At 41.3% G+C, this 66,353-nt stretch overlaps 2 protein-coding genes across 10 annotated transcripts; one reads left to right on the forward strand and one right to left on the reverse strand.

The window, feature by feature from the left end:
* Window positions 1–7,033: 7,033 nt before the first annotated feature.
* On the reverse strand, window positions 7,034–45,822 carry phactr2 (phosphatase and actin regulator 2). 4 transcript variants are annotated; one of them, XM_046401625.1, is made up of 13 exons: window positions 45,549–45,822; window positions 22,068–22,253; window positions 20,638–20,712; window positions 20,179–20,325; window positions 18,654–18,899; window positions 16,240–16,762; window positions 15,958–16,139; window positions 15,508–15,664; window positions 15,058–15,113; window positions 12,842–12,903; window positions 12,294–12,431; window positions 11,262–11,338; window positions 7,034–10,649 (listed from the first exon to the last, which is right to left on the reverse strand). In XM_046401625.1, exons 1-13 carry the CDS (start codon window positions 45,688–45,690, stop codon window positions 10,634–10,636), a joined length of 2,007 nt encoding a protein of 668 aa, XP_046257581.1. In that variant the 5' UTR covers window positions 45,691–45,822; the 3' UTR covers window positions 7,034–10,633. The 4 variants fall into 4 exon arrangements, with proteins under 4 accessions (XP_046257581.1, XP_046257583.1, XP_046257582.1 ...); XM_046401627.1 differs by lacking the exon at window positions 45,549–45,822 and adding an exon at window positions 39,383–39,471; XM_046401626.1 differs by lacking the exon at window positions 45,549–45,822 and adding an exon at window positions 30,684–30,981.
* A 1,997-nt stretch (window positions 45,823–47,819) lies between these two features.
* LOC124065789 (pleckstrin homology domain-containing family A member 1-like) lies at window positions 47,820–64,289 on the forward strand. 6 transcript variants are annotated; one of them, XR_006844493.1, is made up of 14 exons: window positions 47,820–47,968; window positions 51,487–51,705; window positions 52,578–52,634; window positions 52,761–52,806; window positions 55,474–55,571; window positions 56,006–56,137; window positions 57,105–57,245; window positions 57,733–57,801; window positions 58,373–58,437; window positions 58,565–58,628; window positions 58,823–58,912; window positions 60,130–60,203; window positions 61,811–62,111; window positions 62,249–62,389. XR_006844493.1 is itself a non-coding variant. In XM_046401558.1 (14 exons), exons 1-14 carry the CDS (start codon window positions 47,876–47,878, stop codon window positions 62,478–62,480), a joined length of 1,455 nt encoding a protein of 484 aa, XP_046257514.1. In that variant the 5' UTR covers window positions 47,820–47,875; the 3' UTR covers window positions 62,481–62,622. The 6 variants fall into 6 exon arrangements, 5 of the variants coding, with proteins under 5 accessions (XP_046257514.1, XP_046257517.1, XP_046257518.1 ...); XM_046401558.1 differs by lacking the exon at window positions 61,811–62,111 and adding an exon at window positions 61,055–61,129 and having other exon boundaries at window positions 62,249–62,622; XM_046401561.1 differs by lacking the exon at window positions 61,811–62,111 and having other exon boundaries at window positions 62,249–62,622.
* Window positions 64,290–66,353: the final 2,064 nt, after the last annotated feature.

Genomic DNA, 66,353 nt, shown 5'->3' on the forward strand with positions numbered 1-66,353 from the left:
CACATCATCCAGTGGCCTCTTATGTCCCCCCAAATAAGTTTTTCCTTGAATTTGTCGCTGGTCTGTAGATTTAATGAGTGCCATGAAGAAAGCACATAAGGCAGGTTCTACAGTATGCATACACAGTATGACTGAAGTAGGCATGGATATATTGCATTGGATTTATAGTTTTGACTTTTATTTGAATTTTATTTGTAAACAAGGGCATTTTTTGTTTCAGAAAAAAGGAAGAAAAATGACAAAGGTTGAAAAAGCCTTTATGGGAACAGCAGCTTCGACACAAAAATAACCTCAGAGAATAAAAAAAGGTCACTTAAAATTTAAGATCTACAAATTACAGCAAGTAGATAAACAGGGAATAAAAGTATATAAAAGAAAATACATTGTTTACGGCTGTGATGTGTCAAAGTCAAAGCTGAAAATGAGGCTTAAAGGTCTTATAGTCTGTGACTGTAGGAAAAAATTTCTCAGCACTGGAGGATACATATTTGAAGCTTCTGTTTCATGGAAATTTATGTTAATGAAAGGTCATGATACATGCTAAAATTTTTGCAATGACATTTTACAGTAAACCTCTCGACATGCAAATGTGTGAGGTCAGTGTGGAAAATGGAAAGTGCAAGCCAGAACTTTAATAACCTTCATTACAGGCAAAAAGCTTGTCAGCCGCATGTATGTTCAGTTGTGAATTTCTTTTGTTTCACCGTGGAGATTCAACAGAAATGTCCACCTACACAGTCTCTCACATGCATCACATTTGTACCCAATTATCCACCCACACATTTGAGTGCACACAGATCAGCTGCATGATTTTAACACAGCCAGATGCACGCTGTATCTCACTTTGTCCGATTGTCAGTATGTCAATCAAGTCAAAAGAAAACCCCAAAAAATCTTGAAGAAGATCTTTTGAAGAGATGAATGAATTTGAAGTTGCTCGTCACTGAGAGAGTGAAAAAGATGGTCAGGTCTACTATTTTTCATTCATGGGTCTGAAAAGCCAGCAATAGCAATTAGATTAGACTAGAAGCACGGGTTTAAAAACTATCATGAACATCAAGAGAATTATTCCAGCCCCGAATTTGAATGAGTGCCTTTGATTAGGACTGTAAGTGTAATGTACCACTTCAGATGAGAAAATGCTTTTATAATGCAAGCCTTGGGGTTTTGAAAGCAGAACAGAAGTTTGAAGCCACATTCAGTGCAAGGTTCTTATTTGGCCTGAAGTGTCCAGTGACCAGAAAAGAGCAGCAGGTGCTGTGCTGTGACTTGCTGACTTCAGGTGATTTATCAAAGCTTACTGCCAGCCAGAATCACACAGACAAATACAGACACTTGGTGGGAGAGGATGCTAAGTATGACTCATTGTTGGATTGAGAGACGTGTCAGTGGGTGCCAAGGAAGTTCTTGTGTTGTGCATCATGTGTTGGTGAGTGTGTGTTGGAGGGTTTCTTAGTGGGGTAACTCCTTGCCATCTGGCCTCACTGTGAGAGTCGTGGAGATGGCGCTGCCAAGTCAGGCGTGAAAGCAACGTGAGGTCTGTCGGTGTGCTGTCGCACACACACACATACACAAGCGCATTTTACACACTCACATTAAACTGCTTGACTTGTTCTCTCTGAAACATGGGCACATAAATAGACGTCTGCTCCCCAGTTTCCGGCTGCATCAGTGGAGATGGACTCTGCTTCTTTAATGGCAATAAGGCCTGCAGGCGGGTATGCTTTGATTATAGGGTCTCTAAAACAGCCGTAACACCCACGTTGTAGGTGAAATACTGTGATGCGCAATTATTTTTCTTCTCTTTTGCTCAAGAAGACAGGGAAGAAATGGAAAAAAGAGAAAGAATGTAGAGAGAGAATGGAGGAGCTCCTTTTTGGTCTAAGAAATAGGTTTTTACTGTACCAAAATATGAAGTAACAAACATTTTCTGTAACAGTCCCTCTATTTCAAGTTTATTTTTCTATATATATATTTTATATTTTTATGTTTTTCTTTTTTAGCCACATAAGGGTGGCTCAGGGATGTCACTTCAGCCCAGACTGAAATATCACAACCACTATTGAACGGACACTCATTTAGTATCACCAAATAAAGTGATCCCCTAAATATCAACTCTATTAGCATACCAATACACTGAACTAAGATGGCAAACATGGTTGACATTATCCGTGTTAAACCTCAGCATGTTAACGTCGGCGCTGTGAACGTGTTGTCGTATAGCTCAGCAACCTGCTGTGCCTGCTGCAGCCTCACAGAGCCTCTGCATCGGGTGCATAGACTCTGCTCTCATTTCAGTTCATGCTGAAGTGCAGTGGTAACCAAGATGGCGCCGAGGACGGACGCCCTGGTGTTTTGGTGCGCTCTGTTTTGTCCGTTTTCGTGTAAATATTGTGTGTCCACGTGCTCTTACACCAGAGAAGAGCTCATGAGCATCAGATATTCCACACCCGTTGGCTCATGTCATAATCCACCTGCTGACCATTTGCACTGTACCTCACCTACTTGCACTACTTCCACTCTGTACTACCTCACTTTTGTACTACCTCCAGAACCATATTTATTTTACTTATCTTGTTTTATTCTATTTTATTTTATTTAATTCTATTATTATATGTTACTCGTTCTTACGTTCTATGTACGCACCAATCACCAAGACAAATTCCTAGTAACGTGAAACCTGTTCACTTACATGGCAATAAAGACAATTCTGATTCTGATTCAGTGAATAGATGCTGTAAGAAAGAAACAGAAGCCCAGTGTTTGCTTTGTTCAGGCTTCAGTTACATTGTGTGAGGGCTGAGTGTAAGATGATTAACAAATAATATTTCATTACTGGTTTGATATAGTCTGTTATTATGGCACAGGTAATAATCATCTTGGATATGCCGAAGTTTTTCCTCACCTCATTTCACGTTGTTTTTCCTAATCTCCACAGGTACTCAAGCTGAAAAGAGAAATGATCCACTTCAGCTCTCTTTTGATGGTGCAGCTCCATCACACTGGTGCTGAGGTCAGTTAGTAAATGCCTGCTTGAACATCTCACAGCCAAATGCCCACTGAATTGATCTAATCTGGCACGTCAGCTCATTATCACCTCACCTCTGTGACCATTCAGGACCCTGCAGCGTTGCGATAGTTGAGGCAATTAATTCTCTTTCTTCACAAACAGGCTATAGATGGCTGGAAGCTGCATCAGCATTGCTGTGTGTTTTTTTTAAGTGGTGAATGAATGGCATCTTTTAAAAGCCACTTGGTCTTTCTGTGTTCATGCTGATGTGAGTGTCTCCTCTGGCCGGTAGTCCACATTTTCTCTCTCTTTTGATTACACGGAAGCTCAGCCGAATGGTGAAAAGATCCAGGAAGCACATTCACCCTCGTCAAATATGAATGCTCCCACAATCCAATTATCCGTGCCCTTCTCCGCCACCCACTTGCTTTCATCCATCTATCTTCCTTTACTTTTATTCTCCGCTCTTGTCCTCCACTAAACTCGAAGCTATCATCTTCTTCACTACGTACACTCTCCTCCACCAAACCTCATCTGTTCCTCCTTTTCAGCCCTTTCCCCCTTCCTTTCTTTGTTTTTCATCTCTCCTGCTCTACTGACACGAGTGGAGTGGAAATCTCCAAGATCAAACACACAAGTAATGACTCCACAATGGAGACAAATGCATATTCTATGAAGAACACAGCAGTGCTTGTCTGGCATCAAAATGCAAACAGAAATCCTGAGGAGCACTCAGAAGAGGAAAGTGAGTGGACGTTGAACTGGGTTGTATCAGAAGCGGTTTCATAAAATTAAAATCACTTTTTGGTCAACAGATCCGATTTTGAGCCTGTTGAAATAAAGGTTACTGAACAATTACCTTTTCATAAAAACATAGAAATCAGTTGATTTGGTTTTAGATTTGTTCTAATCGAGTACAAGACATTTGAGAAGTGGAATGACTGTAATATGAGCAGTGCAGGTTGGAATAAACCCTCTGATAACCACACTTATTGTATCCTCACGAGGTATTAGACCAATGATTAAAATCCACCCTTTTTCAATTGAGCAGTAGACCTGCAGTACAGCCGAGACCTCCAGGCAATGTGCCAGGAGCAAAACTGCCTTCCCATCCTGCCTGGGAAACTTAATTAAGGTGGGAGTGTGTGTGTGTGTGTGTGTTTGTGTGTGTGTTTTACAAGTGACTTAGAACCAGGGGCTGAAAAGTGGAAACTTTTTGGAGAAAACTTTCGGTTTAAACTTAAAGGTTAAAGCTCAGGTTGGAAAATATGACTGTGGTGACTTTCAGAGTAAAGTTTAAGATAAAGAAGAGGATTTAGGGTGTCGATGCGGGTCCTCACACATGAGAAGTGTGTGTGTGTGTGTAAGAGAGCAGGAGGTTTATGATCACTGCAGTCCAGGAGGGCGTCTTTCAGGTATAAACACCAGCTGCTACAGTTATCTGGCTGTCCTCCTTTGCTCTCCAAAACCGATTATCACCTCTGTCAGAAAAATTTAAATTCAGTATAACGAACAAGGGAGCTGCAAAGCTGGCAAGTTGGCCTACATGTCAAGCAAATCAGAAAATTTAATTTACACCCGTCATGTCATCAAGGTCATGTTGTTGCAAATATGTGCCATAAAATCCAAGTCCAAAGCCAGAAAGTTATTGGAGAAGGTCCTTAGAGGTGAACATAAATCCCATGGGTGATTCATATCATTGATTGTCTCTCATTTCCTACCATCTCTGGCTCTGCGGTCTCTTTCCAGCTCTACTTGTCCCTTGTCTTCTTCAATCTCTAGTTCTCATTTCCTTGTCCTCTCCCTTAGAAACAAGTCCATTACGCCCACGTCCTCTTTGAAAGCTGGCAGGCTCGTACACTGGATGAGGCTGAATAGACAGGGCTGAAATAGGATACTTTAATGGTCATTCACATACAAACTCCCCATCTAGCCCAAAATACGCACTCAGTCAAAGGTTCAGAGATGTTTGCAGTAGATGCACTCTAAGACCACATGCAAGCCAGGATGAAATTATAACAGTACAAACAAACAGCATTCATAAACACGCATTCATCTGGAATATTTGTTGGAAATCTAGCTTTAATGACACAGCAGAGTAATGCGGTTCATCTCTCAGTCCTGTGTTTGTCAGACTGTGTTTGCATATTGCAGACTGAGGATGCATTTGAATATTGACTCCTCGTTCGGGAAGCAGCCATTACTGTTACTGGAATCGTTTTATTTTTCATTTGTCAAATTAAAATGATGCAACATGCACAGGATTTGATTAAACTGAGTTATCAGACGTGGTTTTATCTGGAGGTAAATGAGCCACAAGTGTGAAGAGGCATGGGTGGGGGTGGGGTGTATGAGCAGGTTACCAAATCATCAGCCATTGACACTCTTATTTTAATTTCAGTATACAGACTCAGATCAGTTGGACTTGACAAAAATAAGAAATACTGAACATCATGACCTGAGTCTAAAGCCACGCTGGCTGCTGTAAATATGCTAACATTTCCTAATTCGCATTTAACTCAGTATGGCTGAGCATCGTGGGAATTTTAGGGCTCAATAAACATTTTTGACAGCCCCATTGTCCCCTGAGCCACCCTCCAAGTATGGATAATAAAAATACATATGCAACTCAGTGAGAGTCAAAAAGGCACAGTAAAGTAAGAAGCAATTACGTGATGAGAAATGAAAGGTGAGGAGAAAAGCTGTGTTAAAGACTTCACTCATATCCTGGAAAGGCTTAATTGGGACTAATAGCCACGCTTCTGAGTTTCCTGATAGGTTGTAAATTTCTCAGCTGTCCTTGGAACCTCATTAGGAATAATAAAATAAAGGGTCCATTTCTAATTAGTCCAGACAAAATGTATTTAAAAACAAAACCCTACAGAGACTAAGCCTGTTTATCTTTCCATTTCATATCTCTGAATAGTGAATTAGGGAAACGTGGCCTTCAAGGACTCTGACATCTGCCTGCTGAAATCAACTCTGAATAATACAGTGCGAGTTGGGAACAATGAAACTAAACATGCATATTAACTGGATACAGTTCTCTCTTAACAAGACCAACTATTTTTGGAAGTTTTCAAGCAATTTTACACTTTCCAAAAATTTCTCACGATAGTCCTGGCATCTGTGTTCATCTGGGTGCGTTCTGCTGTTACTTGGGCTATCAGACACACATTTTTATTTTTACATTTCTGTCTCTTATGCTCTGCTATTACTAAAAGGGCACAAGAAAGAAAGGAAAACCAAGACGACAAAATAGCAAATAGTTTCTCCACAATTCTTTATATACAAAAAGAACATACAGTTTGAATGTAACAGTACTTTTTTTGGGTTATAGCTTACGTATATGACATCATCCTATGACTCCAGATCAAACGTGTGTCAGACATATAGTAAAGGAGTTTGCAGTCCATGTGAAATATCCAGTCCTGTGTCTCTGTTGCTTTGAGAGTCTTGCTGCTGTTGTGTGTGGGGAAAAGGCGGTTTTAGTGTGAATCCACAGTGAATCATGATACCTTACTGTCATTTTTCTAAAGATCAAGAAAAGATTACGTAGAAGATAAAAAGGCTTTCGACCATCAACACTTTGATCATGGTTGTTGTTGGGCATTTGGGGAAGAGATAAAGAAAGCCTCACTGTTACAGCAGCAGACATCCTCAAATGTAAACATTTTCACGAACTGATCAAACTCTCAGCTACTGCAAATTAACAGTAGCAGGCTGGGAAAACGTGTCAAAGCGATTCAGCTGGAGTTTTAGAGAAATACTTTTTGAAAGTCTAAGTTTGATACTTTAATTTCAAATATTCCATGTTATCAACAATGCAAAGAAAAGTGGGCTGTGTCATATCTTTCAAGGCCTCTTCAGGACTCAGAAGGTTTATATTGTGTTTATTTTACAGTTCCATACAGGATGAGATGAAAAACACTGCAGCTATTAAAGATTTTACAGGACTCAGTCCTCGAGACTAATACTGACTCCCTTGTGAGTAGTTTCAATATCAGAAAATCACTGAAGAGATAAAAAACAAGCATTTTATTTTAGCCTCTCTGTTTAGCATTTATAAGCATTTGGCAGCATAGAAACACTTCACAAATGATTTATAAGACACGATAGAAAAGAAAAAGAAAAAAAAGGCATTTTAAGTGTTTATTAATGTACTTTGCCAATTATAACTCCAATTTAAGACACATCCACAACTGGTGTATTAACAGTTATTAATAACTGGCTGCTCAATATAACATTTCCTATCATAACTAATCCTTACACGACATTTATTAACCATTTATACACATGTACAAATCATTCACGGACAGGTTTGAATTCATTTATAAATGTATTCGAAACCTGTGTCATTATCATTACGTAAGATTACAAATATGTTATAGTATTTATTACCAAGTATTCATGTTCATTCAGCAGTTGCGGATACTTCATGTAAGGAGTTCAAGTTGTTTAAAAATATATTATTGAACACTAAAAGGATTGAGTTTCTTTGGCCCCAGAACATTTTTGGATCTCATTTACTCAATGACTAGATGGTGCTTCTAAATGCTAAATAGGCTGGGTTAAAATAAATATTGTTCCTTTATCTGGCTTCAGTTATTGTCTTGTTTTAACAGATGCAAGCAGCATATTCATGTTTACTCAGCAATGGTTGGATCAAAGCTGTACGACAAGGTAATACTTTTAATTTGTGCATGTAAAGTAAAAGAGCTTTCTGATCTTTCATTACCGTATTTGCTGTTGGTGTGCATCATGGTTACCTTTATGGAAGCTAATTTCACACATGGTTTACTAGAGTTTGCATCCTGTTTTGTTCTTTCCTAGTCTATGCAGAGTGACCCGCGGTCATCTGGAGAAATAAATCAAAAGTGTGGACCAGAGAGGATTACAAACTGCTTTAAACTGAGTTGCCATCCGTGAAATACCTGCTGCGATGCATCTGCTGAGAGAAGGTGGAGCAGAACAGCAAACAACCAGAAATGTGTGTATCTATTGTTCATGGTCTAGAAACAGAACTTGAATATGTGCTGAACTATTAATTCCATTACCTTTGTCTGAGGATGATAATAAAAAAAAAAGACAACTAAAATCAGAGCTTAAAATATTCACATCAAATGTCTATTGTAAATCATACTGGTAGTAAAACTCATTTCAATGTATGCACATGCTCGATATACATTCTGTACAAAATAATCAATATATAACAACATACACATTGACATCATTGAATACTGTTGGTTCTTTTCCATCGCTGTACATCACTTCATGTTGCCACCTCCACACAGTTCAGAAACTGAAAGAATACATCTGTCCTTTTCAATCTTTTCAATCCCTTTGAAAGAGTGACGAGTGTCGTAAATGTTGGAGATCTATTCTGAGAAGACAAGCCTTCGGACGTCAGCAAGCTCAATCTGTCAATCGCCTTTTAGCCAACAACTCCTGTTATAGTCCAAATATGCTGGGAAGGAAAAAACATCGCTAATGTTTTAGCTGAATTTTTATATCCGCTGCGCTGAGCAAGGGGCCTTGTGTTTTGTTTGTCTTAGTCACAGCTTCTTATTGGTCCTGAAACACACATGCATCTTGAGCATTTTGTTTTTTTTAATCTTTGCTGAGCGTTTAGATCGAGAATATCTATAAAAGCAAAGCTGACTAGTGATCCAAAAGACCAAACCACCTCAGCAATGTTGCTAGCATACATAAATCTACACATACACTATTTTCTGTGTATCTGTACATTTAAACAAAAGGGGATGCCTCAGCAGCCATCTGTTTTGCCCATTTGTATTTAATATCTTTCCAAAAGAACATAAAAAACAAAGTTAATCCCAATGGGCAGCAGAATATGGGCTGCTACTTCACTGCCTCCAGGTGTCAACTTGGATTATGATGACATCAATCCTTTAGTTTTTCCTTAAATGTGATATTAAAGCAATAATTTGAGATTTTGGGAAATACTTTACTTCACTATTTTGCCAGGAGTTAGATAAGAAGATTGATACCACACTCATGCCTGTGCACTAAATATGAAGCTACAACTAACGTGCAATTAGCTTAGCTTAGCAAAAAGAATGGAAGTAAAAGGAAACAGCTAGCCTGGCTCTGTTTAACAATTACAAGAACAACAACAAAAAAACAAAATAAAAACCTAGTGGCAGCTAATCTCATTTTTCTTTATGTGTACAAAAACTAAAATGTCTAGAACCAACTTAACTGCTTCCCCCTGCCCCCTGTCTTTATGCTAAGCTAAGCTAATCCCCTGCTGGCTGTACCTTCATATTTAGCATACGGAAATTAACCTGATACAAACCTTCTCATATAACACTCAGAGATAAAGTGCATTTTAGCACAGCACCCAATGACTATTTTGACTGTCAATGTATCTGCGGACTTGTTCAATTATTTGATTAATCATTTCATCTCTAAAATGTCAGAAAATGGTGGAACATGCCATTACAATTTTCCACATCCTCCCTCTTCAAATCCTGCTTGTTTTATCCGACCAAACAGTCCGAATCCCAATGGAATTCATTTTAATATCATACATGCCAAACACAGAATCAAATCACTACTTGAACAGCAAATTTGGGGCATTTTCATTTAAACAATACCTGAAATGATTTATCAATTACAAAAATAGTTCCAGATTAATTTTTTGTTGATTGACTACTCAATTGATTGACTAGCTCTTGCACCACGTGACTCAGAGTAAGAGCTCCAGCCAAAAGTCTATAATGAAAAGTGACCTCAAAGTTATCCAAACAGCAAGTCCAGCACTTTATGATCAGAGGTTTGCACCTAATAACTCAACACAGGATAAATGATGGTGGGTGATCATCATGTATCAAGAGTGCTGCGAGATTAAAATTGGCTTGAATTTGAGTGATTTCCATTGCACTTCACTATCAGAGACTCAAATGTCCACCAAACCCTCAGCTTCAGCAGTTATAAATATAACACTTACAGGTTCTTCACTTACATATAAGTTTTCATCTTAAGGTTCAGTAACTCTTATGATACAATGCCCTCTAGTGGCAACTAGTTTAAATATGTCTAAAAAGTATTTCCGATTCACCTCCACGAGGCACATCGAAGCAGAACAAACTAAATCTCCTCCCTTCTGATCTCTGACACACATCAGCACACAAACATCCAATCACTCCCATTTCCTGTTTGAGGAGGATGTCCATATGTGTCCTGTTGGGCAGTTTATGACAAGGCATAGCTTGGCAAGTACACAAACTCTTTAGTACAACTGAGTCAGGGTAATTGTACCCAGGTTTTCTTCCTGGAACCTCTCATTACAAGGTCTGAAGAGAACAAAAAAAACCCCAACCCAAAAACACAACAGAGCGAGGCCATCTACAATAAATAAATGGCTCTAATCAGAGCTCTACACACTGATTACAGATATGCGTAAATGTGTCACTGGTATCCATTGATGGGCCAAGGCCTTAAGCACACCTGTAGCTGTCACTGAAGACAGAATATCATCAGGTGCAAGAGGATCGCAAAGCAAAGTGGACTGAGCTGCACACTGAGTGTGTGGAGGACTGCTGGAAGCTGTAGACTTGAGAGCTTGTGTTGCTGACGTCCAGCTGGCCATGAGAGCACTCAAGGCCGATGGAATCTGTAAACATAAACACACAGGCTGTAATTCATAAAAATACAACACCAAGCAAGTATGTTAGATCCTAAAAATGCTCCTGTAGAATTTATGTTTAGTATCTTACAACATTTTTGCAGTCCCTCTCCCTATAGAGCAAAATATGTATGCACATGCAATGTAGTTTAGCTGCTGTATGGTTACCTTGAGCTGCAGCCAACAGCTTTAGAGAATGAAAATTATGTTGGTGTCATGATGTTTTTGGACTACTCTGATGAAGATGTCTGAATGATCTCCAGCAACAGATAAAAGGCTGTATTAGTAGTTACCCTCTCTGCACTGTGCAGCAATACAATACACCCATAAAGCCATGTTACATAGATCTAATAACATACAAGTGAGTGAACCCAAACTTTATTGGCAATCAATGCCTGAGGCTAATGAACTGGAGTCGACCCAGGTGTATATCATGACTTTAATGTGGTTAGAGGAAATGGCTTTGGGGCACCAGGATAATATAAATATTGATCAACGAGAGCTAATAAACAGCAGGATTTATGGTGATAAATTACTAATGAAGCGTAAGTTATAGTCAGAGTTAAGCTAAATGGTGGAGGTCATCGACCGCTCCAGTACCTGGTGAACTGTTTGCTGTCTTCATGAACCTCCATCTCTCGGCTCTTAAACTCATTCAGCTCCTTACGGATAGCAGCCTGAGGGGTACACAAGCATGTACGCGCACACACACACACACACACACACGCACGCACGTACACACAATGATAAAACTGCACCTGGCAGGTTAAGGCCACCTGTTCATTAGACACACACCCACAACATCAACACACAGCTATTGCTCAGTCTAATCACAGTCAGTCTGTGGCCACTCATTTTGACTTTTTACGCTCTTTATGCATCCGTTCCATAAATCTGCACTGCTGCAGACCTTGCCTCAAGGAACTACCCATAATTCATAGTGTAATGGTGTAATGTTGACAGGCCATGATTTAAAAAAGGTGCCAAGAACAAGTTTATGTGCACACAGCAGCAAACAAGTGTCTTGTTCTCTTTAGGGCACGATTATATTTATTTCTTCTTGTCTATTAATATTAAACAACAGTAATAACAACAAATTGAATTAGTGTATAACTCTTAGTTTCATTAAACAACAGTATATAAAATGTGAGCCTGGAATTTGACTGCCACAGGGTCATGTAATGTCCTGTCCCTTTCCTCATACAGCGTTTGTATCGCAGTCTCCTGGCCTCAGGCACTTGTATTGGTTATGCAGGTGATGTCAATTAAAATCCATGAGGGTTCAGTGTTTAGGATTTGGGACTGTTACCAGGACCGACGAGGTCTGTGATTTCTATGAAATGTGCAGTTCTACACATAAACAGCAGAGGGCAGGCTTGACACAGAAACTGCCCTCCAGCACACCTGGAGGGCTTTGCAGCTTTTATGAGGAGCTTTTAGAAAGACATGGACGACATTTGTATAGTAGGAATTAAGAATTAAACAATTAGTTGTAGGTGTAATGCTCAGCTGTCCACATACACTTGGCAATATACTGTACTAGTGATAGCTGACCACATAATAAAAGGAAAAAAAAACAGTTAACTAAACTAAAAATCAAGACTTTACAGTGGAGCATATTGACTGTAGCACCTTGTCAGCGGGAGTAAGCCGAGTCCAGGGTTTGTCTGCCCGCCGGTCATAATCCTTGGCATCCGTTACCTCCACATATTCGTTAAAACGTAGGATCCTGCGAGCGACAAGCTCCGCCACTGTAGGCCTCACACTCAGCTACACACACACACAGATAGAGGGAGACAAATGTGACTATAAACACGTATTAACAAATACTCAAATACAAACAAACAAATACTTGTATTGTTGTATTAAAGACTAACATAGTTCTTTCATTCCATACATAAGTAGCACAATGACTGAACATATGACTGTTCTGGTCAATCTGGTCTGGTTTCATACACTTTATGTAATATAACATTTTAAAGAGAAGGGAACATATGAAATGTGAAATATTAAAAGAGCTACAATGACAGAAAATGTCCAACTTCTCAGCTGAGAGTTTCAGTTCCATATGTGTCCACTAGATGGCTCTCTCAACACAACTCTGACTCCTTATGTGACTTAGCCACTAAATATAGACTCACTCTGCATGTGTGTGTGTGTGGGGTTGGTGTTTACAGTACCTTTCTGGAGAGTCTCCTTTTAATCTCCTGCTTGGCTTCTTGCTCCTCTGCTTCATTCTTCTCTGCAAGCAAAGAACCAGCAGAGTCACATCACACCTTCTGTGTCTGCAACAAGCTTCTGATTCTACTTAGCAATAACAGCAAGATGTCATTTGGCATATTAAAACGTGTTTAAACATAAACAAAACAAAAGTAATGATGGACCTGGGTCAAATCTGTAATGTACTCTCTCTTGTAGTGTCTTCATTGATGTACTGCGTGTTTGTGTGTGTCTAAGGACCTTTTGGCAACTTGGCCTGGGATGTCAGTTAACCTCTAGTGGTCCCATCAGAGGTTTAAACAGAAGCACAGTAACCAGTCACCTGACAGTTCTGTTCCATAATCACTACAACTGGGTGCAACTACTAACTTCTCTCTGTGAAGTCGCAAAATAAAAAGTCAGAGGTCTCCGTGCTGTACACAGCGGAGGCTGAAGTCGCAAACAAAATCTTGGACACAAGCTAAATGTCCTGGCACTTAAACTTTCCTTACATCCATAGATCAGCATGACTGCAGCTTTCCTACATTTAATTACAGCCACAAAGAACTTAATGTTTCCTCTCACTGATAAACTGTAGTGACAAAGAGAGGAACTTGCTCAGCATAATGTTCAATGGCCTTCTGTAATAATGCTGCAATTGAGTTATGCTACAATTCTCCTGTGATCTACCACCAACTGATTGGATGATATCAGAGTTTTAATTTCCTGTGTTGTATCCACGGGATACAAACAAGTGCTTGTGGGCTGTTTGCTACTATTTTACACTTTAAGCATAAAGCAACAGATATTACATAACTACTGAGTTTTCATTAGGAGAAAAGCTATTTGAATAAGTTCAGTTAAGCCAAGAGCAAAATGACTTTGAAATTGTATCACCCAAAGCGTGAATGCCTCCTTTAAGTCTCTGAAATGCAAAGTAGGCCCAAAAAGCAAGTGAGCAAACCCTCCAGTGCAATGATTTAAGCACTTCTTGATATTGTGACATCAAAAATAAATGCACAGAGTCTGTTTAATATTTATCAGGGCTACTGGGCAGTGTGTGTATTGTGCACAGTTCAGCCAGCTAACACAGTGTGAGGGCCCACATCAGACACAAAGCTTCTAACAGACAGTAACTCATAATTTAGAGGGACATATCTGTCTCATTGATCTGATTAATGAGACACATGAGGCCGTCTCTGCTGGACAGCTGGAACACCATAATACCTGTTACACCTGGCAGACACATAATGTTGTTCTTGCAGTTGAGACCCATGTGGACTTTCTCTTTGTGCCAAGGATAAAAATGGATGCGAATACAGCTTCAGAGAAAATAAAATCTGAATTGCACATTTATGCACGTTCTCAGTTTTGTTAGCTATAATCCCGTAACAATGCTTGAGGCAGCATAATGCAGTAGAATGTGTCAATTTGGAAACATGAAGTGGTACTGCAGAAAATCAAGAAAACAATTTTCTCAAATTTCTCAAATTCTGTAGCAGGATATGACTACCTAATTTGAAGTTTGAGAGATAATCCAAAGCTGTATATTGTAACAGAGCTTACTACAGTATATTTATCCAGTGCTTTTCAGTTTCTCCCTGGCAGGAAATCACATCCCCACCACGCAGATTTTGCAAAGTGGTGCAAAGCAACTGCAACAGCACACACACTTCCATGCAACGGATTCATATCGATCCTTCCTGATACTGTCAAAGCTGAAAAAATTACGCACTATTAATTTTCTAGCTCCTTAACACCCACCCCCACCCACCCACCCATTTTCTATACCACTTATCTGTCAGGGTCGCGGGGGAGCTGGAGCCTATCCCAGCTGACTACGGGCGAGAGGCGGGGTTCACCCTGGACTGGTCGCCAGTCAATCGCAGGGCCAACACACAAAGACAAACAACCACACACTCTCACACTCACACCTAGGGGCAATTTAGAGTAGCCAATTAAACTAATGTGCATGTTTTTGGTATTGTGGGAGGAAGCCAGAGAACCCGGAGAAAACCCACACAGGCACAGGGAGAACATGCAAACTCCACATAGAAGGGCCCAGACTGGGATTCGAACCTGGAACCCTCTTGCTATGAGGCAACAGTGCTAACCACTGCACCACAGCTCCTTAACATCATCATCTAATTGGTCAGTCACATAATCTCTCAGTTCAACGGTTGTTTCAGGAACTTACGCTTGAGGATGTTCCTTTGCTCCAGCTCCTCTGTGGTGGGTCTTTGGCTCAGGCGCCTGAAAAGAGCAAACTGTGTTCACATACTTTTTTTTTTTGCAAGGAACAGAAGAAGAAGAAATGATTTAAACATTACACTGACTTCTACAGAAAAACAACAAGAGATATCACAGTAACATGTGGGAGAAAAAACATTTTTTTTTACATTTTTAAATTTTACACCCTTTTTTTAAACCGTGTTAATCCAAAGACTATTTGCCACCAGCCTCATCTGGTAGGAAAAAAAACCACTCAACTTTGTACAAGTACACCGCCAACACATCTACACCAAAAACGTCATCCTGCAGCACCGCCAAATCTATGATAAAAATTCACACCTAACTACATTTTCACAGCATGCTGCATGTGTGTGTGTGTGTGTGTGTGTGTGTGCATGAGAGAAAGAGTGTGTACCTGACTAGTTTGCAGCCTATCTGCTGTCGGAGCTCGTGTCTTTCTGTCTCGGAGCTCCGTGGCAGAATGTTTTTCTCTTCCAGCTCTTTCTTGCTGGGTCGGTTCCTCAGTTTGATGTTCAGGGTGTCTCGTCGGCGGATCTTACTGGCCAAAGAGCCTGGAACAGAGACACAACAGGGAGAGCTGGTCACATCGTTCTCAGCTAGATGGCTCAACATCTACTTCTGGCATTTTTTGGCTCTATTTTCAAAACTGGTCAAACATCCATTAAAATGTGTGTGATTGTTATTGCTTGTTATTGAAGAAATGCCTCATAGAAACGTCATGTCACCACATCGCAAGCTCACGATGTGTAGCCATGAGGAGCTTCTCTAAACTGTTAGTATGAGCTCTATCATCTTTTTTCCTGTGTCTGTTATGTTGTGATGCGTTAGAAAACTAATGCCATACTGCCTGTGTACTCGTCTTCGTCGTCCTCCTCCTCTTCCTCCTCGTCGCGGTACAGGATAGGTCCGTCAGAATCAGAGTCACTCATTTGGCTGTCTCTCGGCCTATCGGGGATCACCGTCACCTCAGCCTGCTCCGTGTTCACGCTGAGGCCTTGTGGTTTTTCGGGCTGGCACTCTGCTGACCTGCAGGGAACAATGACAATACAACAGCAGGCAGGTGTGCAAACGTAACATCAGGAATGTTTAACCACCTCTTTAATAGAAGACTTTAATAGGTTTTTACCTCGAGCTGTTCTCCACAACAGACTCTGGCTCTCCTTTCTTCTTTTCTTCTTCACTTCCCTCGCCACCTGTTGGCTTCTGTGTCGCTCCCTTTGAGCTGCTGTCCATCTTTCCCTCTGTGAAGGAAGTGTCCTCTGTAGAGGTGTTGACATGGGGAGACTGGACAGTGGACATACCTTTGTGGGTCTCCTCGCCTGCAGCAGAGGCCTTGAGAGCAGATTTAGGCTCTAGACCAGGTTGAGAAGGAGCCTCAGCTCCCTCCGACTCATTAGATGAGGGACACTTGGTGTCTGAGGAAAGGGATGAGGACTTTAACTCCCCGGGCTTGTCAGGAGTCTCTGAAGAGGTCTTCTGAGGTACAGAGGAAGATGCGGAAGTCTCTGATTTCCGGCTGGTCCCTGCATCTGCGCCCCCATTCTGTGCAGCACCACCGGCGTCCTTAGACGCACGAGGACGAAGGTTGGAGGTGGAGGCAGGAGCGGTTTTTGTTGTGCACCCTGTCTTCTTTGGATGGGAGGATTTAGCTGAGGAGAAGCAGGAGCAAGAAAAACAGAGAAGAAAAAAAATCAGACTTCTTTCCTCCATGTGCGCAGTTTTCCCCTGCAGTCTGAAGACATGCAGGTTACATAAATAACAACTAAAATTATTAAATATAACACCATACAATATTGTCAATATGGTTTTAAATGTACTGTTAATATTTTTCTGATAAAAAAGGAAAAAGTGTTCAGGGAAATATCAGAAATGCTTCTTTTTATTTTAGATGTGTGTGCTGAGCCTCAGCTGGACAACAAGAGAAAAAGTTGACAAGCTTTCACTTGAATAAATCAGCCATGTGCAGACAGCGTTTCTTAGCAGTATTATTAATAAGTAAGGACCACACCATTATCTAAACATGCCAAAGTGACAGTAAAAGGGAAGTTTACATAGTATTTTATGTCCCACAGCCGAGTGGCTAATTTTATCTATCCGGCCTGCAAACTGATGTTAGCGGTGGGCTGTTCTCCCAGCGAACGTTTGTTTGGACACTCATTCAACAAGCTAAGGTGGGGGACAAGACGTGTGTTCATGTTTGTTCAAGTTCGAGCAGGAAGAGCTAATGTGGGTTGTTTAAAAGTCTGTGGCTTTTGTATTGCAGCTGTCTGAATGCTGATGTTACTGCTTTAACCAAGTATGCCTTAAAATAAAGCAGCTTTTTTATGGGATCAAGTTCTTCATCTACACTGACTGAAAACTTACGGCCTCTCATTGAATTAATGCAAAATTAAACTAGGAATTATTAAATATAAAGTTCTCCCTTTTGGTTTCTGGCTGTTACTCAAAAGAACACAGTATGTATACAGTAGCACACAGCAAACTTTTATTTCAGTTGTACAGTAGAGCTGCGACTAATCACTTAATCCTTTGATTTTTCTCCAGCCAACAGTCCAAAACCCAAAAATATTCACACTAACATCTTTCCTGTCTCATCAATTAACTGAATAAACATTTCAGCCCTCAACGACAGTGCTGAAATATGTGCATTCCACAATTCACGTGGCTTGAAGCTGTAAAGCCGTGAAACAGGCTGTCAGACATAAAAGCTCCATGTTAAAATAATCATTTCTGGTCACATCTTTAAAACTGTGACAAATTCAAATACCTAAGGTGATACAGACCTAAATAGTCCTCTATGTGTCTGTGAAGTGTCTTTGTGTGTTGGTAAAAGAAGCCTGAGGAGGTGGATGAATTTAAACTGTTGTTAAAACACTAATGAAACAACTTTTGTCCAACGTCCTGAGTAACTCAACATAAAGTAAACAGAAGCCTTCAGAAAAGACTGCATGAACATCACATGCAATAACGTGGGCTCAGTGCACACACACGCGCGCGCACACACACACACACACACAAGGGTGATCATCATGCTCTAGCATCATGCTATCAATCATAACCACATGAGTCCGTCAGCTCATTTTATGAAGGCCATGCAACACTGACTTCAGTCACTCATGTGATGTGCTCTCTCTCTCTCTCTCTCTCACGCACACACACAAACACGCACGCACGCACATACACACAGATTCTCACAGTTTTAAAGTCAGAAATCTTCACTTCTGCTTTCTCAGAAAACAGACAAAGAGATCATAACCAAACACTCCTACAGTTACTCACTTGAATGGAAATCTCTTCTAATGAGGAAAGGACATTATTTAGAGGGAGAAACAGGGAAATGCTATTCTATAACCACTTGACAGAAACTTGACTTGACTAGCACTTCAAACACATGAGGCAGTGCACATGAAGCCAAGGAGTAGGAGGGGCAGATGACTTTATGAGGAGGTCTTCTTTTGCTTCAGACTGTGGCAGAAGCACATTATCCATGCAGGGAGGCAGACAGGCAAGCTGGCTTCAGTCCCGACTTGCTGAACTTACCAGTCCCGCGACTAGTGTTGTTAGTGGTCCGAGGGTTAGCTTTAGCTTGACTGGATGACCCTGTCTTGCCTGTGGTTTTAGTGGTCTTTTTAGTCCCCGTGGCACCATCTCTGTGCTTGGTTATGGCTGCAGTGCCACCTGCGGGTTTGGAAGAGGCAGGCAGAGTGGCACTTGGCTGCTTTTTAGCTTGAGTGTCTCGAGGTCGCGCCTGGTTTGCCCGAGCAAGAGGTTTAGTATCACAACTCTCTGAGCAGAGCAGAGGAAGCAGGGAAGAAAAGTACGGTATTTAGAGGTTAAAACAGAAATTGGCAGCAAGATAAAAGATGTACATCTGTGCAAACGGACGCACAAATGGACATGCAGACAACTAAAGAAAGACGGACTGAAAGAGGCAAGTTGGGCTAATGATGATGCGAGATGATGTTTAATCTGTTAGTCTTGAGCAGCTTTTTGTATCACAATGAATAATGTGTAAGGCTTTGAATTATGACAGATACCCATACACCTTCCCCATTCTTCACTGTGAAGGTGTTCTGCTACCGCATATGCAGTGTTTGTTGCCTGGGCCGCTCTGATTATTGACAAATAAACAAACAAATGGCTCTGAGGTCAATGCTAACAGGGTTGAGATGAGAACAGCGCAACACTTAGGCAGCATCAGACAGAAGAACAGTGGCCTGTCTCCTGAGGGAGAGGCAGGCATTAGAGGTGGCTACTGCTCTTTTCAGACTGCGAATGCCTGCTGCAGGCTGATATAATGGGAATATCTATTTGAACACATTAGACCTGGTCAGAGATGCCACAGAGGATTCAATGTCAGACAGAAAGCTGCTGCCGATACAAATTCACTCCTCCACTGAGAGGGAAAAACTTCAAAGCAACCAGTGTCTAAAAAAAGCTGTAACATTTAGTTCTAGCATATAAAAATGCAGTTGCTGTAAAAGCCCCACATTCCAATGATATGTTTCGGCACTTTGCGTCTGACTACATTTACATTTGTTCAAGCAAACTGATTAAAGGATTATCTTTGTTGCCTACTTGACACGTTAATATCACTGTGGATTCAGAACGTCTCCATGTAGCACAAAAGAGAATTATAAACTTGGAGTGTAACATTTATATGCTTGAGGCGTGAAATAGCTCCATGATAATAAAAGCGGAGAGAAAGAGCCTCTTTGTAACACAGTTTTCTCTCCTTCTCTAGGCCTCCGGCTAGCTTTTGTTTACTTATGTTTTCCTTCTGTGTGTAGATACTCTGATTTCTTCCTTCAAAACTGTACCACTCTCAGTGGAGGCCTTCCCGTTGCATAATTTGCTTAACGGTCTCTGTGATAATTGTGCCGATATTCTCGTAGTAACTGGTTTGTAATACTCAAAATGAAAGTTTGTCACATTCAGGAAAAAAAGACAAAACCCAAAACAAAGGTGATTCTTGTTGAAGTTTATACACTAGTAATAACTATTATCTCACTAGCACAGAGATCCAAAAGCAAAGGACTCCAAACAGTAACTGACCCTGACTTACCGGTTTTGTCCCCTGTGCTGAGGGGTTCGGGGGCCTGTTCCTGTTCTTCCAGTGGTGCTTCTGGAGACTCAATGTGAACTTTGACCTCCTCGGATGTCACACTGGACGTGGCATGGCCATTCAGGTTTTCACTGCTGATAGTTTCATCTAGGAATTAAGAAAAAAAAACAGTTACAATACATAAATTACTGATCCTCAGTTGTGACCTCTAACATAATAACAGGTCAAAAAACAGAAATAGATCCTGCCTAGATTTTCATTATTTTACAGCTGGTTAAAAGTTAAAACTCAAGCGTAAAAGACACTGGAAATGGAAACACAAATAGCTGATGAAAAATACACCATTATGCAAGCAGTTCACAGAGAGATTGTGCAATTCACCAGTGAATGAAATACTGTATATAAATAAGTGGAAATAAATAAATGAATGAAGAGATGTGAGTGAGTCATCAGACAAACCTTGGTCAGGGATGAGAACTCCTTTCTTGATGAGCTCCTCCCTCGTTTGTCTGGTGGAGATTTTTCTCTCCAGAACTGAAAGATGAACAGATCTGGTCAGCGTATGCTACTGCTAGCTAAGAGTATTTCACAACAGTTACTTTCCTCCTCTTATTGCGAAAACCTCTCTACAATCTCCACCCTGCACTGCACAAAGCAGCACCACACATCGAGTCATAGATGAGGAACAACATTTATTTTGTCATCCTGCTCCAACTGTTATGGGAGATTTTCTCTAAAACTTCTTGAGAGGAAATGAATTTGCCTGACTCACAAGGTGATCTGAGCTGAGTTACCACATGAGCTGATCGCACAGTTTTAGCTGAAAACATAAGTCAACTAGTTGATTAGTCAATCCACATAAAAAACTACAACTGTTTACATAACAGACATTTTCTTATTTCAACTTTTCAGATCTGAAGATTTGGTACTTCACTTTGACATATTTGATAATAAACTAAATATTATCTGGAATGATGCTTTGGATAAAACTAGGAACATTTTTCAGAATTTTTTGACATTTGCTAGGTGGTCAGAAAGAATCATTAGATTGAGCCCTACATGAACAAACTGGTTTTGTACACTCCATAATAAATAAATAAATACAAATAAGATCCAACAAGCCACAATTAGACAAGACATTACTCAACATTTAATACTGATTTATACCGTTAAAATAGCAAGGGATTACTGGGAACCCAAAAGAAAAAAAAAACAACCAAAAAATGGCTGGAGATCACACTTGAGAATATCTCTTCAGAGGAAGAAAATCATGAGAAAACACTGACACGAACTAATGGACTCAACAACCGAAGTGTCAACATTACGACTACAAGAACTGCATAAGTAGAACGAGTAATGCAGTTCCTGAGGGAGGAGAAAAGAGGAAACATCAAACATTTGTAGGGTTGGGAGATTTAGCCGGTGAATGTCTATGAGCTCTAGCTGCTGGCCTCTAACGTCCAAACAATTCACTTGTGGAAAGAGAAACTGTATATCATGATTTTGTTTCGCTTCACACCCGGAAAGCAGCCTGAAACCAACTAGAGGGACATGGAGGCAGGAAACCTGCATACAGATACCTAATGAAGAAAAAGTCAGATCAACCTGGAAGCCGTGAAACAGTCTCTGCTTTTGGTATCAACTTCTGTCCCTTTTTGTTTTCCAGGCAACACCTCAGCAATGAATCAGTGAGACCTGGACATGAACTGCTCCCTCTTCTCCTTTTAAAGCTCTTCTGGGAGCAACACCGCTCCGGTTCACACCCAGCGCTCAGCAAAAATCCAAAAGTGCCAGCCATGATGTTGACTGAGGAGAGCATTCCATTCATACAATCCTATTAAAACTCACACACACAAATGCAAACACACTCCACACACAAGACACCCTACCTTTGGAAAGATCCTGGAACCTGTCGCTGGTCTTCTTCTTCCTCCACTTCCAGGGTTTGAAAAGTTTTCCCAGCGATGACAGCTTGCCTCGCTGCTGCCGTGATGCATGGGAATTCTGGGTATTGGTGGCGCTGTCCACCACCACGTCACAGCTGGCCAGTGATGATGATTTCTCCAACCCATCAACTGGAAGACACATATGCAGGAATAAGACCAAAGACCACAATTTTACTACAGTTCTCTTTACGTACCAGATAGTTTCTGCCTTCTGATACGTGGAGATGTTGCAAACACTTGACGAATCACATCTATTTATGTGTATGTTAAACATAAATAACATTATTCTGGTAACAGCTAATGCTGGACTTAATGCGTTCAAACTAAGCCATCTTTCCACTTGCTCACACTGCAAAACATTGATTAGTTTCATTATTGGACACAGTGCGTCTCTGATGTACTGTACACCAGTCGACACTTTTTCAACATGTTAAAGATGATATCAGACAATAAGACAAACGTATTTCTTCTCCAGAAAGATTTTGTTTAGACTTCTGACTTTTTTAATGATCCTAAAAATTGGGTATTAAGGGATTAGAGTGAGCAAAATCTGGAAGAAAAAAATTAAGCTGGGAGCTGTACTGTCATTCACGTATGCTGCTGCATCAGTCACTTGTTTCACTCTACAACTCAGGTTTCACTGGTTAAGCAGGAATAATTTTTCTAACTCTGTCTTTGTACAGTATTTACAGTGTGTGTGCTTGCTTGTGTGTGTGTGTGTGTGTGTGTGTGTCTTGGCCAGATCCCTGTCCTTCCACGACTCCTCCTCTTCCCGTTGAAAGATTAGAAGTGCCGTGAACTCTGAAATACTGCATACTGTGTGTGTGAGAGTGTGTGTGTGTGTGTGTGTGTGTGTGTGTGTGCCATGCCAGAGGAAAGAGAGGTGGTGTGTGATTCCTCAGATTCAGGCAGGGGAAAGTTCTTGTTTTTTCAGCTATATAAAAGCTACTGTTGAGGCCTCATGGCTGTAAGGAGCTCAGCAGGGATCCAAAGTATCATTTCTGTGTACTTAAAGTATTTTTTTACCCGGAATCTCACAATTTGTGGTATTGACTTACTAAATTTATTCACTCAAAGGGAGGGGAAATTATTTCAGCAGCTAGGAAGTGAAATGGTCTGGTGCCCTCAAATGACCACAATCCTTCAATAATTTATACTGTTAAAAGACCACTCTGTTGATTGCACTCCTTTAACATTGTTGAACTCACAATGAAGTATGGAAATGCAGCAGGACGACATACCTAATTCAATGCTTTCTTTCTTCCACACCTCACACCTGGCACCTACATTACCCATGATGCAATTCACTGGTGAAAATGAATAAAGATTTGGTCTCATGCTAGTAGCGGCTAATGCAGCCTCCAGCTGCTAACCTCATTCAGAGATGAGAAACAGGCTACTGAACGTCTGGTAAGCTCACTCCTTTCTAACTCCAAACCCTGAGAATATTTTTTCCTAATTGGTAGGAAAAAATTGTTTTTTCTCCAGGATCACTTGAGGCAGTTTATCAGATGTCACACAGCTCCTTCAGGGGCCACAAAATGCTTTATTCACCTTTACACATATGCAGTAGTACTCCCAAAGATCCTTAACCTTAGCATTAATCCTAAAATAAGAGCACATACACACAGACAATGCTGTTACTGAATCAGAAGTTTGCTGATGACAGGTAAAGATGTTACAGTCAAACATCAACCAACCGTCCAGCAAATCAACTGATCTCAATAACCACTGACCGCAATAGAAAAAAAGGTTGGTTAACAAGGCAAGTGTGCAGAGTTTTCTCAATTCTAAGAGGCTTAGTCAGTAAAAAAAAATCTCCCAGATTTCACACAGACCAAAGGTGGAAACTCAGCAAAGATCCCCATGTGATTCAGATACTCAGCACATTTACCAATAGGAAGGAAGGAATCTTTGGTTAGACAGCCTTTTGGCCTAAAGCAACCATTATTTGTAAGTTGTAATATTCACTCACCATGTATATCAAGGCAGGAAAATACATATTCTAACCTTAAGTTAGACTGAAAACAATCAATAGCCTGTTGTTTTGCTGGCTCTCACCAGTGTTGACAGTGTCGATGCCAATACTAGATGTTGGTGGCCATCTGGCGCTTAATATGTCTCAATATTGGCCATGAGGTGAAACTGATGAAAATAAACTGCCTCTGACTGCTGTTCACTGATGATAGCCGATCAATACAATTTTTCAGGAAGAGGAAACTGCATTACATCGAAAGTAAACAAAAGGTCGAAAGCATTTGATCGCCTGTGGGACAGTTAACTTGTCAAGAAACAGATCAGCCTCAGCCTAAATTAAAAAGTGAACTCCAATAATAAATAACAAAATAATCGACAGATTTGTCTTTTGTTTAAGTGATGTAAAAATCATGGAATCAAGCAAAAGTATGCAGACATGATTGTTCTCAACTAAATCTTGCTCACCTTACCCTGACCCTGACTGCTGTGGGATGCAGCAAAAAAACATCATTAACATACACAACATTAACAGAGCACAAAAACCAAGAGCCAAGACATGGAAAAGTGCAGTGCAGAGCCCAGTACATACTCTCCCCATACACCAATTTAGTTCTCTGTCTCATACATGCGTGCACACAGACACACACACACACGCTCATTTCCTGTTCCTGTGTTGATATCAAATCGCAACAATAGGTGCATTTCAGCAGCTGCTTTGTGCCACTAATGATGGGAAAATCAGTAACAGCGATTATCATCACCATTAGCCCAACTATTAAACCTCTGCTGGGAACCAAACGGGGACAATGGACAAACTTATTATTTGCAGAGCAAAGAAGTGAGAGAAAAAAACTACTTTTCTGAGTTGGTAAATTTAAATGTACAGACACTTTATTATGCTATCATAGTCAAGATTCACGATTCATGAGTCTTTATTGTCATTATGTGAGCATAACTAAATTTTGTAGAAATTCTTGGCTTAACTATGACTCTGCTCTCATCAATAGCTTTCTTTTTTTCCCACTGAAAATCCAGTAATCATGTCCTCCAGATTAGTTGCTCCCAAAGTGGGGAGGATGGGTCAAGGGTGCACTTATGTTTCACTTTTATTTAACATTTCCAGGCCCATCAAAATGGAAGACAGAAACAATGAACAGGCCCACAGGAAAAAGGCTGTTGGAATAAGCCTGCAGATTCAAAATGAACTGTTTCCAAATTTTGGTGCCCGGGACCACATCTGGGTGACAGAGTAACTTTGTATAGAGAGAAAGAGAGAGTGGGACTCTCTATCTCTATACTTTTCAAAACTCAGACAGCACAGACAGCACACACTGCAGTAACTGTAATGTGAAATGCTGCATCCCTGTGACAACAGATAACACAAGGATCATTGTTAAAGCCAAAAAGGAGGCTGGACAATCACTACATATAGGATGTTTTGCACACAGTGAATCTGACATCCTACAAGGGGTTGGGATTGAGCTAGATGTCCCATGTTTTGGGCAAAGTCAGGAAAGTGGTCACTTTTTTCCACCAGAGTATGACTGCAGCAGTTGTTTCTTTAAGGAAAAACAAGAAATGCTTCAGTTTTGCCTTCACAAGCTGGTTCAACATGTCATGACAGGGTGGGACTCCAGCTATAAGAAGCTGCTGTGTGTTCTGCCCATTACCTTCTCCAATTAAAATGTGAAGAGGTGGTTCAAGTACTGAAGACCCTGAAAAACAAAACTCTACTGAACAGCAACTGACTGGTCCTTCTAACCTTCTGCTAACGTCTCTATCTAACTAGATCCAGATATCTATGGGGCACAGAAACAGATCCACATATTGTTAAGTCAGCTATAGCACAGGACTTAGAGGAGAGCTATTTTGATCCAAGATTCAACAGTTCTTGAATCAGAGTACTGGAGGTTCAAGTCCCAACCCCACCTGGATGACCTTGAAGATCTGCATTGGAGATCTTCACTGCACTGGCTGAGAAAATCATGCATAACCTTCTCACACAGGTATTTGGTAAATTAATGTCATCACATTTCATGATGCAAATTATTGCACAATCTCAGTTTTAAATATAATGTTGAATTACAGAAAATAAAATTAAATAAAAAAACACGAGGATGTGATCCCTCTAGATTCACATTCATTGAAACAGTGGGAAGGAAATGGGCTTTCGTACTCACATTCGTCCAAGCTCTCGATAGGTTTTCTGGCTGTAAAAGCAACAATTATGGCCAGTGAGAGAGCAGGTGACACTGTGACAGCACAAACAGTAGCCATCTCACCAGAGAATATGAACATACTCATCTTCTGAAAGAACCACCTGAAAATCTTCTGAAAGTACATGCTGTACTTAAAACCTGGTTGCTTTCTGAAACCTGTACTGTTGTACAGCCCCACCTCTGGGCTCTTTTTGTTTTTGTGTTTACTAGTTTGTTCTCCATTGACTGGTGATTGTACATTTTACAGATTTTTGATTTCAAAGTCTGAAGTCTAAGTTTAAAATAGAAAAATTGGATCAGATAGTAACCTTAAAAACTGAAAATCAAAATAAAGCTTGGATTTGGAGAAACGTGACATCCTTAATTGTTATTGGTTTAATGAAATACCAACAAGGCAGAGAGATAGTGGATTAAATCAGACAAAATCTGACTCCACAAATGTACGGCGATTATAATTTTGAAGAAGATGATAGAAATACAAAAAAGTAGAAGAATTCTGTTACTTATTTCTAAATATTTATTTTTTTCATTGTGCCACTAATAACTAACAGCTATAAATAATAATAAGGTAAAGAAAGAACATTTTGCTGAGTAACTGGGATTGGCCAATATTACTCTCCGGCACTCTGCGATCGGTTCCAAAAATCCTGATCGAGCACCTTTACAACATCAGTTGTTTCGAAAAGATTCCCAAACTGTATCACGTTCACGATCAAGAAGCAAAAGAGGAAGTCAGGTGACGTTTTTATATAGCGAGGAAGAGGGCGATGTGGATGAAGGGTCAACAGAACATCAGACAAAAGAGACCACGCCTCGCTTCCTGTTTTCAACCAACAGTCATCATTAACTTTTTTTTTTAAAGCTCGACCACAACTGTTTCCTAACCACATGTTAATTATTGTAAACAGCACAACAAAGGACAACAAACCTTAACCAAGTGCTTATTTTAAATCGAAAGCAGATCATTTTTGTACTAAAACATAACCAAACCACACCACTCTGCTGGCGCATCATAAAGCAGATTCATATTTCCCCAGTGATTTGTTTACGTTTCCTCTCCCATGCCAGTATCTATGAGACAACATCATCTCCACCCACCCGCCCACTGCCCCCTCAACACACCCCAACCCATGAGATACACAGCAATCAAATGTCAGCAACAAAGGAAGTGACAGCACAAACCATGATCAGTAAACAGACCCCTAAAGAATACAATATAGCTTAACCTCAAAGCCTGTGAAAGACAAACCTGCCCTCCGCTAGAAGAAGAAGAGAAGAGGGCAGCTCAGTTTATTAATCAGCCGAGTGACACAACAGTTATGTATTCTGTTTAAGTAACCTGGGTCCATTCTGAAAATCAAAATCCATCTATTAAAACAAGAACTGCAAACACTTGCAGCTTTACAGCAATCCTGCATTTAAGGCATGACAGATCTCTGAGAAAAGCAACAAATTTTTACCAAAACAATACTGATCCCAGCTTTTTATCTGCGCTAATGTGGCTACAGTCCACCTTAAGTCAACTCAAGGATATTTTTTTTTACACATTACAACTGCTGACCCGCCTCCATGATTCCACACTAAATGCGTTTTATTTTGAAAGAAATGACTCGCCGTGTCATGCTAGAAGGGTGAGTCAGTATTTGGACAAGAGTGGGATCATCAGAAACACTACTTGAGACACGACAGATTCCTATAAAGTAATCCCACGCAGTTCTGTTCAGTGAACTGTAATTATTGTTTCTACACAACACAACTACACTAAACATATAATATGTTTAACTGTTTTAACAGCTGTTCAGTTTTTTCGTACATTTTCTGAGGTACGGTAGGCATATGTTGTCTTGAACCACACTGCAGGGTAAAAGAGGCTTTGTATTGTGACATAGCCAGCATGACTTTTTTCAGACGATACAGCAGGAACATGTGTTGAGGAGGAGGGGAAAGGGAGAGGCTTCCTTCCTTCGCTGCAAGTCAGCGGGGAGGGAAGAACCAGGCGTCATGAACAGAGGAAGAGGGATAAATGGGGAGAAACAGAGACAAAGGAGAGCAGAAGGGAAGACAGAGAAAGAAGTGGTGAGGTTGAATCTGAGGTGGAAAATGTAGGTAAGAGAAGGCCAGGGACAAGGGAAGGAAAGAAGAGGGAAAACAAGGCAACAAGAGGTCCTGGATGAGAGCGTAGGGAGGGGTGACACTGGGCATTAGCTGAAGTTTTAACACTTGGGTCATTTCTTCCAAATCTTTCTCCAGTGTAGGCCAGTGAAGCACAGTTACTCATGACATTCATAGGACCTAACAGCTCGGACTAAGTCAAGAATAAACACTTGAAAAAAAAAAAAAAACAGAACAGGAAACAGAAACTTTACACTGTTTTACCACAGTCATAACTTAAGATGGCTCAGAGGATATCAGTTTTATGTTAACGATCTTTAAATAAAACCTTGACAGAGTTGCTTTCCTCTCCTGCTCTTAGTGATGTACATTCAGCATTTAAAGCCCATCACAACATCATTATCTAACCAGTAATGTGGCCATATAGATCGTTATTATGGCCTCAGGTTCCGATGCACACATGCTGGCTTAAGGGTGCTACACAAGAGCATGGGTTTCATATGCTGACAGTGTCATAAAAAGGTCCAGTTTTGTTTTCATCGCATCGCTTCCTGCACCTCACTGCCTTAAAACGTCCCCATAAAAATCGTGGACAAATGTGAAATGTACACTTTTGTATGTGGATGGGCCAAGACATTTCTTTGCCGATTGCACCATTAAAACCCAACATTAAAGATGCTTCTGTATTATCCTCATCAAATTCTTGCTAGCAGCTAGAACTCAGGTTGTATTATTTATGATACGTCACCCAAGGACGAGACACAAGTGAAGTATATTTGCCCGATCGCCGACGCCATCTCGTTGGCTATAGCACTCTATTTGTACGTTTGTGCAGTGTGTATCTTCTCACCAAAGAGGCTATATGAAGTGTGGAAACATATGTAAGAGAAAGGCATCCCTCGACACTGATCTCTATGTAAAATTGTCAGACTGGCCAGCTCTACTTTCATGTCTCATGGACAGAAAGAGGACTATAGAGGTTAAGAAAAAATCCCCAACTATTTTTAAGTATATAGGTACATCACACGCTCATACACTCCTCCAGAGTCACTGGAAACACTGAGGCAGTACAGGTAAAGTTTATGCGCTTTAGTCCCATAAGTCTCCTCTTAAGGCTCGCTGTTGCTGTGTGTAGCTACATCGGTGAGAGAAAAAGCTTATGATGCATCTGTATTATATTCTTACAGTTTGGTTGATGTGTACACAACCTCTGCTGTCTCTGACTACACACACCTGAACAGACACTGTGTGAGAGATGAGTGCGTATGACTCTATGTTGTTCAGCAGGCGGAGCCGTGGATGTGACAACCGATCAGCTCCATTTGCTGAGGAGAGACTGCTATAGAGTGAACCATGTGGTTTTAGTCAGCTTTATTTAAATCAGGAGATAAGAAGACATAAACGAGACTAAGCATTCAATGCCAACTTTCCTCAGTTTATGATGCAGGGTGCATCAAAAACACATTTAGGCCAAAAACTATAAACATAGAGATTCATTACCTAACCCAATACAATACAAGGCTGGTTTGATTTGTACATTTGTCAGGTTTTCTGACACAGGGAGAACTCCAGCACCAGTTACACTCGGACAAAATCAAAATCTTGAACTTTGCAACTGTCAAACCTTCAACTACAAGCGACGGGATTTCCTGTGACAAAGACAAAAAGGCCCACTTGTTGACTTAAACGTGATGCTGTATTGTTAACAGGTTCCTGACTGCGTTTTAAACGTAAACCCACTGAGCCAGACGGGATTCAGGTAGCCCTCTGCCCAAACAAACCCGGTTCAAGACTAAGCTGCTCTCCATCAGTCCACCTGGACTCATGTCAAACTCGCTGCTAAATACACAAACTCACATCTGACAGAGCTCCTTCAGACAGCAGCAGCAATGCAGCTTTGTGAACAGCTCTTTTTCGTTTACACAACACATCCTGCCTTAACACTTACTATTCCACTCTTGGGTAACACAAGCAAGCGATAAATTTAGCAACAGGGACGGAGCACAACGATGCAAGTGCGACTGAATTAATTTACCACACTTCATCTGCTTAGCTAACTTCATATTAGCATGAAGGCATCAGCGCTTTGTCTGAGCTTAAATGTGTGGAAGTTTGGACGAAGTATTCGCGTTAAGGAATGAAAGCAAAAACAAAAACCGATCAGACGAGTAAAGATAGCGGAATGTGTGTCAGAAGAGACAAGAAGTGGGAGTACACACACACACACACACTCACACTCACACACACTCACCGCTCGCAGGCTGAGACACGGCAGACACGGCTGTCTGACCCATATTCAGCTTCTCCGGAGCACCGGGCTGGACCGAACCCCCCACCCACCCACCCAGAAAAGCCCACGATCACGGCCTTCTACCGCACCAATCCCGCCCGCCTCCGCCAAATGGGTTCATTTCGAGAGAGTTTCAGTCCGTGATGGCAGAGTCGCTGGAAACTTGGTTCACTGACTGCCTGGGTCGCTACTACGTAGTAACTTCCCCTCCCACCTCTTCTTCCTCCTCGTGAGAGCAGCTGAAGAAATGCCTCTCATTCCTGCGTGCAGCTTAAAGGCGCTGCTGGGGTCAAAGGGTGGCGGGGTCTGACACCCGCAGACACTAGTTTACGTTGGCGAAGACCAGAAAGTATTATTAAATATATTAAAACTCACTGTGAGCAAAACAGCAGTGGTTAAAAGCCAGTACTGTATTCGAGTATGGTTGTGATTTTACTTAGTATTGTATAAGTATTTCCGTTTTATGCAACTTTATACTTCTGCTGTGCTACATTTTTAAAGCCAACAGTTAGTTTAGTTTCATTTAGTTACCTTCAAATTCAAATCATTAACACAAAATAGAAGTTAAGATGTATTATTATAATTTCCGAATAATCACAAACAGATTTTTCTCTTTCATTACTCTTTCCAGACTGATGTGATGTGTTTGGTGTCCTTCAGGAGGGGCCTGACATCTAGTTTGAAAACCAAAAGTGCCTAAAATGCCACTTACACATCAATGCAACAGCAGAACAGCCACTCCTGATACCTGAAGGACATTTTGCTGACTTAAACAGGATTTTGATTTTCAGGCCTTTTACTTGACTAAATGATCTGAGAACTCGCCGATGTAAATTAATGTCTAATAGCAACTACACAGCAAAAATATGTCGTTTTGTGTGTGTGCAGGCCATAGACCATGGTGCAGAGCTGGATGTCGGAAACACCCACAAACAGGCCTCACTCCTTATCACCAGACGGAGGGGGAGATAAGAAGGGACGGTGGGACAATATCTGCTAGGGTAAAAGGATATGGTGCAGTTCACGTCAATTAGAGCCGCAACGAATTCGAATTTTCATTATTGACTAAGTTGCAGATTATATTTTTAGTTCATCATTTGATTGAAAATGCCTATCACGATATCCTGAAGCCCAGTGATGCCATCAGATTGCTTATTTTATTCTAACAATCAAAAAAAGATATTTACTTTACTATCATATAAGACTAATAAAAGCAGCTAAACCCCAACATTGAGAGACTGATTAATCACTTATGAATATATTTGAAGACTGACTAATACTTTCATTTGTTTATCCTCCCGGTTCATCTGTTTCATTCAATTTCGCTGTTTATTTTGACTTTGTACCTATTTCTCTCTACCTTCTGTTCTTTTTTATCTCATCTCAAAGCCATATTCTGTCTTACACACTTTGATTTGTCTTTTTGAAAGGTGCTTTACAAATACGCTTACCTTGCTTTGCTTTCAACGAATAACAAAAACGAATCAACAACCACTTTGATAATTTATTATTATTGTTATTGTTATCATTTACCCCCTCCCCCCCAAAAAAGCCTCTGTTCCTCAACACAGAATAGGAAAGATAAATCTGAAGACTCCCTTAAAGAAGTGAAAAAAAATAAAGAGGAACTTCATAGGTTTTGGTTTCACTGTCACACCGTCTAATTGTTTATTTAAATGCATTCAACCAAAACAAAAACAAAATAAAAAATATCTGTCTTGAAAATGAAACACTCTGTGAGGCCAGGCCTGAGAATCGACAACCCAAACAAAGTGCAGCACAATATTTTAAGCTTACAGTCAACGATGAATAAATGAGGTCTGGACAGCGTCTGAGGCTCCACACAAGGGTCGGTGTAGTAATCTTGATCCAGGAGATGATTTATTTTGAAACAGAAGGAAGTGACAGTGAATCCTGAATACAGCTGTGCCCGAAAGAGAGCAAGTGCAGAAACCTCTCATTGTTTATCAGCATGACCTTAAAATAGGAGTACGGAGAAATAATATCTGTTTATTATTACATATCTGAAGCTCACTACTTTGCACTGTTGACAGTAGTAAACCAAGCAACACTCCTCCCTCTGACTCTTAACTAGAGTGTAATGCAGTGTAGTGCGTGTGTGTGTGTGTGTGTGTGTGTGCATGTGTGCATGTGTGTGTGTGTGTGAGAGAGAGAGAGAGAGGGAGAGCTTTATCTCATCACTATCAACAAAATGTCAGTTGATATGTTTCAGACCTCAGCTCAACAGAACTGAAAGGTCGAACGGACGCACACACACATACAAACACATACACCCACGCACACAAACACACACACACACAACTTGATGTTTCCAGAAATTCTGATCTGGAAGTGAAATGGATTTTGCATTAAGGCCAAGACTGCCATCTAGTGTTAAATACACAACTTAAGCGACTGCTCCTGATCTAGGACTCTAAAACCGATCTGTCATTAAGTATTTCCTATTCATTCTTACTGCAAAACTTTTGTGTCTGCTTCTCCGTGTCACCGCTGTACACCCGTCCTTTTCCTTATTAAAGGGCACGAAGCTTCAAACAGTCTTAGCGTGCACATCATCTCATAAGAGAGATGGAAGAGATTTATTCAGTAGGAAAAATAAAGCCAGCAGAGAACTCTAAACAAAACAAATGTGACACTTTCATACAGGAAAATTGAGGGCGATTAAAATCAAGCATAGAAGTTGGCTGCTGCATGACGTGCAGGCAGAAGTTGTTAAAATTTTTTCACAGTCTTGTTCACCACCTCCTTAAAAGTGCAATGTGTAAAACAGTTGATTATTGAGTTTTATTCCCAGGTGGTCAAATACAGATGCATTGGGTTTGTCTGGGCCAGTATTCACAGTCAATCAACAATACTAAGTACTTTGAGTGTGGCTGTTTTAAATGTTCTCATCCCAATGTGCAAAATCGTTAAACATAAATCTCTGTAAAAGAGACAAAGAATAATTTTTACACTTTCACACCTGAAAGCCAAGACGACTGCATTCTTACAGGACTGTTACTTGTGAATAAGATGGAAAATGGAAAATTGAGACAGGAAAGCAGTCAGTGAAGAGGTGGACGACAAAGACAGGATGGGAGGATGGAAGTACTTAGTAAAGTTAACAAAGAAAAATGACTGTGCAAGCATTGAAAGGGAGTTAATGTGATTAACTTGATGTATCTGCAACGTATACTGAATTTTTTGGAGGAGTATTGACCCAGTGTTGTTGATGCTCAGTCTATTTACATGTAAGACAACAGAAAGCCCAAGACGCAGTTACAAGGCAATAAAATCTGTGGGTCAAAATTGCTGGATCCTACAGTTCTCGATTACTTATTTCATTAGACCCACTGGCCTCCAGTTTCTATTGCAGGCTTCCTGGTAACAATTTGAAGTCTCTGAGATAGAGGTCCTCACAGTTTGAAGAGATACACACTTATGGACCCAATCGAACCGAAACAACATAAATTAATTTCAGTCCTTTTCGAATCCTTTACAAACCTAATCTGACCCATTCTGAAGAGAATCCAAGGACAGTTAGAGCCTGACCCAAAGCGGTGCAACAATAATCTGACCTGATCCAAACTGCAGCGCACCTAAACAGATAGAATGGAGAGTTTAGATAGATAGATATACTTTATTGATCCCAGGCTGGGAAACTGCAGTGCAGCAGCAGCAATACACACAACAAGCTAAACAAAAGTTAAAAATAGCAAAATAAAAAGTGGCATATATAAATATATATACAAGGCAACATATAAAAAGTATATATACAACAGAAAACAGAGTAATATAGTGCAAAATAAAGTAGAGGTAGAGTGTAAGGTGCCAGTAGACTGTAGTGTGTAGTGACTGTATGTTATGATATAGTTTTAGCTGTTATTATTGTACAGTGTGATGGCATGTGGCAGGAAACTTTTCCTGTATCGGCCCCTTCCACAGATTCAGATCAGCAAATGATCATAAGTCAGTGTTTGTATGTGTGAAAGACAGAGGCCAATAAAACATAACATAAAGATACGTTTGGTCGTGAACATATCTTTTCTTTGGGAACTTCTGGTCACAAACTCACTATTGACCCGTCTGGCTACTGCTACTTTCAACTCTTTACTCCTCTGCATCAATTACTAATCTTATATCTTACAAATGCAGGGAAAAGCTCCCTCTGGATTTAGCTTAGATCAATCTGATGCTTTTACTGTGCATTTTGTCTGTTCAAGAGTACAACATCCAAAATGGAGATCTTTGGAAATATTCTCAAAGTCTTTGTATGTCAAGGTGACATTTTTAAGACACCAGGTCCAGTATGTCCTGACACTAAATAACAGAGATCAAGTGAGGGAGCCTGACCTTTTCATTAACCGGAACAGCAAAAGGAAAGACAGGAGAGGTGGAGGAGGAGAAGGGCCAGAAGGAAGGAAAGGAGTCATCAAATATTAAGTAGTAGCCTCAGCGGAACAAGGGGGGTAATAATTGTTTAAGTGCTACTTTTCAGGACCTTTCTACCCTCCCCTTGATTTATTCATTAAACTCAGTCTCTGTCAAGGTACAGTCTCATAATACCATCATGACCAAATGACAGGGCATCTGTGTGTGTTTCAGTGCAAGATGTTACACTCGTGATTTTTCCCAAATTGTGAAACAAGCTAACCTTTTCAAGAGCGAAGGAATGGACATCTCTGTGCGCCCTACAAAACCAAACGAAACTGTCTTAACACTCTGGTGTGACTCAGCAAGGAACGGGCTCTGTTTTACCCGCAAGCAAAGCTGAGATGAGCTGAGAGGAACTTTGCTTGAAAGGTCTCCACCAGTCACATCTCAGCACTATGCAGCTTCATTTGTCCAAATCACACCCTGACTATAATCATGCCATATGATCAGCGGGATTGTTAATGAGCTGATAATGCTTTGTGTGTGACTCTGAATATAAACTTCTACTCTCAAACAGCTTCTTAGTATAGTCAAGTTTCAATTTAAATTGAGCCCAGATTTTAACCAAAGTGCAGAATAATAGCTGATTAATGTCTAGCCTCTACCGTTATGAAAATATAAGGATTCAGCATATCAGGAATAATCGGTGGTGATAGTTCTCCAGTCATTACACAGAAGGAAACAACATGTCAAGCTAACTTCCCTAAACAAGAACCAGTCAAAGGAAAACTGCTCTGAGAAAAGTTACAGCCATCATGCCTCTCCACAGATCAAATGTTTTCATCTGCTTTATCATCTTCATCTTCCTTTAGTCATCATGTACATCGTGATTTACTTGCTAAGTCTGTTTCCATTCTACTTTGACACATTTTTTGAATCACTACAACCACCTCATCCCAGCTCTGTGCTCTTCTCAACTGGGCTGAAGTTGGCGGGCCATTGTTTGGTCACTGACATTTGTTCAAACCACACTCACTCAATCAGTTTTTCAGAGCTAAACTCTATGTAGTGATATCTAAAGGCTTAAACTTTGATTGTTGCTTAGTTAGTCATTCATATTTATATTAATGGTATAGAGAAACAATTAAAATTCATATCTGAAGTTTTTAGGAGCTTTAAAGTGATTAGATTTCTAAACAGATTTCTGATTTCTTGGTGTTTTGCAGTGTGGCCACTAAATATAAACCACATGACATGAAATTGCTTTGAGAGCAAATTGCATTGCTTCTGGCTTTGATTGCTGACAATAAACTGATATTGTAACTTAATATTAGACAATTTAGTTCCTGCACATGACTCCACACAGAGAAAGAAAGCCTAGTCTAAAAGTAAGCAACACTCAGTTCAATTATTCATCCTTACAAATACAAGCTTGTCCCTTCTCTAAACCTTCACAGTCCTAAACGTCCCTCTTAAAAGGGGATTTACCTAATAATATTAACTGTACAGTCCTTTATGGTAACAGTACAGTAGTGGTTACTGTCACTTCTCTGCCTCTTCACATATGCCAGCCAGCCTGTCTGAAACCTGATCTCCTGTTTGTTGTATTCTGTTTGGCTGAAACCCATAAGCCGCCATCATTGCTAAAATGTTGCTTGTATAAATCAATAGTTGACATCCTGCCAGACGGGCAGCCAGAGAGCTTGAGAGAAAGTGAGCCTGAGAGAGAGAGAGAGAGAGAGAGAGACGGGGTGAGTGAGAGAGACACAGACGGGGAAAGAGACAGGGACAGAAAACGATGGAGGAAAGACTGATAATGTTGTGTGGGGTCTTTCATAATAATCCCAGGATGAGGGCCGCAGCAGCAGGATAAAGTAATAGAAGCATCAGATTGAAAACACTATGTTTCACAAAGAAAAAAAAGCTGTGACTGTGTTTTTAAAAGTATTTGATTTGAGGCCATTTGAGGACAACAAATGGGGAGAGTAAACAAACAGCAGCCAGCATTTATCGCTACACCTCCATCTTTGAGCTGTATAAGGCCATGTGTGTGCAGATTCACTGGAGAGCCGCTGCAAATGGCAAGAACAGCTGTCTAAAGCACGTCAGTCATGTTTGCACAGCCGTGTGGCTGTTTGTCAGGACATTATTAATATTATGGAGACTCAACATGGTTTGTTTTACTGCCGCTGGATGATGATGGTTTCTTTGCTTAACATCGACTAGCCTTTACAGACACACTGAGGCTACCACAGTGTGGCTTATGGGGTCTGTAGCAGCGTAGCATGCTAACCTCTGACACTTCTGTTATACTTATTCCACGTTTACAGCTACTGCACAACTCTAAGCGAGTAACGATTTATAAAGCTATCAGCAGCAATGAAAAGGACAGTCTTATTAATGTAACATTTGCAGATTTACCAACATTTTCTAAGATCATTTCTAGTCATTCTGTGATGCATTATGTTAACGTGAGGATATTGCTTTAAAAAAAAAAAAAACAATTAAGCTGGACAGATCTGCCTGTCAAACAAGTAGATCCATCAGTCAAGCTGGAAGTACGTTGTTTTACCAGGGCAAGTCTCATATCAGATCATATCAGAAAAAGACAAACCGGCATATCAAACGTAGACAGTTGGAAACTACAAACCCGACACAGCCTTTTTCACTTCATCATGACTGACAGTAGAGACTCTGAATGTTGAGGTGGGGTCCAACAAACAGGATGTAAACAGAATGACAGTCCAGTGCCTACATGTGGTGCAGAATACACTTTGCAATGGTAAATTACCACAGTCAAGTTGCCACATGCAAATATGCACATTAAGTCTTAACTTACATTGTCTCCTAGACACAAAATATGACACATACAATATACAATATATACAATCAACAGCGAGCAGAGAAAACACAGCAAAGAGCAATTTCAACAACCATTTGTGATCACTGCAGACACACGCGCATCACATAACATGCAAAAGCAAGCGTACACACTCACAGATGCTGCTTTGCCTTGCAAAATGCTGTTTCACAAATCCAAAACAGCGATAATTTGTTACATGTCCATTTAGTGGCCAGCCTATGTCTCCATCAACACAGACAAACACACAAAAAAGCATGGATTAAAGTGGATTCGTTGATGTAAAGCCCACCTGGAACAATAATTGCAAAAACACACAACAAGAGTCTAAACATCATCTCTGCCCTATAAATTTCTGTCTGTCTTTATTAGCACATAGGAACAAGAAGCTTTTGCCTTTTACACACTGTGATGTGTTTTGACAGCCTCTGCAAACAGTAATTAAACTATATTAGATAACATGGCCCCGATATAGCCTCCCTGCCTCCACTCTCACAGAGTGTGACAAACAATGCTCTGACATATCATTGTCATTTTGTCTAACACAAGATAGCTACCAGCCGAGCCCACCTTTAAGGATCTGTTTTCTTTCCTCCATAGAGATATTGACAGTAAAGTAGATGTGGCTTTTTCTTTATCGTGTATGGGAAACTCTAACACTCTAATGCAGCTGTGGGCCGACTTACAAAACTAATAATTGCTTTCAAGTTCAGCGCACAATCATCATTGCTTCATAAACATTGCCAAAACTGGCCCTCACAGAAGACCATAAGCCTGGTTAAGTGAATATATAGCCAGCGTCAATGTTATTAAGTGTTCTACTTGCAGCATTAGCATCTTATTAATATTGCACACAGTGTAGTTGCTTGTGTCTTCAAAGTAGTGTTCCTGTACATAATGCATGACTTTGTGTTGTTTGTCATTGCTCTCTGCCGCATATTTATTTTAGATTATAGGAAGTGCTATAAAAACTTGCTCCAGCTCCCCAGTTCCTCAGACAGACACAGTGGCTGCCATCCTGCCAAGCCGTTTCTGACAGCAACAGTCACACAAATACTGATTCATGTCCATGTTAAAATAGACTATGAACCCCTCTGTTAACTGGGTGATTGTCACGAAACTACCTTCAAACTAAACCCAGTCACTGTAAGCAGGCTGGTCCGTAACTCGTGTAATACATGCTGAGGGTTTAGAGCCCACTGTGTGTACTTTATCTCCAGCTAACAGGTGACAGATGAAGCCACATGTAAGGACGGCATGTGAAGATGAGAACAAGAGGTGGGAAGAGTCTCTCTCTCTCTCTCTCTTTGTGTCCAACATGTCTCCTGCCACATTAACAGAGACAAACGTGAGACAGTGGACAACCCGTGCAGAGAAAAAGATTCAGAAGGAAGCAGAGCTTATTATATAATAGAAGAAAACTCACCGTCATGTTCCATGACTTGACCCAGGGAATATTATCAGCAGTGTGAGCTGATCCTTGCCTCTTCCCGACACGGCACCTCTCTGCCTCCCTCCCTCCCCCTGCTGACTCCCCCTCCTCCCTCGCTCGCTGTCTACTTCCCTCCTTCATTGCTCAACCCTCCCTCCTTCAGTCTCTCTCTCTCTCTCTCTCTCTCTCCACTGTCTGCTACTCACTCGTCCCTCCTCCCTCCCTCCCTTCCTCCTGCCTCCCCTCGCTCTGATGAAGAGCATTAAAAGTTAATGCTTGTTTCCATCTCAGTTCCGCTTTCTCCCTCCCAATCTGTGTCTCCTCCTGCATTTATCTCCATCTCTCCGCCTGTCAAGTTTTTCCTCCTTCCTCTGGCCGCTGAGTCTGGCTCCAGTCTCACCCATTTTTTTTTTTTTTTTGGTCATTTCTCCCTCCTGTGCTGAGGTCCCACAGTGACGTAGGAAATAAGTACAAAGACTCGAGGAAAGGAAAGGAGGATGCAAATGAGTTGTCACTGTTGAGGATGAAGTTATTGAAAGAGAAAAAGGAAAAGAGAGGGGATAGTGTGCTTATTTTTCCTTGTCGAGGACAATGACAATGAACAGAACTCAATCACCCCAAATAATTACTGTGACAGTAAAACAACGTGGTGGTTATCTGACTATTTTTATAATATTTGTCAAGCCATTAAAAAAAAACTTCAAAACAAATTTTAAGACGCTTTTAATTTAACTTCATCATTTAAACACCGGAGCTCTGTGGTTTTCAGTCTGGTCTTGAAACTTTAAAACTATTCTTACAAAAAAAGCTTCTTACTACAAGTGCTGCGATCTTACATAAAAAACAAACAAAACGCACTTTAGAGATTTCTGCATTTTCCCTCGGCTCCTGTGCCCAGGATCTGATGGTGTTTGGCCAGCTGTTTAGTCAGTCACGTCTGATCAAACCAGACAGTCTTGATGGAGCACAGTAGTTCCCACCAATGCAGACATTAAACCCCAGGATCATAAACATAAACATCAATAATCGCCAAATAAATCAGCACACATAAAACCTGAGATAGACACATGCACAGATAAAAAGGAATGAAGGCTACAAACAGAGACTGCAAAAAGGATTGGGAGGCAGACAGTCATTTTTGTTCTTGTTATCTGTCTCACACACACACACACACACAGTCCAATTCCCTCAAGTGTCATGAAGAGACACTTGAGACAGTAAATATGTCATCTGTATGCCAGTGAAGGTTGTCGCAGCTCGCTATAAAACACCAGACAAATCGTAACAGGTATGGACACACATATTTGTGTTTATCTAGCGCAGTTTATTTTTAATTTCCTGTTCCTGTTCAAATATCCCTTTTGATATTAAAGTTCCACCTGTGAAGAGAATAAGTGGAGCGGGTCATTATAAAATATGATGATGGCCTGAAAGGGAGAGACATGTGTCTGCCTGGCCAATGTAAACACAAGTAAATGGCCACACAGCCATTATGTTATTGACTAACCCACATAAGAGCAGCTGCCATAACGCCATATGGTATAGGAAAGTGGTCCTTTCCTCCCATGTCCCATGAGTACTTTATTGTGCTGTACGTACTCCAGTTTAATTTTTTTCCTCCTTTTCATTTTCATTCTCTGATTGCCTAACATGTAAAAATCCCATGTTTGTTGTTTATGTCACTAATATATCTCTATCGCTTTTTTAATCAACCAATCCAAAGCGTTGATTAAATTTCCATTGCGCACGCACATACATCCTGTGCACATACAGTAAATGTATGTGCACAGGATCATTAGAGGCTGTGAGCGTTGTGTTAACATCCCCTTTATTTGCTGAAGCGTTTCGACAAATATTAAAGTTAAAGGCTTAGCAAGTAACCACACAGAGTTACTGATAGACAGATGGAAGGGGGGAAGAAACGGAGAAAGTGAGACTTTGACTTTTGACGCAGCCCAATGAGACGGCTCACAACAAGCGAGAAGAAAAAAAACAACTGGCTCATCGGCTCCAACAACACCCACCCACACACACACACACACACACACACACACACATGCATGCATGATCGCATTGCACAAAAGAAACGAAGTAGATGAAAAGCACGAAAGCGCCAGTACCTCGCGAGGTCAACTGGTATTTGAAAAGACACGCAGCTGAAGTCTCTTTTCTCACCACTGAATGTGAGAACGACACATACGATCCACCAAAAAACAGGCAAAGACGGTCACATCCAACACTGAGAGTCTGATTACAAGAGAAAGTATTTGTACATGTGTTCAGGAAGACATGTGAACAGAACCCAACCAACACTAACACTGCTGTGTGGCTTCATGCAATCCGTTAAAAGTATTAGATTATAGTCATAATCATAATCATGTGGTGTATTTAAAGCAATCAGAACAGACAGAATCCATTGAAAAGACTGATGATGCTGCTGTTTTTCTGAGGAGGCCAACACCTCCCAGCAGGGTCTTTAATGAATACAAGGGTTCATGGTAGTTACGTAACACAACAACATCATTATCAGACATGTGATTATGTTATATGGCCTAAAGATATGGTTGTTTTTAGCCCGTTAGGCTCAAGAGATAGCAAGTCAGTAGGGTCACCACTTCAGTTCAGACTGAAATATCTCAAAAGCTTCCGGTTGGACTGGCACAAATCATTCACTGGACATTGATGATCGCCAGAGGATGACATCTACTCACTTTGGTGATCATCTGACTTCACCTCTAGCTTCACCATGAGGTCCACTTTTGACTGATGAGTTCAGTAAAACATCTCTGCAACTGCTCAAACGATTGTTTTGGCAGTTGTTACACACATTCACGCTGCCCTGAGAATAGATTAAATAAATAAGTTTTAATTTTTGGTTTTCAAATCCATCCACTGTACTCTCAGTGATAAAGAGCAAACGTTAGCATATTAGCATGCTACAAGATGGTGTCTATGAAAAAAATTATGGTCATTCTGGGTTTTGTTAGCATGAGGATGTTAACATACAGCTTTTGATGATTTTGAAACCTTTTTTTCTAACTAACTGTGAATTTTAAAATATTTTTGAAGCTTTCACGTGACAAGCCAAATTAACTACATAGAAATTCGTTGCACATGCTTGTGCATTTATCACCAGCTTTTGGCTACAAACTGGGCCATCTGCAAAATACGTGCAAAACTGTTTAGCTACTTCAATAACTACACCTTCAATCTGAGATTTGACTTCTGCAGCTGCAGCAGCTGGAGGCAGCAGTAAATGTGACAAATGCTCAAACTGCACCACAATTATAGATAGAGTCTTTAATTAGTGAAGGAGCAGAACTTTTTGGGTATGTCAGTGGCTGTCGTCACAGCAGCTACAACAGTGGCTGAGGATAGGCTGTGTGTGGGCAGCGAAGGGGGGCAGGGCTGCTCTCTGCATTACAGCACATTTTAACAAGTACTTATTGCATACTAAATGGGTCTGTAATCAGTGTTATTTCGAGGAGAGTACCCACAAGCGGCACGGCGTACCAGCAAGCTGGCACTCCTTTGTTGCCCCCTTCTTTTCTTCAACATTTCCATCTGTCCTCCCAACCTCCTTAATCATCCTGTCCTTGCATCCCTCCTGCCTCCTCTCGTTTCTCATCGTTTTCCCCTTGTCTCCTTTACACTCCACTCGTTGACTCTCTTCCCTTCTCCATTGTTCTCTCGTGTCTTATATCTCTTCTTGGCTTCTTCCTTTCTTCTCTTTTTCGCTCTCTTCTGCCCTTTTATCCCCCTTTTCTATTCTTTCTTCTTTTCTCTGCCCGTGTAATTACAAGACCGATATAGCACCCATCCAGAAGACAGCATGCCATTTATAACAGAAAGCACCACCTCAGCCTACACATTATCCCAAACTGATTTTTTCTCATACACAATTGCTAATATGTAACATGCATTCTTATATTCATATGCACATTAAAATAGTGATGGGGAATTGCATTGAAACTGATGTATCAATCATCTTTATAAACTTAACACAGAATAGTAACGGTCTTGTCTTGATTGTTTAAGAATATTCAGTAATACATTCAGCTCATACATAAAGTCTCTCCACAGGATCTGCTCAGCATCTGTTCTTGAGCTCGTCCACATCCATGTGCTTTCAGGTTTTGATTACAAATTATTTGGTTTGAATAAGTTTTAGAGAAAATGTCGGAACATCGGAACTGCTGATATTTTGGTCATATTTGCATCTGGTAATATGGCAGAAATAAGTTTGCACATTTCAAACAAGCAAAAACTTATTTTAAAATCAACCAGGGACAAATGTAGTTATTAACAGAGAGATGTCTGCTGCCATGAGTCAACTTGTTAGCACCAGTGAACGCACCACGTTCTCAAGTCTGCAGGCTGCGTTTACTTTTTTCATCTGATATTTATTAGAGCTTGTAAAAAAATAAGATGCTCACAAATATGGAAGAGACATCCCTCCCTTCTGCCATTAATTCTGGAAATATTCCCCCCAGGAGCATTTCTTTCCTACGGCAAAAGAAATTTCTCATGAGCTACTGCACCCCTTTAAGTTTTTTTTTAAAAAAAGAGCTGTAGTTCATGCAACATTTTTCCAGAGAAACGTCATTTGCGGTTTAGATCTTCACGTCAGATCATTTCAGACATGGAGCAAAGTGAACCCAGCGTGCTCTCCCTGGGTGCACATTTGGCTTCTGAAGCTTCACCCTGTGGGACGCATGTGAAAAATGCAACGTCGCCACATGAGTGTGGGGCAGCTTAACCGGTTTGTCGTGATCATTGTGGATTAGCTCCCTCTGTTGTCTGATTTACAAACAGTCCATTTTATATCATCATGTGAAATTATTTTATTTTTATTTAGTGTGTGAATTTGGTGTGACTGTGAAGTCTAAAATCGTGGTCTCGACTCATAATATGATTATAAAATTGATAATTTGAGGATTTTTACATGAGGATTATTGACCTGAAGTATCTAACAATCAGTTTTATTATTGAATTATCAGGCTACACGTTACTAATACAATTCAAACCGTGAAGCTCAAAAATCCCAACTGGCGGCAGACCTAAACAACTCTGGAAATCCGATTTCCTAACTGCTACATGTTGTTACCATTTCCTGTAACTACAACTCAACCTTAAACACAGAGCGCTTCCTGTGGCAGCCGAAGGCAAGAAAAATAAGTGCAAAATCTCACAAACAATTATTACTGTAATATTGCAAACAGCCCTCAAGCAAAAGCCTGAAGAGTAATAAAGTTCAAGGTCAGAGTAGGCGGGTTGACTCCTGTAGAGTCGAGGCTGTAACACCAAAAGACTGTTGATAGGAAGTGGGTCTAACCGCTGAGACAATACATGAGCGTGTTGGGTTTCAGCAGCCAAAGGCTTCAGACAGCAAAACTGTCACGGTGACATTTAAGCAAGACAATGAGGACACAAAGATGGTTAACGCTATGGCCAAGACGCTTCATCCCCTCCCATCGGCCATCCTGTTTCAGAGCTTTTTTTTTTGTCACCTAATCTACAGAAAAGCCTTTCAAACCGGTTCACACACATCACTGAACTGATAAAAAAAAGGTGGTTTGTCGATTGCAAACTGTTTACAGTTTGGAAGCAGCCTTTTACATTTGCCTTTGCGCTTCACAAACCGATACTTTCACTTAAAAACCGAATGTCACACTTCAACTGCACACATTCAGTGTGTTATGTGATTTGTGTAAGCAAGCGGGTGCGCCACTCATGATGGAGACAAGTCAGAGGAAACCAGGTGCACAGGAATAAGTCGTGAAACAAAGGACCATGCAGTAAATACAAAGAAAGGCGAGAAAACAAAACAAGGTCGGAGTGTCTGTGAGCAAGAAGAAAAGAGAGAGACAGAAAGTTTTCACTGTGGAGGAGAGCAGGAAACCGCTGCTGCTTCATTAGTCATATCGAGATGCCGTCAGGAGCAAAACTTGAAGGATTTAAAACTACTTTCACTTAAAGACAAAAGCAGTGCAGTGCTGAATTCTGCCAAAGGCTTTACACAATGTGATTTTAATGAATAAAAGAGCGTCATAAGACTTAAGTTTAATTAGGTTTGTTAACTCAGCTTTAACATCCACCCTGTGACATGACGATTTCCATCAGCATCCGTCAGTATGTTTGCGGTTTAGTTTGTCCCTACCTGAGCGGGATCCCCGCAGTCTGAACAGCACCCGGGAGCGAAATCCCGAGGTGTCACTCTTTGAGCGGGACCTGGGCAGGGGCCACAGCAGGGTGAAAGGCCTCATCTCCCGGTGGGTGTCCCCCTCCTCTTCCTCCTCCATGGTCACCTGCCAGCAGAGGGGTCGCAGACACGCAGTGAGCGGAAGGCGAGAAGAAACTTCACATGAACCTCATCAACGTCTGCGTGCCCGCCTTTCCTCTAAGTCTCACTCAAACGTTTGTGCTGCAGCAGGCAGACTCTGTGTGTGTGTGTGTGTGTGTGTGTGTGTGTCCCATGTTTGTCAACGCCCATCGCCTCCGAGAGACAGGTTGATTTTTAAAATGACTGAAATGTGATCAGACTACTAAGCGAGGACCTGTGACATCTGATGGCGCATACCCATTATCGGACTGACTGCTAAACCTGTTCTTTTCACTGTTAATGGGCTGATGCATTGAAGGAGACTTATATAGAAGTACATATAGCCTAGTGTTGGTGTGATAATGTGTATCGGGCTCTGGTGCATGCATTAGTTTCTGTAGGCATCCAAGCGTCTGATAAGAAAGAAATCTGGCAACATATAAAAACTTGTAGGACCCGCAACCAAATTAAAATAAAATCCACTGCTTCAGTTTGCTTATCTTAATATTCAGTCATCACATATTGCTTGAAGAAAGAGTCTGCAAAGTAAAAAAAAATAATAATACTGAATTAAAGTGAATTAAAGAAAAATCCACAGAGCAAAGAGGCTCCAGCTGCAAGACGTTAGATGTCGCTAAATCACCACTCTGCTGTAGTTTTTCTGCTCTCCATGTGCCGACACCCAACGCTCGTCTCATACTTTACATGTAGATGTAATAAAACCAAAGAGCTCTCACTTTGATATCTTTTTCCGGACACCAGAATTAAAGGCTGACAGGCCTTGAGCCAAACTGAGTATCAGTGTTGGAATAAGGAAGTAGTTTACATTTACCGCACTTAAGTACAAGTTTGAGGTGCTTATGCTTTACCTGACTATTTTAATTTTATGCTACTTTATACATCTGCTCCACTACGGACTTAAAGAGTAAAGTATCATCAGATGTGTTGATTCTGAATGTTTGTGATAAACTGAAGAATGAAGTGTTCCTTTATGGGTAGAATAGAATTTTCCCACTTCTTAAAAATATAGTATGTAACATTTGAAGAAGAAGAAGAATCAGCTTTATTGACAGTATATATATTTTTACATACACACACTGAATTCGTCTTCTGCATTTGACCCATCCTTAGTTGAACACACACATGCAACACCCGGCAAATTACATGCAGTGAAACACACACAGGAGCAGTGGGCAGCATCAAGCGCCCGGGGAGCATATTGGGGGGGTTAAGTGCCATGCTCAAGGGCACATCAGCCGGCTAATGAACGGGGGGAGCATTTGTCGCATTAATCACTCCACCACACCCAAATTCTTCCTGCCCATCCGGTGGGGGAATCGAACTGGTGCCCCTCCGATCACAAGCCGCTTCTCCAACCTCTAGGCCACGGCTGCCCCCCATTTTATGCAATAAAATGTCTAAAAACGACTAGACCTTTGTTATATCTTTTGTGGAGATAGCAGCTACCTTGTCTGTGAACTTTTCTGCTCACGTCACACATGTTGAGAATTGAAATTCCTCATCATTACTCATTTACTTGCATGATTTTCTTTTTAGACATATTGTATGAGCAGTGTTGGAGGGAGTCTGAGAACCAGAAACTCATTGCCAACCGCTTCACTATAATTGTTGTGCATATAACAAATGAGGAACTTGAATAAGCATTCCTGCTCAATATTTTTCACATATTTTGTCATATTTTCAGTTACAATACTGTAGTTATTATTAACTGTATTTAGCCTATGCATATGCATAAGCATCACACTGTGCTTTGCAGCAGATTTTACTTAGTTTGTAAAGGGCTATTATGAAAAATTATATAGTGAGTGGTGGTTTAGCATCATCTACGACACAGCTTTGTCTTTTTTGTCCATATATTGGAAAACTCTCTGTAATATGAAAGGTTTCAATATGCTGCAAGAGAGTAATGATGAGATTCCTTGACAGTTTTGACACTTGATGTTTATTTTCTTTTTATTTCATTATTTCATCATTATTTTCCTCCTAAAAGTTAGGAATATGCTGAAACTGGCATAAATTTAAGCTCGGTTAACTACCAACAGCTACTACCAACGATTTTTTTTAATTTAAACTACAGAGTGATCATCTTCATTATACACAATCTATGCTCCGCTCTGAGCAGTGGCATTGGAGCTCTGTCCTGGATGAGTGGAGATGGGCTGAGGCAGGGAGGACCGACCCGAAAACAGCGAGACAAACAGCCACTGAGTGTAGCAGTTACAGAAGGAAAGACTCGGGTAAGTAAACCCGGGACGTTGAATAAAATTGGTTAAGGCTAATAAACGCAACGTTTTTGTTTCGCACAGCCAAAGTTGGCAGCTATGTATTTTACGCGACAGTGCGAAACGAGTCGCCAGTCTTAGCTAGGTTAGTTTATCGCGTAACTTTAGTTTAACGTTAGATAAAAGTAGCCAGTAAAGCGCTCACGTTAGGCCCAGCAACACACGAATGGCAGCTTTTATGTGTTTAATTAATACTACACGCGGTGGTTTGTAAATAAGTTTGTGGTGTGAGGTAACGCAGTTGCTAATAGCAGGCTAACCTGAGCCATATCTCCCAGTCAAATTTAGGCCAGCCAGAGTCGCTCATGCTGCTAACGCAAATGTTATGTGGTAATATGTCGTGTCTGACGTCCGCTAACGTTAGCTGTTTGTGTTTGCAACGTTAAATGTTATTTTTACGTTATCCTACGCGGAAATGCTAAGCTCGTTGGCTTGTTAAGTTGGACTGTTCAAGTAACTCATCCCATACTAGTAGCTGACGTTTAACTTGTGAGCGTTTTCATTTTGTCCTGCTCTGGATACTCACAAACACTCACTTGTCAAACTGGACCCTGCCTGATCGAATAGTTTGTGACGGCCAAAGCCTGTCAAACCTGCTGGACTAATGTGCTGCCCTCAGAGACCAGAAATCAGCTGAACTGGAATGACCTGTTCCACCTTTGACCTGTAGAGAGCCAGTGAGCTCCCAGCCCTGACCCTCCATTCCTCTGGTCCACTGGAAGTGGTTTTTATCGTATAGGATCACGTTAACTACTAACTTACTGCAACAGATAATAATGAACCTTAGTCCCCTCAAATTTAGGCTTGCTGTGTAGTTCATGTACATGTGTATTTAAGCTACAGGTAGGCGGAGATTATAGCAAGACAAGTCTTCTTCTGTACAGTTACTTTTTACAGCTGTTGCTTAACTTTCAGTGATACGGCAATGGTCTAAGATCATAAAAGGAAATTATAGACCGGGCAGTGCAGCTGGTCCTTCTGTGTTGTTTTTTTAACTTGTCCTGTGTGACCAGTTGTCTACCATGTAATGAGGGCAAAGCCCACCAGCAAATGTGATGAGTCAGTTTACCAGGACAACATTTGATCTACAAGCAAGTCAGCATAAATCTTTATCAAAGCTTTATCTTGTCATAGTTAGACCTTTAAACTTGCTTGTCTTTTGCTTTCTGATTTGCATATTTCCATTTACGAACGTGTCCTTGTCGTTTTTATCTTGTTCTCTGTCACTCAGTCTTTTGAAGCGTTTTGCTGACATTACACAGGAAGCCCTGCTTTGTAACACCCACTTGTGAGCCCAGACAGAATGAGTGCACTTGTACATGTGCTGTAGTCTCCTGGCAATTATCTGTTTGTGAAATATCTTGGTTATGTGTTTGAGCATGTAAACGTCATATCCTGGCTTCAAAGACCTGGCATAATCACCTAGAAACTGGGATACCTGTGTGTGTTTGTCCTTTGCACAGTGGAGAGATTACACAAGTACTGTAAAGTACTTTAATTAGTTATGTGATTTGAGGTAGAATTAGATATATATTGACCAAATTGGAAATATTCCAGCAGACATGAGCCAATTGCAGATGTGCAGTAAGTAATAAGAATTTGCTTTAAAGATATGTTTAGGTGATTTAGAAAATGTGTCTCTGTTCCACAGCTCGTCCACCAGATAGCAATGACAAGTTTATTTTTCAGCTTGTGGATTATTTGCACGTCAGCATTTGCTGTAACATATCTGTTCATTTTGAGACATATTTCTGACTGGCCTCCGGTCAAATCTGAGTCTAATATTCACACTCTATTAGCTCTGTTTTTGGTCTCAACCCCCAAGGGGAATATTTGACTCTTTAGCTGCTGAAGGCTCCACCATGTTTTCCAGCTAGTTGTTTTTGCTCACTGTGTCTGTCTGCTGTTTGATGCTTTGCAGGTAATATGAAGTAGGTTGTAATATGAAGTAGAACATTTATGCTCGAAAGAAACTGCCTGTAGCAAATTCAACTCTGTGAATGTGGTCAGTTTGATCCAAAACAGTAAAGCTGGCAGTTTGACACCTAAGCAAAAAGCTGAAACTATTAAGCTGAGAGAAGCTGCAGATTAAGGTGATCATTCACTGTGGATTCACCACTCCCTCTCATATTTCATATTTTCAGTAAAAATATGTATATATATATTGATAAGAGCCACTTAAAATGTAGTGCTCGGTACATATGTGTTTATGTTAAAAAATAAATTACCTATGCCCTCAGTTTTATTTGTAAACTCTCAAAAATCCAGTATCTTACAATAGTAAAGTCTACGTGGTGTGTGTGATTGCCTGTTCAACCATGTCGGGGTTTTGTTTCACGTCGTGTCTAACATCCATTCTGCATCACTGCCGTGCACATCACCTAATTTACATGATCGCTAAACTCGACAGAGGCGGCTCTCACTCTCACATGACAATTACTGTTTGTGTAGTGTTGAGATGGTCGCCTGTGACAGCATTGCTCCTTTTTCGTGCCGTTTTGTCAAATAGGGTGACTCGGGTAGATGCAGGGGCTAACTGAGATGCTCTCAACTCAGAGTCCATGCATAACAACCGGGCCTTTTGTCCCTGCTTTGCCCCCCATCCACCCACACAGTGCTCATAATGTCCTGGAGAAAGAGCGTCTTTATCTCTGCTTTCCAAAGACTCATCTCAATCACATATTTTAGGCACAGTCCAAAAAGACAGCAGCTTAAACACGACATTATGCCTGCAGTAATGCTGCGCCCACCCACACAAGTTTTGACAGTGACATGCCTGCGTTCACACTCTTTAGGACCAAACAGATCTAATCATTCACTCTGAGCTCTGGGTTTCAGGGATGTGTCAGACAAACAGCAGGTTAAATATTACAGATTTTCTCCTGCACGGCTCCTGAGGGCATTTGTGTTGTTTCTTTGTGTCGAACATGGCTGAGCACAGTGGCTTGTGTCTTTTTCTTTCTTTCTTTTTTTTTTTTTTTTTTTTTTAGACCATACTCAAGTGGGTGCTCAGCTGTGGAGGGAGAGGGAGGAGATAGAAGGGGCTGGCCAGAGGCTTGCCAAATCGGATGAGAGAGCAGTTGGGAGGAGATAGCACCAAAAAAAAAAAGTGAGAGAGGAGAGCAGAGGACAGCAAGACAAGAAGAGGGAGAAGGGAAGAAAAAGAGAGAGCGAGCCAGTGTGGGTAGAGGGGAAGGTAGACGAGAGAGTGACAGTGTGTTACAAGAGAAAAAAAGACAGCAAGAGAGAGTGGGTGAGGCTGATATAAAAGGATAAAGGCGGGGTTGTGGTTTTGTCACATGATCCCTGGCAGACTGTAGCCTAGTGAGCTCCAGGTGGCAGAGAGACCAGAGATACAGTAGATACAGAGAGAAAGAGAAAGAGGGAGCAGGGCACGCAAGTCTGTTTCACCACACAGACAGCCGATTTACTACATCTCTCTCTTTCCACTCTTTTTCTTTTCTGTCCGTTAGGAGTTCTTCGTGGTCCCACTTGACCCCGATCCACTTCGCTCCCGGCCCCAGCAGGCCAGGGAATGTCCCGGCAGCGAGATGCCTTACGTGGACCGACAGAACCGCATCTGTGGCTTCCTGGACATAGAGGAGAACGAGAGCAGCGGCAAGTTCCTGCGTCGTTACTTCATACTGGACACGCAGCAGGGAAGCTTGGTGTGGTTCATGGACAACCCACAGGTAATTACACAGGGCTGTGTTAGCTTAGCTTATAGCTTTATTTTAGGGAAACACTTGCGCCCAGGTAACTGCACAGGCTCATGTTTAGTTTATGGATGGAGAATTGGACAGTTTATAGGCAACTGAACATTAGCTAATGTTAGTTAGTTATCGCTGTGGATGATCGGCTCTTATGCACCTGCAGCCTAACTTCAGGCCACTTCTAGCTAAGCTGTTTTTATTTTTTATGAACACAAAATTAAGTTCAGGCTAAATGTTTCTTTCGTCAGACAGCCAAACGGGACGGGAGGACTTGTATTATGTAATTCTAGTTGACAGCATAATTCAACAATGGGAGTAGGTCAGGGCTAATTATATATGTGTGTTTAAGCTTTTGCGTTACCGTTTTGGTAAATCGATGGGAATGACGGTGGAATTAACAGGGATTATTATTTTGTTTTCTGGTTGCCTGTAAAACATCGTGTAAACACCACTGATATTTGCACTGACCACTGTGGTCATGGTGTTGTGTGACCCTCCTTTCTGACCCTCACTGTCACAGTTACTACATTGCATCTTGGTTTGTGCGCCATGCTGGTTTAGAGATGTTGTATTTGCACAAAGTATTCATAAATCATGTAGTGCAGGAGAGAGTTTAAATAATTCAGTGAGTCCCTTTCTTTTTATAGATTGAAAAAGCTTAAATTTTAATGACGTTAAATCTGGATCCCCTAGTTTTAGAGGCACAGCAGGAAACTGAAATTAACTACCACAGGGGTGCACTCAAAGTATAATGTACTTACTCTGTAATGTTGAACTCAGTTTCACTCTCCCACTGCATTATATGTGTTAATCCGCAGCTAAAGCTCACACATTGTTATTTATACCGACAGAACCTGCCTGTTGGTGCAGACTGTGTTGGCTCCCTCAAGCTCACCTACATCTCTAAGGTAAAAATAAATATTACCGCTGAAGCTTATCCGACATGAACATGATAAGATCATGTATAAATAGATCGGTTTACCATATGTGGCTGAACTGGGAAGCTAACAGTTGTCAGCTTTGTCCTCCTTTAGGTCAGTGATGCCACCAAGCTGAGGCCCAAGGCAGAATTCTGCTTTGGTAAGAAAACTCATCACTCATCACAATTTTGTTATCTGTTAATGATTACTCACCACTAAAAATACTCGAATTAAACAGTAACTCAACTTGTCTTACTTATACTTAAACTTATATTTTAAGTACAGGGCTTGAAAAATCCCAGTAGTGCTTTGCAGATATTGGCATCACATGTTGACAAAGCTGAGTATACTTAATATAACCTAAGGGAGGAATGTTTGTTGTCCTTCTCTGCCCTCTAAACTTGGTCAAGCACTGCTCTCCACATACTTTCTCCACCACTGACCAGCCAGCCTTGTTCAACATTGTCTGTTCAGCCAGCACACAAAGATGTAGGAGGACACAACATTGTTTTGTTTGCACATGGTTAAGTTTTATTGTATTGTATTTTTAAATTTTAGAAATTCAGAGGCTCCGCAATTAGACATTTCCCTGAAAGGTTTTTATAATAGTCTTTCACATTTTGCTATGGAGAGACTGTTGTTTTCTTGGCATCTGTCTTTCCTGTTAATCTAAATATTAAAGCTACCTTGTGTTGTTGAGAGTCCCATTTATATTTCACTCCATAATAAATGAATAATTGGCATTTGACCCAGTTGGTCTATTGCTCTTGTTCCCATTCTTCACAACATCTTGCGTGTCGTTTCAGAATGCTGACCCTTATGGCCAGAACTGGCTTGTACAATGAGATGTGGTGTTGTTGTACACTGTAAATCAAAAGTGTTGATATTTGTTCCAGATGACCACGCTCAGAAGCGGTGCGAATAGCCAGCCGTCATAGAGAGGGAGGGGACAAAACAGTCATATAAATGTAGGGATGATAGTACACGTTTTCAGACAGGCATTCGTAGCGTCGCTCTCGGTTGTTACCATAAAAAAACGCCAGAAATAACATAAGCGTGTACCAAACAAAAAAGGGAGCTATAGAGAGAAGTTCAAGCCATGGCTCGTTTGTCACCTCCTCACAGCTGCTCCATCAAGGCCTGAAGTGGGAGTAAATGTCAGTTTCTTAAAGTTACAGAAATACTTTGATACAGTACGCCAGTGAGCGCAATGTGGAGGGGAAGGAGTTTCTGAAGCTATTCCACCATCAGGAAAGCAGATTAGATCCTTTTCAAGACATTTAACCCTTTATGTTCATGCCCCCTGACCCTAATACTAAATATTGTTCAACAGAGATATTGGTATATCTTGGTGTGTGTCCTCCTGTGGTGAGGACAGGGATGACAAATAATCACACTTAATCATAAATATGATTATTTATGAATAAACCCCCGTTCCATGTTGTTTACCAGCCCATCTCCTCTTATATCTGCTTCAATAGCAGGAAGTGCTAGCATGTTCACAACCATGACTGTGTGTGTGTCAGGCTGTGTGTGCGCACCAGTTGCCTTGTTGAGGTTTCGACAGGATGTCTGCATCCTAATCAGAACCCTATTCAGAGATGCATGATGTTATTTTTAAACTGTCGTTTGTGTTTCACATGTTTGCTGATATCTACAAATCCGGCTGCCCCACCCCCTTCTTGCATCTAGCAAGACACACAGAAAAATAAAGTAATGGCTGTCACAGTAACAGCAAGAAAATAAGAGAGACTTGATTTCAGTCTGTGGGCCCATTTAGAGTTTGGCTTGATTTCTCAGCAGCACATTTTGTTTTATAATGTGACTACGAGTCTGAGCTGATATCCCTCCTCCTAGATTTCTCTTCCCAGTACCCAAGAGACCACTACGCTTTCACCACTGCCAAGCAGTTTTCTTCTCCCAAACATACAGGGGAGACTTGTGAATATTGGGTAAATTCATGCTGGTGATCTGAATAAGACCAGACAGACAGATTTATTTACAGGGAAGTGGAAAATGGAGAGAGAGAGCGAGAGCAAGGTTTTGCATGTGTCTAAGCGCTGGACTGAAGACACAACAAGGAAGAATGCTTTTCATTGTGCCACAGAGTTTGAGCTCTCAGTGCCTTTTGCAGCTCGCCCCCGCCAGATTTACCAGTCCAGCTTTAATGTAATTTATTCACATGGTGTCGAAAGGAAAAAAGAGGAGACACAAGGACGGTTTGCGCTGCAGAATTGAAGGATTTATGGTTGAGAGAGAGAGAGAGAGAGACTTCACTTCTTTCCAGCTCCTAAATCCTCATCCATAGCTAATCAGCATTTGACCCAAAAATTTCTTTGTGATTGAAAACGGGGTTTGCTCATGTTCGCACGAGTGTGAAAATATGCAAGAAAATTTTGCGGTTGGTAGCTGCAGGCTCCCCCTCCCCCCTTCGTCATGGTTAGAAGTGGGTAGGTGGTGGCAGACTGAGGCAGCTGGATCTAGCTGGGTCATCATCCACATGGAGAGAAAGAGTGCTGCTGGGAGTGTGTGGGAGAGTCCTTTGCTCAGTTGTTTTTCACTTCCAGAGAAATCTGTGGCAGTGGATCTGTTCCCCTGACACTCAATCATATTTTATGTACAGGAAAGGCCAAAAGTCAACACCCACTGCATAGTACATCTTTGTACTCAGTGCTTAGTTGGATGTGATTCATATTTAACATAGAATGAATCAGATGATGTAGTGTGGATGTGTGTAGTCTGACTGCAACTGAAGAAGTCTGAATATACTTTCCCTTTTCTTTTTTTAACTTACTGTTCCCACTGCTGGTATTTTATGATCTATTAGTCATCAACGCTGGGATGAGGAAGTTCTTCCTGCAAGCCAATGACCAACAGGATCTCGTGGAATGGGTCTGCGCTCTCAATAAAGCCACCAAGATCACTGTGAGACAAACACACACGCACACACACACACACACACACAGAAACAGTCCATCCCTGATTTGGCTGTACTGTGTTCTCTTTGGCTCGTGTTTTATCACTTGGAGGAACTTTTATTTCTTCCTCTTCTGCAGAAATGGATGACTGGACTGTCAAGTAACTAGATAGGAGTGAGTCAGAGCATGACTAACAGGATGCTGTATTGTTGTATTGGGCGCTGGGATAAAGGACTGTTTCTATTGTTCTCCACAAAGCCTTAGCCGTCCAGAGAGGAAATGGATATTAAATATGTTACAGGCGTGTGAACTTTTGCATACATACTAATTACATACTCTTATTTTAACTATGGGGAAGTAGTATGTTTCACCCTACAGCTGAATTCCACAAAAGACCTATTTCTGTGTCTGTGTGTGTGTGTGTGTGTATGTTTGTTTAAGGTGCCAAAGCTGTCTGATGGGCAGCACAATGCCGAGAACCAGAAGGCTTTGCCAGATGTCGTAGGGACGAAGAAGCAAGTCTCTTACAAGACGGAGATAATTGGAGGAGTCCCCATTGTCACACAGACACAGGTAAACACACCTGAACTGCACCATGTACTTTAACTATTAATGCATTTATGTAACAGAAGTCCCACACTCCCCCTTTTATATTGTCATTTAAGTGTCAGAAATGAGAGGATTCGTCTATTATGGACTATTGTAATAATCTGTTGGTCATTTAGGGGTGGCATGGTGGTGCAGTGGTTAGCACTGTCGCCTCATAGCAAGAGGGTTTGAATCCCGGTCTGGGCCCTTCTATGTGGAGTTTGCATGTTCTCCCTGTGCCTGTGTGGGTTTTCTCCGGGTTCTCCGGCTTCCTCCCACAATACCAAAAACATGCACATTAGGTTAATTGGCTACTCTACATTGCCCCTAGGTGTGAGTGTGAGAGTGTGTGGTTGTCTGTCTTTGTGTGTTGGCCCTGCTATTGACTGGCGACCAGTCCAGGGTGAACCCCGCCTCTCGCCCGTAGTCAGCTGGGATAGGCTCCAGCTCCCCCGCAACCCTGATGGATAAGCGGTATAGAAAATGGATGGATGGATGTTGGTCATTTATTAAGCAAAAATGCCCAACATTTGCTATTTCCAGTTTATCAAATGTGGGAATGTACTGCTCTTAAACTTAATATCTTTGGGTTTCGGACATGACCTTGGTTCTGTGAAACTGTGGTGGTCATTTTTCACTATGCTCTGGGTTGTGGTTCTGGATGTGAGTCTGTATTTGTATTGCGCTTTTCTAGTCTGACCAAGCTCCTAATGTGCTTTACAGCCTGAGCATTTACTCACCCATTCACACACATTCACACACATTCACACACTGGTGGCTACTGTGCGAGCTAACACCTGCACATCAGGAGCCATGATCATGATCAGCCCAAACACCCACGCTGAGTTACTTTCTACTCCAGAGTCCATCTTACATGAATTGTGACTGACATATTTTATGCATATTGTTGGAAATTGCAATTTCAATATTTCTGGTGTCCTTCACCCTCAAGCACGAAGGTGGAGATGGTTCAGACAGAGCAGAGCGAGAGGCCATGCATCGCTCCCACAGCCAGCTGCCGTACTTCCTGGGCAGGCCGACACAAGAGCACACCGTCATCAAGTCGGGCTACTGCGTCAAGCAGGGAGCTGTGGTGAGTACCTGCTGCTCTCTTGGTTCTCTGTTGGTCTGAGTTGGTGTCACTTGGTCTTCTGGTACCATTCAGGTTTTTAATACGATTCAGGACTCTTCCTCTCATTCTGTGGTGGTGGTGATGATTAAAACATTGTTCTGAAAGATGGATTGAATTTGGAGCCACCATTTATGATTAATGACACAGTTACAGTTAAAATAAATAAATAGCACCTTCATGAGGGAGGGAATGTTTGGTCTAATGAAGCAGAGATGATGAGATTTCAGTTTTATTTTTTAAATAATTTGGTTTTCTAAGAAATAATGAACAACTTCTTCAATCTGCACAGTTCTGCGCTTTCTAAATGCCACAGCATATGGACACCCCACTCTACGCATAGATAAAATGTTTCAGAACTAGATTATAAATAGAATTAAAATGATGCCTTCATTATTGTCTGTAAATTAAACCAAAGGTGAGAACTTTTTTTCCCCCTTTTTCCCTGCAGATGAGGAACTGGAAACGACGATATTTCCTACTGGAGGAAAACGCAATGAGTTACTTCAAGTCTGATTTGGTAATTAACTTTGTTTTGTAAGTTAAGCAATGCCTTTAGGCATGTTTTCATTGACGATGCATGTGGATTGTATTCACCCCCACAGTCTGAGGTAGCGTAACAGCAAACACACGGTCCCAAGTTCTAACATGTTTTATCCGCAGCCTGTGGAATTCAGTGCCTTCACTTCACGTGTCCTGTCGTGCCTTGCCACCCCGCCACCCCCCCCCCCCCCCTTTTTTCATACACGCGCACACACACACAGTCTGTCTTCAACAGTGCAGTGTGTCCCATACCCTGTCCTTGTCCGGGTCTGCCCTTATTTGACAGCTTTATCTGTCTATTTGGCTATCAACAGGCCTCAAGGACACAGACTCTCTGTCTGCTGAATCAAAGGGTCAGGTCAAGACAGTTACAACCATCAGGGTGCATTCTGATATTCCCTTTATCCTGCCCACATGACACAGTCAACTCAGCAAGATGGCATTGTTTTTAGCCAACATATTACACATTTGTAATATACATACAAGTGTTAATATTCTTCCTTTGTATTTCGGTTAGGTTTTAACTAGAGTTATTTCCTTGCCTTTAGGAGAAAGAGCCTCTGAGAATGATCCCGCTGAAGGAAGTTCACAAAGTCCAAGAGTGCAAACAGAGGTATTTAACATGTCCCAGCATTTTCCCATTGTACAAAAAAATGTCTCTACTTCTGCCTTTTCTGATTTAGATAAAGATACACAGGAGATAAATATGATTTCACTTGTTTTCCACTTTTGTTTTGTAGTGACATTATGATGAGAGATAATCTGTTTGAAGTCGTCACCTCATCAAGGACGTTTTACATACAGGTAGGATGTTGTCTGTGGCGAAGGGAATGTGCAGCCGATTCTCATCCACACACGCACAGACCTTCCCATTGCACAGCGTTCATAAACACCAATGATTGCTCTCGTGTTTGTCTAACAGCAGCCTGTTTCCCTTCCCATCACTTATCACTTTTAGCTTTTGGGTTTGTCCTGTCTCACTCTCGTCTCTTCACTAGGCGGACAGCCCGGAGGAGATGCACAGCTGGATCAAGGCTGTCTCAGGGGCCATTGTGGCCCAGCGTGGTCCTGGGAGGTCTGCTGCCACAGTATGTATCTTGTACTACAATACGGCACTATGTCACCACAGTATGGATTCAAGTCATTATAGATAGATTGAAGTCAAGACGGCAAATGTACCGGTAACTTGCACATGCACGACATGAGACTCGCTGAGTGACATCTGGTGATATGAGGAGTGACGTCAACTATTCACAGGACTTATTTGTACCGTTTCATTCATATAATTTATTCATTAGTCTTTGCATTTTCTCTTCTCTCACAAGAGCTCATACGCCTGCAAGCTACAATGATGCAAACAAAATCCTTTTTGTAGAGAAGCAAACAGTATTTTTTTTTTTTTTCTTCAGATGAATTTACCTTATGACTACTTTGTTATTTCTGTTTTAACAATATTAAGCCCAGCTCTTCTAGTTGTGATGGTATAGTTCACAACAAATTGATGAAGCGATATCTGCTGTGTGTAGTCTGGGGTTTTGGGATTAGTATTTCCCAAATCCAAAGCTACAGACCAGTACAGAACCTTTGTGCCTTTGCTACAAGGCCTCAAGTGATAACATGATTTGGTACTTGGTACATCCTCTTCTGCATTTTTCTCATTCCTTGAAAACATTTTTGAGGCATGTATTGCCTTTTTATCGGAGAATTGACAGTTGATGTGAGGGGAGAGACAGAGATGGGGACAGATGTTCTTCAGAGGTCCCCATGTGGAAACAAACTGGGGACGTTGTGGTTCACGTTGGCTACCTTAACCCCTGAGCCACCTGGTGCCCCAGTACAGGTTTTTTGTAACTAAATTTGGTCATCAGCATGTGAGATAACCATTGATACACACACAAACGACCAAATCTGTGCGAGTACAGTACCTGAATTTTAGAACATCTTGATGAGTTCAGGCAGCTGGACTTGGCAGGTGAGAAGAGAGTGGTAAACCTGCGCCACAGTCCTGACTGCAGAGGAGAGCCTGTCCTCTGTCGCGGTTGGTACTTCCTGGTTAGACTGGACTCATTCTCAACACCTCTGCGCTGTCTGACTCTCTACAGTTCCCTCTTTCTTGCCTCTTGTGTCTTTCTTTCTCTCCTGCTTGTTTTTTCTCTCACCCCCTTTTGAATCTCCTCTGCCTCTTCACTCTGTCCTCTTTTTTCCCCTTTTTTTCCATCCTTTGTCACATTCTCTCCACCTCCCCCTGTCCCTGTGGGCAGACAGCCCATCTGCTCTAATACTGCTTTGCACTGTGTTGTTGCAGATGCGGCAGGCCAGACGGCTGTCGAACCCCTGTATACAGAGGTATACGTCCCGAATCGGGGAGTGCAGCAGCACGTATGTCAGCTCGTCTAAATCCCCCCTTTTTAACTATAAGTTCACCTTTTTTTAATACTGTCTTCCACTCACTGGCTGGCCCTTCGTGGTTGTAGATATTTTGAGAGCAGATCAGATCTGACAAGCACATCTGATGCTCCTCTTTTTTTTTATTCCTAAGAACCAACCACATCCTAAGTATGGCTGTGATAACCCAACCAGCACTCCTCCCTTCACGCCCTCGTCCTCGCTGCTTCTCACATCCACTTCTCTTCCTTTGCTTTTCCTTTTTTTTTTTTTTTTTGGCCGCACTGTTACTTCAAGCTCAGCTCCAAGTGTGAGCCCATTTCATTCAGTGCGCTCAGATTGTCCTCAGTTAAACATGTACAAAAAAAAAAAGAAAATCTTGTTTCAGGAATTTCAAGACTCCAGGTGTGCTTGACTTAGCTTCTTTTGCATGTGATGGCCGTCGCCGCGAGCATGGCAACTGAAATCAAGTGCATCTCAAGTCGTTCATAATGCTAAAAAAAAACAAACAAAAAAAAACAGGTGCAGAATGACTCTAAACAGCTGGATTATGACCATCTAACCATCGGAAAGACCTGCAGTCACTGCCTCCCTTCCTCCTTCCCTCCCTCATAGCTTCACTTGCTCAACCTCCACCTGTCCTCGCTATTATTGTGTAAAAAAATAAATAAATAAATAAAAATATACTTGAGTTCATCTACAGTCACTGCACCCACAGCATGACCTATATGATAAAGAAAGCTATGAATACCTTAAGCTTGTTTCTTTCTCTGTCTTTATTACTGGGTACATGTGTCTTTCACACCTTCTGTTTCTCTTCCCTTCATGCTCTGTTATCTCTGCAGTCTGCTGCAGCTGTGTACCTGTCTTAGATGTGTGACATCCTGCTTGTCTCTCCTTCTCCCTCCTGTTCGCTGCCTGTATGTTTTTTTTTCCTCTTTCTCATACACACAATAATAAGATACTTGTTCCCATGTTGACTTCCTACACCTCTGTGTGCTAAATGTTAAACATTGTAACAGCTTTAGAAGCAAGGACTCACCAGTGCTGAATCCACATGTCCAGAGTCTACTGTTAAACTGTTTATATGTGGGGTTTGTATTAGCTATTACAGTGCTCAAGGCACTAATGGGACATGCTTATGTTATGTGGTAACATCAATTAATCAGTAGTGCAGTGAATTGAGGGCAATTTTCCAAGTCTTCAGTGATTTAGATTATCTGACCATCTGGCCTCTAAAATTTTGCATGAGCTTGATTTAGTGTCTACATGTGTGGCTCTCCCTTCGATTTTTAAACAGGTTTGTGCTCGGAAACTGACTCTTAGATATTATGATGTTTAAGTGATACTTTGAGGGATTATTGACAAGGAGATTCATGAGCATGCAGAGCTGTGTGAGAGAAACCATGTGACAAAGCACAGGATCTTAAAGTACAGATATTATACCTCAATATACCTTGGAGTGCCTTTTGTTGCTTTTCTAAGCAGAGATGTTTTTCTAACCAACATTTCACCGGCTGCTCAGTGGCTAACCCGTTTTTTGCTTTCACTGCTTTTGCTGTGTCTCCTCTTTCTTCCCATCACCCTGTTTTGTGTTTCAGAGATTGAAATCTGACAACGAAAAGCTGTGAAATAATGAGCAACAACCAACCACTGCTTTCTAAGGCACTCTGCTCCTCCACTGCAACCTGTAGAGACTACCAAAACTAAAACCTGCTGACACTACTACTGCTCCTGCTACTTCTACTACTACTACTACTACTACTACTACTACTACTACTACTACTTCTGCTGCTACTACCATCTTCACTTTCTAGCAATGCTCCATTCTTCAACACCTAAACCTTCAGTACCCACTCTGCTAAAGCTACATCAGGGCCCACATGCTGGTGTTAATTCCAAGTCTGTAACTCACTTTTTCACGCTTCTCAAATAAACACATAAACATATCAGGATTTCACTTTTCTTACTAACAGCCACTCGTCTTGTCTCTCCCGCTTTTTTGCTTTCTCTGTATCCTCTGGCTGTTTCTCCTGCAGGAACACGGCAGCCGTTCCTCTTTCTACCGCAGCCCCTCGGGTCCCCCCGTCCCTCGCTCGCCCATATCTGCCATGCCACCATGCTACCCAGAGTGGGGGGCTGCTGTCACGTGCGGCACACGCTCGCAGCCTGGCGTGGGACAGCGAGCACTTCATGAGCCTGCTGCCACGGCCCAATCACAGCCACACGCCAACACGCCTCTCCCTGCAGGAGACGAGCCTGGCAAAGTGACGTGCGAGCCGCCTGTGACCACCATCGATAACTCTGAGGAATCACCGTGGCGACGGCGGAGCAGCTTTGAGCCTCACGTGCCTGAATCGCCCGTGGACCTGGATGACGCTGACCTGCCGGTGAGCGAGGTCTGAGCCACCAAGCTGGACGTTAAAACGTGTTTATCTGAATGGAGACTCCCTGCACAAGGAGGAAACCGGTGTGCGAGAGGTGTTTGAAAAGGGCAGGCACTGGTTTTCGAACCAAAGCTGTTTGCTGACATCACAAACTCAACTTTTGGGCTCCTCCGTCAGTGCCGTCAGTGTGCTAGAGGAACAAGTTTGGTCACCACTGAACTGCACTCGTGTGCCAAAGATGACCCGGCCTTCACCCGCACCCATCTGCCTGCCTGCTGTCACATTTACAGTCCTCTATTTATTTACTAAGAGCTGTTGTTGTCAAACAGAGCTACAAATTTCAGTTTACTCATGGTGATTAGAATTCAGCGAGAGCTTTATTTTAACATGTACAGGCACAGCGATGTGTTCGATGGTCGGAGGCGAGTGGAAGATTGTTTGTAAACCACTTTGTGCCAAGAAAAAGGGGAGCTTTCAAGTGCAGACTATTTCCTCTCGTCTGAAAAGAGTGTTTAAACTGAGAACGGGCTTTTCGTCACCTCTCTGATCTACTAATTTTAACTGTGTGGTCCATTCACACTTTCTTCTGTAACCTTGGATTTGTCTGCTGTTTTTGGCCAGCGTTGGGATACGCGTCAGGCCTTTTCTGAGGTCAGATCCTCACTCTAATGCTAATACAAAGATTCTGGACTTGTCTAGGACTAGATGCAGAATGTTGAAAATAAAAGTGTGTATAATAATAATAATAATAATGATGATAATAATAAGACCAAATGTATTGCTGCAAGAATTTTTTTTTAAAACCGTCGTCAAGCCTTTTGACTTAAATTTCTTTTTATTTCCTCACTGTCGCTGACCATAAGCTAAAGTCGCTTACATGTAAATCTACAGTACATAGTTTTTACAGTCAGTCAGCCTGTGGTAGAGAAGTGAAAGTTTGACTGTGCAGAAGCATGAAAGAAAAATCATTTCTGGAAGCCATCGCAGTACGTGCATCACTTCTCTGTGCGGACTTCATTTCAGCATATGAGACTTGGAGGACTCAGTGCTGCTTGATGGCGTGCAGAAAGGAACAACAGGGTTATGAGTTGACAAGGAATTCACTTGTATACATTTTGTAATTAATAGTAACAAAAGCTTCAACAATGGGGCTGAGTAAGTTATAGATCAGCTTCATGTCCTGACAGACACATGAGTTCACTCAATCTGTAATCCGTTATTTTAAGATTATGCTGTATGAACGTCTTGTAAACATTGTGGTTTAACAGAAAAAACAACATTCAAGCTCAGACACTCCGTTGCATGTTAACATTTCTATGGTTCCTCAGATGATCTTTGTGTTTTTAGTTTTTTCATTTATCTACGGTCACTCACTGTGTTGTGTGTTTGCAGAATAGAGGTGTGTGCAGTTGATTTATTATTTTTGTATGCTTTTAAATGTTTCCTGATTGTATTCCTTGTACCTGTGTTTTGGGAGGCAGCTGCCTTGTGGTTTTATTAAGTCCCACTGTAGTCCTGCTAAATAATACACACTAATCTTGTTTTTTTTTTGTTTTTTTTTGTTGAAGTGCCTGCTTAAATTCAGCCCAACAAAATTCAAGCTTGTTCACCCTGTGCCGGTCTGGAGTCATTGGTTTGAATTGTCTCTATTTATTTTGTGGATGACTTGAAAGAAATAAATACTGAAAATGTGCTGAGGCCTTCTGAGAGTGTCATTCAACAGGACGATTTATTTATCTCCAAAGAGCATGATTAGTCTGAAGTCAGAGTTTTAGTTTAGTCTGGAAAAAACAAAAAAGATACACTGTGGCCATTCATCGCTCATCGTGGCTCCTTCTGCCCTCGTGTGGTGAAAGGAGGAACTTCACTCTAGTGATGTGGACTGATTGAAAACATGGCGATGTACAGTTTACATCAGTTAGGATTCATGATCAATTCACAGTATGCCACAGTGGCCACTTTGGAGAGCTAATTGCAAATAAAGTCAGAGTGCAGGCTGATTAACCAAGCTTCATCAAACCTTTAAAGTAAAATGACAGTAAAATATGATCTGCAAATTACAAAGTTATGCAATGTTAGTCCTGTAATTAACACCAGGGCACATTAAATATTGACAAATTTATACAGAACAACACATCAAAGAATCAAACTGCTGCTTAGTGCGTTGAACTGTTTTAACTTCAACAACTGATTTAGTTTGTTTTTAGCTGCAATGTGCTTTCTTTGGACTGATCACATCACAATATGATCCCACTGAAAGCTGAATTACAGAGTTGACCACTCTGTTTATGAATTTATATAAGAACCCCAGAAAAAACCACACCAAATGTAAACTTACTTGTTCCTTTTATTTGTCACTGTGATCACAGGGAAAATCTATTTTTTTCTCAGCGTGTATGCAGGGATGGAAGACGTGTCCTTGTGCTTCATGTGCAGATGGGATTACAAAGTGACTGTGGATTCAGTATGTGTACTGAAGTACTGCGGCCAGGCAGTATATACAGCTTTTGGATGTACTGAAAACTATAATAGTTTTTTTTTAACCCCATCTTTACATAGTACATCTCAGCTCCTTATTGGAGGATGCATGACTTTGGTGTGGCTTCAGCCAGGCCCCATGTGGACTCCGAGGGGCCCCCTTTCAGCCAAGGCACCGTCGCAGACAGGAGTGGAGAGATCACACAGACCTCAGTGGCGTCCATCCTTGGCTACGCTCTCTGGCCTCGGTTGGAGAGTGGGTGTATCTTCAACATGAGGTTGTTTTCATCTGCAGATTTTCCCATGTTTCTCGCCTCCGTCCCGGTGCTTCAAAGAGTGTTGCCACATAATGACCGTGATGCCGTAAGGCCTAACTACTGCTGTGTGAGTTTAATTCATCACATCAGTCAACATTGTGGTTTGTTGCATATCAAAATGACATGAAGCTCAAATTCTCAGGCTCAGACATGAGTGTGCCCTCATACTCAGAACAGTTTTTTGGTTTGCAGGTCTACATGGTGCACTCTTACTGTTCCTTTGAGAGAATATGAGTGTACTTGGTTCCCTTTCTGCCCCTCTCTAATTGCCTTTTGGATAGGGAGGCTTGTGTTTCCCACAGCTCTGGTGCACCACGGGGGGGCCTCGTCCCTCCCTTCCTTAGGAGCGGGTTTCTCCCCTCCGTGCAGCCCCACCATTTAAACCATTAATACGACCCTGTGCCCATAATCAATCACATTCTGCTGAGGTGTTTTATGACAATGATTCATTGCCTCAGTGTTTACTGGATTCTTTTACTGCTCACCACAGACATCTAAAACAGAGATCTGTTGTTTGCCAACTCTAAAACTTGGTCCCTTAATACTGGACATGTGTGTCATATCAACAAACAGATTATTATTTATGTATGGTATAAAATTAAAAAATTAGTTTTCCATTAATTATGTGACACAAGTGGTTACTAGAAGAAATGTTTAGAGTTTTCTTTGGTTGATATACTGTACACTTTTGGGAGGCAATGATTGTGTTTATTTGGATATCCTCATTAGATGTTGTTTATTTCCCCGCCAGCTTGCTGGTCGTAGCCCACAAAGCTGGAACAAGATCATCATGTATGTAGTAATGATGTTGTCTTTCAGTTTTGCAATTAGAACAAATTTGGCTGTTCATAAGTGAAAGTGCAACATTGAACTCCACAAATCCCACAATCCACCCAGCTTTTTTTTTTCCTTTTTTGCCACCACTAAATAGCCATCAGGCTTGTGTGGATGCCAGGAGTGAC

The sequence above is a fragment of the Scatophagus argus genome, chromosome 10 (genome assembly GCF_020382885.2).
Source record: "Scatophagus argus isolate fScaArg1 chromosome 10, fScaArg1.pri, whole genome shotgun sequence".
NCBI lineage: Eukaryota > Metazoa > Chordata > Actinopteri > Scatophagidae > Scatophagus > Scatophagus argus.

Bases quoted from the DNA above. Each gene is read 5' to 3' on its own strand.
- phactr2 (XM_046401625.1), bottom strand. From the start codon at position 45,690: ATGGAGGAGGAAGAGGAGGGGGACACCCACCGGGAGATGAGGCCTTTC. The intron at 22,254-45,548 runs GTAGGGACAAAC...TGTGTCTTCCAG, and splicing joins ACTGCGGGGATCCCGCTCAG to TTGATGGGTTGGAGAAATCA. The intron at 15,665-15,957 runs GTATGGCATTAG...TCTCTGTTCCAG, and splicing joins CGAAGACGAGTACACAGGCA to GCTCTTTGGCCAGTAAGATC.
- LOC124065789 (XM_046401558.1), top strand. From the start codon at position 47,876: ATGAGTGGAGATGGGCTGAGGCAGGGAGGACCGACCCGAAAACAGCGA. The intron at 55,572-56,005 runs GTGAGACAAACA...TGTTTGTTTAAG, and splicing joins ATAAAGCCACCAAGATCACT to GTGCCAAAGCTGTCTGATGG. The intron at 58,913-60,129 runs GTATGTATCTTG...GTGTTGTTGCAG, and splicing joins CTGGGAGGTCTGCTGCCACA to ATGCGGCAGGCCAGACGGCT.